General features: G+C 36.7%; 1 protein-coding gene across 2 annotated transcripts; it reads right to left on the reverse strand.

Moving 5' to 3' along the window:
- Nucleotides 1-1,078: 1,078 nt before the first annotated feature.
- Nucleotides 1,079-47,326, reverse strand: LOC131164630 (serine/threonine-protein kinase EDR1). Of its 2 annotated transcripts, XM_058121963.1 has the most exons (14): nucleotides 46,804-47,324; nucleotides 45,707-46,126; nucleotides 37,794-37,897; nucleotides 35,810-35,991; nucleotides 34,817-35,713; nucleotides 34,374-34,414; nucleotides 30,533-30,601; nucleotides 29,457-29,557; nucleotides 26,230-26,308; nucleotides 26,038-26,136; nucleotides 3,195-3,263; nucleotides 3,034-3,083; nucleotides 1,758-1,934; nucleotides 1,079-1,645 (listed from the first exon to the last, which is right to left on the reverse strand). In XM_058121963.1, the coding sequence occupies exons 1-14, from the start codon at nucleotides 47,227-47,229 to the stop codon at nucleotides 1,510-1,512; spliced, it is 2,850 nt and encodes a 949-aa protein (XP_057977946.1). In that variant the 5' UTR covers nucleotides 47,230-47,324; the 3' UTR covers nucleotides 1,079-1,509. The 2 variants fall into 2 exon arrangements, with proteins under 2 accessions (XP_057977946.1, XP_057977945.1); XM_058121962.1 differs by having other exon boundaries at nucleotides 34,817-35,991; nucleotides 46,804-47,326.
- Nucleotides 47,327-72,089: the final 24,763 nt, after the last annotated feature.

Consider the following 72,089-nt stretch of genomic DNA (forward strand, 5'->3'; position numbering starts at 1 on the left):
GAGGTTGTGCGTTACCTTTCTAGGGGACAAATACAGAAAGAAGAGAATTGATGTTAAGATTGAATGACAATATGCCATACTCAAAAACCTCCAGGTACCAATAGAAGCAATACCTCAATTTCTGTCACCTTCAAGCTTGAAACTGCTCCTCTGAAATATAGTTTGATTAAAGGGTAATTGAATGGAAAAAGAAACCAACTGCGTCTTTGAGGGTAACAATTTACATTTTAGATCTTTGGAACAATGAAGAACAAACAGTAGTGAATCTCAAATTAGATAACAATGTCGGTACTTGATGCAGAGAAATGGGCAGTCACTAACAATGTGATGCAGCTTCCCAAGTCGCCAAAGCAACATCCAGCGGTCATTGACAGCAATAGACCAGAACCGACGGTATGCACAAGCTAAAAATTTTAGAAGCAAATTCAACTCCGCCCCTAAACATCTCTTTGGAAGTACTGGTTGCATTATCTTTGTAAATTTTCTTTTTCATGTTGATCGTGCTAGCTGCAAATTCAACCAATGTGAGCTCGCTAAAGGAGAGTTCACAAATACCCCATTGTGCTAATCTTATAACAAATGTGAGGAATCAAATTTAAAAGTTATAATGAAAGAGAACATTATTTATTCTTCCATTTCTTATATTTTAATTTTTTTCTGGCATGTTTAGTATCAAAGTACAGAGTTAGAGATGTAATTGATGTTGGCTGATAATTTCTTCAGAACTTACATTTTCCATTTACGGTTGCACAAGATTATTTAAAATTAAGTTTCCAATGTCCAACTCCATAACCTAGTCCAAACAACAGATTTGAATTTACTTTAAAACTCCATTCCTTAGTTTAATCAAACCATGAATTTCAAATTCTATGAAATTTCAATAAATTCATGTACTTGCAATTCTAAATTAACTCTAAATCCATACATTCAATTCAAACACTACCTACCTAAATTATTCTCCTCATTATATACTTGAAATTACGACACTGACTATGCTGACCGATCCTGAAATGAACCTGATCGTAGAAATTATGACATTTTTTTCAGCAGTGACGGATTAAGTTTATGAATCAAGGTCTTGTAAAGGTCAACACAAGTAGGCTCGATCCATTTAATAAAAATTCAAAATTCAAAAATTTTTACACATTATCACATTGGTTAATTGCTCAATATAAAGACACGAATCTCTTTGACTTAAAAACAGGTATGAACACGTATGCCCCGAAATTCAAGTCCCTCAGACTATGCACAACCTGTACAAAAAAAAAAAGCGCTGCAGCAGTCTTTCTTTTCATGAAGCCGCAGCAATACATACAACAATTTCCATTTAACTAAGAACTGCCCCTAATAATCTTTTTCTTTTTCTACATTTCTTTCCTTTCCTTTTTTTTTTTTTTTTTTTAATTATTGCTTCTTTTTTTTTTGGGAGGGTTCAACAGAGGGAGGAGTTTGGACAAGTGGCGCATTGTGGCAAGGGATGCTTAAGGTCTACTTATAAACACTTGCGTTTTAAGGTGTGGAGTTTACTGAGATCTCCTGTGGGAGGGGTGAGCTTTGTTGGTCCAGATGTGATGGAATGACGAGGTGCTGCAAAGGCTTCAGAGCTACCGCGAGCTGTGCAAATGAAGGGCGCAAGTTTGGGTCCCTGTAAGGTATGGATGAAAATGGTAGTTAATTAAATTGATGACTGAGCAATATCTTGCAAGCACAAACATAGAGAGACCATGAATATGATTGTCTTAAATTTTTGTACTTACAATTGCCAGCATTCCCAAATTATCCTCGCGACCAAGGGATCAACTTCTTTAGGGATATCAAGGCGACGATTCTGGAAACCTACTGCACCAACAACTTGCATCGGATTCATCCCACTCCAGGGAAGTCTCAGAGTCGCAAGCTCCCACAAAATAATTCCAAAGCTATATACATCACACCTGTAAATCCAACAGGGCAACCATGAGGATATAAATTTCTAATACTACATCAAGGATAAGCATGCCATTAAGTTGAAAGCAGGTTGAGTGGCATGGCTGCATGAGAGATATGCAGCAACAGGACAGGTATCAAGTCTGAGATCACTGCTAATAGAGAAGTTCAACCCCTATTGTTAAAGCTTGATAGACATTGTCAACCCACAACCTAACAGTCTAAGCTTTTAGAAAAAATGGTAATTTAACATGATATCAAAGTCAATTACTAGGTCTTGAGTTCTAGTCTTGTTACCTGTGTTTATATGGTATTTAAAAAATTATTGTATTCCCTAATGGGTGATATTATCATGTCTTTATCCCTCCACATGCAGGAGAGTGTTAAAGCTTGATATACATTGTTGGCCCACAACCTAACAGCTTCAGCTTTTAGGCAAAGAGGTAATTTAACACCTATTATCAAGGAATGCTGGAATCAGATATTTACATACATGTGAAGATGGATCCTAGCGTCCAAGAGCTAGATGCCATTCTGGTAAAAAATTTATGTAACTCATCTCTGGAGAAACCTCATTTCCAGCCAAAGCAAGATTTATTTTTTTATTTTTTATTTTTTTGGAGTAGAATCATTTTTGCTGTTGTAAAAATAGTACTTACAACTACCCTCTACTTTAAGCATTAGAAAGAAACTATGAAGCACCAAAGCCTGCTGAGATAGATTTTAACCATCATAAAAATAATACACAACCACATTTCCATGATAGCTTTTCATGGAATGAACTAAAATAAATAAACCATCGAGTAAATAATTGATTTTTATACAGGCTGGGGATGAATATTTAAAAGTTATGCCAAAACAAGCTGAGCTGCAAATAGAAAGAGAAAAAAAAATCATTATAATTTTATTTTACTTGAAGCTAAGACAGCTGCAACTATTTTTAAATTTTGCTGAGCATCGAACAGAAAAAGGCCAAAAGCACTGATGGAGCACCAGCCAGCTAGGCAGCGACAAAAGCAATTGGGCATGTGAAACCCTAAGCATGACAACAATAATAATAGTGGTAGTAATAATAATATACAAGTAATGTTGAATTAGTTGACTCACTTCTCATTAGAAGGTTCATTGCGAAGAACTTCAGGTGCCATCCACTCAGGCTAACACATCAAACAAACTAGTGTCAGAAGAAATCCCACAAAGTAGATCAAATTGCATAATGCAATCCAGATCTTCAGAAAACATACTCAAATCAAGGATTAATTTCTCACCGTTCCAGCAGTTGATTTGGAAGACAAAAAAGTGTGGTGCTTCAAGCGTGATAACCCAAAATCACAGACCTGCATGGCCAATAATTATAACCCAAATAAAATTATGGCCTAAAAAACCAGCAAATGTGATATTCTTTATCTTATTTTGCAAGTATGTTCTCATTAATAGCATTACTTCCAAGCACAGAACCTGTAAACCAATAATACCTTCCTGAACAGCCTCATCTCGATTAACAAAACCACCACAAGCAGTACCATATTTTCCTTTTACCAGTATGTTTTCATTTGGAGCATTACTACCACACATGGGACCAGCAAACAATGGAGCACATTATGGACCAGGCACTTGCATGATCTTATAGCATGGTAACATGAATAAGACACAGTAACAAGCTCAACCTACTAGGGTTCATCGATATTGTGCTGTAGTAATAACATCATTCTTCAAAAGTGATGAAGGAACACCTTGAAATTATGTAGCATAAAGTTCTGAAAGAAATAACAAAGCTATAAAAATGTTCAATTATGATTTCTCAAGTAAATGATGCTTTATAAATTAAATTCAGATGTTATAAAGCATTTTTTTAACTGAAAAGTTCAATAACAAGTAGACCTACACAAGATCATTTAGGTCACGAAACAAATCCATTTTTAGGCTTGTGCTTTGTGCACAAAATCAAACTCAGCCAAGTAAATGCAAAAAAAAACCCAAAATTCAGATTTAGAGTGCTCAAGTTCATCCAGGCCAATAAACCACGTAAAAGCACTGAAACATCATGTTCACATACTCTACAATGGTCTGCAACTCTAATTTCCTCTATGTATGAGAGAGTACCCCTCAGTTAATAAGTTACACTAACCACTACTAATGTTTGTTGATACTATAGAAGCATCCCTTGCAATACGAAAAAATTACAATAAACAACAAGAAGGTTTAGGTCCCACTAAGTCTTTTTCCGCCAATTCACCCGATCATGAGTGCTTTTCTCTATTAGATTAAGGGTTGTTAAATCCTTCCTCATTACCTCTTTCCAAGTTATTTTAAGCCTATCCCTACCCCTTTTCATGCTAGACTAACTAACTCGTCCCTCACAGGCGTTCTACTAGGCATGCATTTCGAATGCCCAAACCATCTAAGTCAACCCTCCCTTATCTTATTTTCAACCGTTACTACGCCTAAATTATTATATATATGCTCATTTCTTACTTTATCTTTTAATGTTAAACCACTCATCCACCTTATCATATGCATCTCAGCAACTTTGATTTTTTGTACATATTGTTTCTTAGTTGCCCAACATTTTGAACCATGAAGTGTAGCTGGACTTATAGCCATCTTATAAAACTTCCCATTTAATTTTAAGGATTCTCTACGATCACACAACACACCTGACACACTCCTCTATTTTACCCAACCTGTTTTAATTCTATGCACTGCATCTTCTTCAATTTTCACATCAGCTTCCACAATAGATCCAAGATATCAAAATCTATCAGTGCTAGTAATCTCTTGATTATCAAGTTTAATCTCCTCTCTATTACTACTCCTTAGACTCCTGAAATTACAGGAATTTGAAAATATTACAATGACCCCTAAAATTAGTCACCACTAGCACTCACTCCCCTGCAAGGGTCGAGTAAAAAGTGGCCCACCACCACCCATAGCAATGGCCACAGCTCAACTCCCCTCAAGGCATTATGCTTGCCTATGACCACTCGTCTTATGGGTAACCATCATGTAAATAGTAATATAGGCTTTATTTTTTAGTATGATAATGCTTTAGAATACAATTGGAGTCTAACTCCTTGGAGAGTTTAATGTTTCCTAGCTATAATAGCATAGAAAGCTCTCTAGGAGACAGTGAGTGTTCATCAGTCACTCTAGAACTCAGTATCTTTTGTAAATGTGTTAGCCTTAAACATGCTTTGCCTATGGAGGTGTTAACGATGAATTACGTTACTTTACAGTTTACTGCATCATCCTCCTTTTTTTTCCCTCATAATTGCTTGCTACTTTCGCTTATTTTGCATTCCATCGTTGTGAATTTGTTCTTGTGGTGAAACAGCAGTACTCTTTCAGCTAACTAGTTAAACGTAAGTGTTATAACTAGTGTCACACAGCCCTTCACAGGATGTGATGTGTTCAGCCCATGACAATGTGTGGGGTTAATGGTTGAGTGTGCATACCAATCTTAAGTGGCTATCAAAAATTTAAAACAAACAGCTAAAGGTCCATTTAGTAGTGTTGCTATTTTCCGTTTTCTATTTTTGATTCTGTACATTGAAGAGATAGATTATAAAAATATGTTTATTTTTACGTTGCTAGTTTTTTTTGTTTCTATTGTCGATTTTCAGTTGTTTGCAAAAAAAACTTAAAAATAGATTTTATGGTTTTCAATTGTTTTGGTAACCTACTACCAAAATATTGTTGTATATAAGATGAACTTTTCTTTGATATACATAATTTTTAATTTAAATTCAAATAAAATGATCGTATGAATTTAAAATATAATTTAAAAATTCCATAAAATTTTAAAAAATTAAAAAGAATAATAAAGGCCATACAATATTTTTATTATTTTTTAATTGTCAGGTAAAATAAGAATGTTTTTGTAAAGTGAATTTTGAAATATATATAATAATTAAGTAAAATAATTATAATATTTTCAATTGTAATGTACAATAAGATTGCTTTCGTAAAGTAAATTTTGAAATATATATATAATAATTAAGTAAATAATTATAATAATTTTTATTTTCACCATAATATTTCTAATTTGTACTATTTTGTACTATTATTTTAATTATATATTTTTACGGGTGAAAGACACGAACCTCCCATGAGGTTTGGCAAAAAGACACAGACCACTCAAGAACCTCCCATAGAGGTTTGTCAAAAAAACATAGACCTCCCTTGATATTTGGAAAAAGATAAACTTATAAAAAAAGATGTAAATATCCCAAAAATCAAATGTCAAGGAAAATCACTGAAATTTTTGAAACCACAAGGGAGGTTAGTATCTCTTGCTCTATTTTCAAACTAAAATGAGTATTTGTTTAATCAACCTTTTAATTTGTTGTAATTTCAGAAATACTAACCAAACATCATGGTTTTCAATTTTAGTTTATGTTTCTAGCTTTTAGTTTTACTTTTTGGTCTTCATTTTCATAATTTTTTACAGTAATAACAAACAGCCCCTATGAAAGTCCCTTTTTAAACCCTTGCCTTCGTAACCAAGGGAACATTTCAAATTAGCAAACTCACACTGACCATTTCCCCCAACTTCTTCAGCCAACCATAAATGCATCTTGTCCAACAATCATTCATCTTCCATATCCTTTGTATTATACTAAACCCCCCATCCCCCTCCCTCACCCAAAAAAAAAATTTGCATCCTGAACCTGCCCAATGTTCATTCGCCTGCTACTCTATATCCTTATCATCATTATCGAAGAGGTTAGCACCTTCTTACCCTTCGAGCAAACTCGTCAACCTGGGAAATATCTCAAACTACATCTGAGGAGTCTGAAACACACCAATAATGTTCAAAAATTTGTCCAATAATAGACCATCATCACACACAAAACAATAGGAAAATCATTTCCATAATCAGACTCATCACCTCATTTCTTTTCATCCTTAATGCTACCACTCTCACTCTCCTAGCCTGAATCATTCCTTTTGGCGTATTAACAATACAAAAGCTACTGCCAGTATTCCCTTAAAGATTTAATCACCCAGTACCACCTCCAGTAAACACCACCTTGTGACAGGATTTCAAAATACTAGCGTTATAAGTAGCTAAAACAGTGGCTTATGTGAGAAGTAAAATTTTATCCAAACTAGGTTTGATTAAATACATAATTTTTCTATAGGAAACAAAAAATCATTGAGTAAAGAATGCATGTCAGCTAAATACAGAATAGCTACTGGGACTCTTCAGATTGGTAGAGAAGCCTGCAGTTGGTTGTCAATGCATATTTGCATGCTCAATATTGGAAAAAATGGTTATGGTAATGATGCAGAGGCGGCATCAAGGTTTTGCAGCCATGGAAAAATTAGAAGAGGAGGAGGAAGAGGAAGGGAGGAGAGAGTCTGATACAAGGGGGAAAACTCACATCCAATTCAATTCAATTCAAATTCATCATCAACTGCCTACAACATGACTTTCACACACTATTTATGAGAAAGCCTCTAAACAGAAATTACACACATGCTAAAACTACATTACATTACAAACATACTCCTAGAATACACAATTACTACAAGAAGCCCCCAACATAAATAATCCTAATACAAGCGAATACTCACATATACTAAAAACAACTAAATAACTAAGCACATTTGGGTTTCAGACTCGATAAACCATTCACCCTATTCTTTGACATAGGCCTCCTAATTGGGTCGAAATGATCCATCCAAATAGCCGCTTCTCGTCCTACATCAATTTCCTCCTTCCGAAAAGAACTCGACTCCATTGAGTTGGGGAAAGTACCAAGGAGTCCATCACCATGAATAGAATCATCTCGTTTCATAAGAAAAGAACCAGCAATACACTTCAACTTGGTGAGTGGAAGAATTCGGCATGTACTCATACTTCTTTTTGTCAATGGAGAGAGAATAATACTTATGTCGAAGCACTAAACAGGTTCTCAAATCGCCATCATCATCAAAGTCACTTGGAATTTCTATTTCAGCTTCAACTACTTGAGTATCATCATCTTCATTTTCTTCCTTTTCCACAACAGCCATGAATTAATTTGGGCATTGTGCCACTCAATGTCCAAAACCTTGACGTTTAACGCATTTGAGTGATGGTTGGCGCTTAGAAGTTATTCCAGAATGCTCAGGAGTCTTCCAAGAGGTACTAGTTTGAACACCTTTACCCAATTGGTCAACTGTCTTCTCTCGTACCACTCCACTATTACTCTTCCCAAATCGAAGGGCTAATGTAGCTCTAGGAGGATTACGTTGCATGTCCTCAATCTGAGTGGCAACCTGCGCTGCATCCCCAACTATGATGAGACAACATGCAACAAGTTTGAAGGCAATGGCTGGCTTCAACCCTTTTTTGTACAAAGCTATCATAACGTCCTTTTTCCATTCTATATCAGCACGAGCAGCCAAATGATAGAATCAACTAATGTACTCCATCACTGTCTTTTCTTCTTGCTTCAAATCAAAGAGCTGGAGATGAACACGCTGCTGATAATTGGGAGGCACAAATTGTTCCTGAATGGCTCGCTTCATCTCATCCCACATTGTAATCTCACCCAATCTCAATCTTCTAAAGATTTCCCTTTGTTTAATCCACCAAATTCAAATAGTTCCCTTCAATTTTGATTCAGCAAAGTACAACTTTCTAGCTTCATTCATGTCATGCCATCGGAATAGTACTCCAAAGAATACACCCAATCATCAAATTCATCAGGACAACTGTCACCATTAAAATCAAAGACTTCTAGATTAATTCCCTTACTCAAATGATTATTTCAGCCTTCACACAACTCAAAAGCGTGAGGGACAGCAGCTATTCCACCATCTTGTTTGGTAGGAAATTCCATGGGCCTTTTACCCAAGGCTTCAGCTTCTGTTGTTATCCTATTCAAAGCACTAGTAAAGTCTCCAAAGCATTTTCCATATTTTGTACCCTACCAGATAACAACTCCACCTTTGCAAACAATTCAGCATTGGTCACCATGATGCACGTATATGAAGCAAATCACAAACTTCACTTTCAATTATTTAAGAACAATCTTCAAGTCACCTTTAATCTTGAGTATCACGCAAAAATGAAACAAATCCAATAGAAAAACTCAAAAATAACAGCAGCAATAAAACCTGACTTTTGATGCTGGCAGCGACAAATTCTAGAATTTCGTGCCAAATTGTTGCGCTTGCTTACACAAGTTCAAGTTAAGAACCAAAATATCATGCTGCAAATCAAAATATCATGAGAAAACACCAAATTCTCATGGCTGGGAACCAATTTCCTGTGATTCTGGCAGGAGGAGGGAAGTCTGGCAGAATGCCACTCGCAGTCGCTGGCGCGTAGGCCACTGGGAATGGTGCTCCGGTGATGTCTTTCCAGGAGAGGGTAGATCAGGGGTAGAGGAATACAGTGGTGGTGGCTGTATGTCAAAATAACTCCAGAAATGGTGGATTTTGATGGGGGTCAGCAGCCAGAAAAGTTTGACCCATGCGCTCCTCCAGTGGTCACACGGCAATGAAATTTTGAGGGAAAGGGTTTCAGGGTGTTCTGTTTTTGGTGGTGTGGGTGGTGTTGCAGGATGGTGGCTGGAAGGTGGTGTTTAAGGAAATGAGGACATGGTTGGAATTTTTCAGAAAAAGTTATGAAACTGTAGAACTGCATTTGGTTTTCCTTTTTTTTTTTTAAACTAAAATTTCAGAAAGGAAATGATGAGACGATAGAGTAACATAGAAGAAGAGATTGATGGAGAGATTGGAAGACAAAGAAGAAAAGAGGAAGATGATGGAAGGAACAGAGGGATTAATTGCTGGACAGAGACTGCTGCCAGTAGAGGGGACAGCAACAGAATTTAGAAATCAGAGAGTTGAGAGAATTATGGGAGAGAATTAAGAGAAGAAGTGGAAGAAAAGGAGAAGAGAAATAGGCAAAAAGAAGAGGGCAGACCTGCTGCTGGGCAGCAGGGAATTATGGATAGAACAGGAGATCAGAAACAGAGAAGAGAAGGGAGAAGAGGAAGAGAAAAGGAGAAGAGTGAGGGAGAATGGGTGGACTGAAATGAAAGAATGGAGATCATGGTTGGGCTCTGATACCAAATGATGCAGGGGCAGCATCAAGGTTCTGCAGCCACGGAGAAATTAGAAGAGGAAGGGGAAGGGAGGAGAGAGGAGATACTAGGAGGAAAACTCATGTTCAATTCAATTCAAATTCATCAACAACGGCCTACAACATGGCTTTCACACACTTTTATAAGAAAGCCTCTAAACATATGAAATTACACATATACCCCTAAAACTACATTACATTACAAACATAACCCTAGAATACACAATTACTACAAACAAGCCCCCAACATAAATAATCCTAATACAAGCAACTACACATATATCCTTAAACAACTAAATAACTAAGCACATTTGGGTTTCAGACTCGATAAACCGTTCACCCTATTTTTTGACATAGGCCTCCTAAATTGGGTTGAAATGATCCATCCAAATAGCTGCTTCTCGTCCTACATCAGGTAATTTTTTTTCAAGATGATTGCCAAAACTCCTCGTTACAATTTATGTCCAGTCATACAAGGAGTACACCACCAGAGGTCATTACTAGTGGTAATTGTTCTTTGGAGATCGAGGTATGGATCGAGAGGAGTTTGGTAGCCACAGGAATGATGTGCCAAGAGAATATAGACGAGGCAAAAAAGGAACTTCTATGGAACCATGAGTATGATGCCACCAGAAAATTGCAGCGGTTCACCAACCTCCGCGCCATCTCGTTCCTTCTACACCAAAATTGCATGTAGAAAATTTGGAGGCATATTTACATTCATAATTTAAAACTGATTAGTGTGCAGACGTTATAGGACCATAACTCACATTCCAGCAAACACAAAATGGTCACAACAAGGAATAGCAAAAGCAATGAGACAGTTTCAGGGACGGTATGTGACTGGTTGCAAAACATTCTCATAAATGACAAACTTGGTGGTATGGTAGAAAAAGGAAAGAGTAATGTTGATGGCTAGCTATAGAATCATTGTTAATGCTCCAAGAGTCATCATTTACAAAGACTTTTGTTTCTATCATCATAATCAGCTTATGGATTACTCAAAATCTTGATTAAATTGGTGAACACACAATCTTATAATCTCAGAGTTGATTTGGTTTCTTTCTATTTATAGAATTTATTGTCCTTTTTTGACAATAAAATTTGAAGTCTACTTGTAGGCTAACCAATGAGTATCTCCCTACCAAGTGATTCAGTTTTCTAATAATCAATCACAAACATTTTACCATGGTGATATATGACTAAGGGCATGGTGCATTCTGCTTGCAGTGAGGTTGGCCATGATGTAGTGGCTTTGGCTACTGGTATAGATAGGGTGATACTGACAGGCTTGAAGAAAATAAATGAGAAAAGAATTAGAATTTTTTTTTTAATGGCACTGTTCTACAAAGGTAAAATTGTCCAAAAATACATGCAGTTAATGCTATTTTTAAGTGCATTAGAGAATTAAATGTAATTTTACAGATCTCAAGAAGAGTACATATAATATCACCAAACCTCAGTACAGTAATTTACCTAAGTGTTTGAAAAAGGAAAAAGAAATCTGGACTGACCCAAAGGGGAATACCAAGCAAACTACATCCAAGAGGAAGATATTTTACCTTCTCAGGCTGCTGCCCTCACTGTGAGGGTGAATTGAAAGGCAATGTTAATGCCCATAACAATAGATTTAGAGGAAGAGAGGAAAAGAACAGGGACGAGAAAGAAGGGAAAGAGAAACAGTCTAAGCAACTGGATCTAGAATAGGGAGACGAATTGTCTGTGCACATGACCTCTTATATAAGAAGAACCAGGAATAAGCTTGAGAGTGGCACAAAGCTAGAAGCTATTACTATCGGATTTCAAAAGAAGAAGAGGCTGAAAAAGCCAAAGGGGAAGTCCACTGATGCAGGCTGTTTCAAAGAACTTTGGGCCCTGTTCAAAGGGGTTGGAGAATCACAAATTGGGCTTCCTCATTAGGTGTGAAGCGCAATTTTTCTGGGTGTGATCCAAGTTCAATGGAGGAGCTCTGTTTGAGTGAAAAGCCCAGAGAGAGTAAATGAAGAAAAGGAAACAACTGCAAAAGGATGGGGGAGGAAAAAAAAAAGGAAGAAGAAGATCCCATAAGGGCTCACAATAGTTCCAGTTGAAGATAAGCCGGGGTGTGATCCGAGTTCAACGGAGGAGCTCTGTCTAAGTGAATGTAATGCCACTGAAGCTGTGGCACTTGGACTGGACTTGGATTCTGCTCCGAGAGCTGAGAATTTTCGAGAGCAGCTGGTTGCTTGGGTGCTGAAAAAGGTTAATTGTGCATGTTTCTTTTGAGAACAGCTTTAACAGAAAGTCTATAGACATTTCGATCTCTTGCAAGATTACTGACCTCTTAAATTTTGATGGTGCCATGGTGGAGACAAGGATGACTAGCACACTCCAAGAAGGGAAGAACTCCTATCATTCGCTAGAAAATGTTTCGTAGATCAAGTATTTCCTCCTTATACATGATATCCGCTACCGTAAGGGGCTAATGGAGTCCTAGCTAGATGCATTTTCTCCTCATGAAGACCACAACATGCTGAGCAATGATGTGGGAGCAATGCCCTATTCTTTACCGTCATCTTCAAAAGCCTGGATATTTTTGTCCTTCCATCGCAAAGGATGCCTCTTAACTCCAAATTTTTTGTTCCACATGCGCAAAACCTCCAGGTATCTCAAAATGCAATGCTGTTGGAAGTTTAAGGGAAACTAGCATAAGCTATTTATTGATTTCCTAAAAAATGTAACACTCCCAAATCACCACAAGGATGCTTGCGTAATCTAGAATAAATGAAAAGGGTATACTTTGCATCATTAAAAGTTGTATAGAATTCCCTCAACTAGAAAATCTCCTAGACGTCTTTCCCATACCAAGGCTGACCAAATCCTTAAAGAAGTGCATTCCAATGCTTGCAGGGAACACAAGGGGCAAGAAGGTCTATTAGGAACTTTTGGATATTTGCTACTATTGGCCCGCCATGAAAAGAAATTCTTTGAATTGTGCAAGGGCTCCCTACACTCCGACATCCAAATGAACAGTAGCTAGTATTGACCAAGTCATTTTTGTACTCATGTTAGTCAAACATTCACATGGTAAATAACTTGCATGCATGCCCATTAAACCTTCATTGAATTGTCTTTATATTAAATAGCTGCCTAAATTGTTGGGGTTTATCCCACATCAGTTGTGGAAGGAACTGGTGATCAGTTATTAAGTATGAGGGAAAGCCCCACCCCATGAGCTAGCTTTTGGGGTTGAGAAGGCTCAAGACCACCCAACACTGGTATCGGAGCCCATCGTTCAACATTCTCCTCGAATTGCTGGGTATTGCTGCCGTTTGGAGCCCAATGTGTAAGGGGGTAGATTATTGGGGTTTATCCCACATCGATTGTGGAAGGGGCTGGTGGTCAATTATTAACTGTGAGGGAAAGTCTCACCCCATGAGCTCACTTTTAGGGTTGAGAAAACCCTAACCCTAAATCACCGAACATAAATGTGTATATATTTTCCAAAACAAGTAGCGATGACCCCATAAAATCAACCACAAGAAAGAAAAAAAAAAAAGAACTATGTTTTAATACTTGTGCTATATCCATTACAAGTTTCACTCCACTTATAGTGCATGAAAAAAAAATTTCCAAATACACCCAAAATATTTTTCACACGAGGCAAACTATATATACCTTCTTTTATCTTGGTCCAATTACATAATAAACATTAGTTGCTTGCTTTATCTAAATTTTAATCCCACAATTTTTGTAGGGATGGACCCTCCGTACATGTGGTAGGTCTCCCAATCAACCTCAATTCCTCAAGAGCTCCCTACACTCTGACCTCCAAATGAACAGTAGCTAGTATTGACCAAGTCATTTTTGTACTCATGTCAGTCAAACATTCACATGGTAAATAACTTGCATGCATGCCCATTAAACCTTCATTGAATTGTCTTTATATTAAATAGTTTCCTAAATTGTTGGGGTTTATCCCACATCGGTTGTGGAAGGGGCTGGTGATCAATTATTAAGTATGAGGGAAAGCCCCACCCCATGAGCTAGTTTTTGGGGTTGAGAAGGCCCAAGATCACTCAACACTGGTATCGGAGCCCATGGTTCAATATTCTCCCAGAGTTGCCAGGTACGTAGTGCTGCCGTTTGGAGCCCGATGTGTGAGGGGGTAGATTCTTGGAGTTTATCCCACATCGGTTGTGGAAGGGGCTGGTGGTCAGTTATTAAGTGTAAGGGAAAGTCTCACCCCATGAGCTAACTTTTGGGGTCGAGAAGACCCCAAACCACCTAACATAAATGTGTATATATTTTCCAAAACAAGTAGCGATGATCCCATAAAATCAACCACAAGAACGAAAAAAAAAAAGAACTATGTTTTAATACTTGTGCAATATCCATTACAAGTTTTAGTCCACATATAGTGCATGAAAAAAAAAATTCCAAAGATACCCAAAATATTTTTCACAATGGGCAAACAATATATACCTTCTTTTATCTTGGTCCAATTACATAATAAATATTAGTTGCTTGCTTTATCTAACTTTTAATCCCACAATTTTTGTAGGGATGGACCCTCCGTACATGTGGCAGGTCTCCCGATCAACCTCAATTCCTCAAGGGCTCCCTATTCTCCGACCTCGAAATGAATAGTAGCTAGTATTAACCAAGTCATTTTTGTACTCATGTCAGTCAAACATTCACATGGTAAATAACTTGCATGCATGCCCATTAAACCTTCATTGAATTGTCTTTATATTAAATAGTTGCCTAAATTGTTGGGATTTATCCCACATCGGTTGTGAAAGGGGCTTGTGATTAGTTATTAAGTATGAAGGAAAGCCCCACCCTATGAGCTAATTTTTGGGGTTGAGAAGGCCCAAGACCACCCAACACTGGTATTGGAGCCCATGGTTCAACATTCTCCCCAAGTTGCCGGGTACGTAGTGCTGCCGTTTGGAGCCTGATGTGCGAGGGGGTAGATTCTTGGGGTTTATCCACATCGGTTGTGGAAGGGGCTGGTGGTCAGTTATTAAGTGAAGGAAAGCCTCACCCCATGAGCTAGCTTTTGGGGTTGAGAAAACTCTAAACCACCTAACATAAATGTGTATATATTTTGCAAAACAAGTAGCGATGATCCCATAAAATCAACCACAAGAAAGAAAGAAAAAAAGAACTATGTTTTAATACTTGTGCAATATCCATTACAAGTTTCAGTCCACTTATAGTGCATGAAAAAAAAAATTCCAAAGATACCCAAAATATTTTTCACACGAGGCAAACTATATGTACCTTCTTTTATCTTGGTCCAGTTACATAATAAACATTAGTTGCTTGCTTTATCTAACTTTTAGTCCCGCAATTTTTGTAGGGATGGACCCTCCGTACATGTGGCAGGTCTCCCGATCAACCTCAATTCCAAGAATGTTGAAAAGAGATTTGGCTCGGTGAGCTTGAATTGGGTTCCGTTAACAGTGGCCCAACCCGTTTAATCCTTCCTTAGCTAGTTCAAGAATCATCCATGACACATGGCATTTCCTTGTTTTTTTTTTTTTTTTGGCCATGTGTTGCTAAATAATTGGCTAATTTAATTTCTCCTTTTGGCCAAAACCTCATGCACAATCATGACCACGTGTATTAGCTAATCCAAGTACCCACATCTACCCATATGATGTGAATTAATCTTATTTAGAGTCACTGCCCAGATGAAGGTCTGAATCTTCCAAATTATGTGGTTCCAAGGGGGAAAAAAAAAAGTTCGAAGAAAGGGCTTTTAAAAGATGCAGAAAAAAATATAAATATCTTGAAGAGAACAACCCGAAGAATCACCATCCCAAACTCTCTCATCCTTATGGATGCAAAGCAATTTGATGCAAAAAGAAAGGTGGTAAGCTTGTTGGCCTCTCTTTCCTTGAGATTCCTAAAAAAAAAAATGCGTCCTAGAAAATAGAGGCCCTAGAGGAATAAAATGAGTAGGTAGGTGCATTGTGGCACCTTTAGCTCCAAAGAATCCTCACCCACCAAGCATCCACCCAAAAGCGAACCTTGTTGCCATTTCCCACTTTGAGGTGGGTGTAAGCAAAACACTCACTTGGGGAACAAAATTCTAGGGGCATGCATGAAAAAGAATGATGCTTCTTAATCAACCACCCATTTTGATGGAGCCCATATTTACTATTAATCACCTTGTGCCATAGGGACTTCACTCCCAAAACAAACCTCCACAATCATTTACCAATTAGGGAGATTCTTTTGGATACCACATTGCCAAGCCTTGATTTCCCTTTCAGACTTGGACCTTCCAAAAGCCTCCCAACTAACTAGTTGGTCTCTCTAACTCCCCTCAAAATCCAACTAGAAGAAGACACGCAACAACCTCTCTAGAAACCCGTCAACAGTCAAGGGCACTCTAAAAAGAGAAAGAACATAAATAGGGATGTTGGAAAGTGAGGCATTAATGTGAGTCACATGACTCTTAAAAGACAAATACACCACCTACCGGAAAGTGAGGTATTAATGTGTCACATTACCCTAAAAATACAAATACACCATCTACCATCCCAGCGATCTCTTACATAACCTCTCAACCACAGCATCCCAAGAGGCCAAGAAATTAGGATTGACCAAGAGAGACCACAATAAGAAAAGCCGCCTCACTCAAGGGAAACACAACTCACCAATGTCTTAAAACTCTCGAAATTCCTAACACCAAAGTTAATACCATCCACCGCACTCTGGGACAAGTTGATATTTAAACATAAGATCTTCTTGAAGATTTTAGCAATATAATGAATTAATGGAATTATGTCCTCAAGAAACAACATGGTATCATCAGTAAATTGAAAATAAAACACTTCTACTACCTCCCTCCCCATGCAAAAGGCCTCTAATGACCCCCAAACCCTCCTACTTGAGGTATTCACCAACCAAGTGAACAAAAATGGGGACAACGGGCCACTTTACCTAAGCCCCTGAGTAGCACTCTAACATTTCCCTAGTTAACTAACAATAACTCACAAATTGGTGGTACATATGATAGGTCTCCAAGCTAATTAGTTAACTCATATATACCCATACCATTCCCGAAGTTCATCCAATAACAAACGTCATCACATGCAAACTCACTAGCAACAACACACTCATCCTCCAACCCACCTCCCGATTGCCTTTTCTCCCTATACTTGTTGACCCTCATTCGAATCCTTCTTTTGACGATTAGCATCCACCTATGCCACTGCTCGATAGAAATAATCCTTCTTGCCCCTACCCTTATCATGGTTAATTCCATATCTCTACTCTTTCCCCCAATGCTCCAAGTTTAACGTCAACATCATCCTCACAAACACAAGCCTTCAAATACCTACCATATCAATAGAACGCGAGGGATGTTCATTAGACAATCACTCGCCATGTTCACATTTCTCACCAAGCAAAATATCATCCAAAATTACCAGATCTACTAAAGCCATTACTGTCTTTACCAAAACCACCATATCAAAACCCACAGATCCATTATCCCTTGTTAGCTAAGAATATGAAGCCAACTCATTTGACTGCAAAGTAACGCCTTTAGGAAGATCAGATTTGCCCTTTGTCTGCAAATCTTGAGGAGCCACCCTCTATTAGAGAGACTAGATCTTTTAATCATCTCATGATTTTGATTCAAGGCCTAACTCATATTTTTAGCCCAAGTATTAAGGGACATAAAGGGTTGTATGTACTCAGGCATGTATTCTACAGGCTTACTAAAGCCTGGTTATTCATATCTAAGTCTTTTTTAATACCCAAAATTTAGTCCAAATGCAACATCATACCTGATCCAACCCATTCCAAGCCCGCACCATTCCCTTGGACTCACATGCCCCTTTTTTTGCAATGCTAAGCCAATCCCCTCCATCTTCTTCATAGTCATTTTCCATAGAAACCCGAATCGCCTTTAGAAAGATCATATTCCCCCTCAAACACTGAAGATTATCGGCAGATGATGCATGAACAAGAGTCATGAACAGCATCACACCCCTACATCAATTGCAGATCTGGATCTTTTCTGCCATTACGGTCTCAAATTTCCACGGAGTTGTCGAAATTTCATCTTTTCATCAACTTCAAAATCGAAATGACGTTCAATTTCTATCAAAATCTCTACAAATCATCCGAAATTTATCAAATTTTTGAAATTTTGGCAAAATTTGACAAAATTTTAACTATAGAATGAATTTCCTTGCATTTCAAACGTGAGATTTACAGGCAAAGTGAAAATTTTCTCTCATCTTATTTTTTCATTGAAATAAAAGAAAATTACAAGGGCTTTTAATTATATGAAAATTTAAACTTGCAATAACATTTTATTTAACTGTTCATGTCAAAATTATCTTTATTTATATAATAAATAATATTTATTTGATTTATGAATTTCATTTATGATAACCCAATAGGTTTAATACATATTCATAATTTTTTTTTTCAATAAAAAAAGAAATTCATTGATAGAATAAGGATGTACAAATAGAAGAATAAGAGATCTCCTTTTGAAATTTTTGGTTCCTCTAAAAAAGTATTGAGGGAAAATCCAAAAATACTATAAATGGCCCAAAATAATCAGCATGCCCTATCAATTCAACAAGGAAAGCCAATCACACTGTATCTAAAAAGCAACCCCCCTGAAGTTCCCATTACCCACACACCAAAGAGAAGCCAAATAGTGAATCTTCTCCCAAACCAACAAAAATGACAACATCTTCCCCAAGAAAATATGCGTGTTTCGTTCAATCTACAGACCCCAAAATACAGCAAATAGGGAAGAATTCTATAACTCTTCACGAATATGTTACAAATATGTTTAATACACATTATATTACAACTATTCAACCACATGCACAATATAGATGTATTTAATTTGTAATATATTAGTCTTAAAACTTACATTATTATGTCTATTAACCATTTCTAGAGCTTTATAAAAGAGTTCCATGCATTACTACTAATGTCCATAGCTTTTTCAAATCAAAATTGACAATGAAATCGAAACTTCCATCAAAATTTCGTACTTTTGGCGCTTCAAAATTTTTAAAATCGAAAGTTAAGAACTTGCCTGCCATCACCAACCTACTTGCTTTGTAATCAAGCTTTGCACCATACTCCATGGCTGAGCCCACCTTTACGAAAATCATTTTCCATAGCCAATGCACGATATTGCTGCACAAACCCTCACCCCCCATCTCCTTTAGCCCCATCAAAAACAAAAACAAAATCTTTTACCTTCTCATCCTAACCCTAACTTCAAAAAAGTTTCCCCCCTACATTGACCAAATCACCAATACATGTTGCTACCAATCCACATGCTACCTTCCCAATCTTCCAAATATTGACATCTTCCCCTTCGGGAATCATTTCACTAATGACAAAGATAACCTGTCCATCGATTTTGGACAATCTCCCTCATCAATTTTGACTCAAGTTAAGCTCAAGCATGAATAAATACTCATCCTTTCCCACTCTATCCAAGTCTCTAATTGAAATGATCTTCTACAATCCCCTTCATGGTCTAAAGTCACCTTAGCAAAAGACATTCTATTCCAAAAGCACAAACGAGCATAGGGAGGAGGGAGATAAGAAAATCACGAGTAATGGATTTCATGCTTGTTTTTCATATTACTAGTTTTTTATAGGAATTGGTATTTAAAGAAGTTTACATGTCATCCTATTATTGAAGGAGTGGCTTGGTGCCCTATATTGGTGTTCAATTGGAGTGGTTGGAGCGGCCTTTTGAAGATTAGGTTAAGATAGTAGTGTTTGACATGGAGAGAGAGAGAACAGCAAGACTCCATGGGTTTAATTTTGTTTTCTACCAGCATCGCAACAGTGTGGTTAGCATCGCTACAGTGTGGTTAGTCCGGAACTAATGAAAGTGTTTCACGATTCTATGCTAATGGAGTGATTCCCAAGACTACGAACTCCACCTTCATTACTTTAGTACTAAGAAGGATCATTCAATTAGGATTTACGAATTTCAGCCTATTAGTTTGGTAATGAGTGTAAATAAGATTATTGCAAAAGTTCTTGTTGATAGACTTAAAGAAGAGGTCAAGGATAAGATATCTTGTTCCAAGTTTGCTTTTGTTTGGAGGTAGGCAAATTTTTTATCCTTTTCTTGTGCAAAATGAGGTAATTGAAGAAGCTAAAGTTAGTAAGAATAAAGGTTTTAAGAAGGCACATAGAGTGAATTGGAGCTTTTTAGTTAGAAAGGGTTTTGACGCAAAAGGTTATTTTTCAACTACTTTTTCAATGATTATTAATGGGGAACAAAGAAGTGGTTTTCCACTTCCTTGATAAGGGGGGAGGGGGGGGGGGAGGATTCCTTCCTCTCCCCTTTACTACTTTTATTTTGGCCACAAATGTTTTGACTAGGATAATTCAAAGGCCAATTGATAAAGGGTTTATTATGGTCGCGGATTTGTTGGTTTTTGAGGTGGCCTCTTGGCTTAAGGGTAATTTGGATAAGTTTGGTTTAGGAGCTCTTAATTTGAGTATAGAGACAATTTCTAGTTTCTTGGCTTGTGGGTTGTGGGGGGTAAGGATTTCAACTTACTTCCTATAGGTGGTAATCCTCACTCAGTGAGATTTTGGGTGGAAGGGTGCCCTTTTTTCCCTTGGGAGTTTGCACTACTTAACCCAACCTTGCCTTTCATCAATCCTGCTTTATTTTCTTTCTCTGTCTAAGATTCTAGTTCTAGTTAATAAATTGGAGACAATTATGAGGGATTTTCTATGTTCAGGAGTGGAGAAGAGGAGAGATCATCTTGTCAATTGGGAGACTGTTAGGAGGTTTAAAGAGTGAGGGAGGGCTTGGGTCAATCTTGCTAACTTAGTACCTACAAACATTGGTCTAGCTAGGTAACTGGCTATGGTGTTCCCCATTAGAAAGCAATACACTTTAGCATGAAGTAATCAAAAGCAAATTTGGCCCACAAGCAAATTCGTGGGATGCTAATATAGAGTACATGTGACTTGTGAAAGCTTATGGAAATTCACTTCACAGGTATTTACCCTTTTGCTTCCTTGTACTAAATTTAAAGTGGGAGATGGTGGTAAGATTCATTTTTGGGAGGATTTTTGGCTTGAAGAACAATGATTTTCAATTGCCTTTCCTTCACTATTTCGTCTCTCTATCTATCATAATGCACATGTTTCTTCCTTTTTTTTAGTGTGTTTACTAATCTTGTTTCTTGAGGTGTCATTAACATAGAGATCTTATTGACTAGGACACAGAGGACCTTTTTTCTTTGCATTTGTTGTTGGATTCCTTTCATTATTCCTATTGCAAGGATGTCAACATTTGGACCTTGGAAGCTTCTTTTGTTTTCTCTTCTTGCATTCTTCTACAATTCTTTTATTTGCATCTAACTCGGTCCTTTTCATTTTTTCCTTCGCTAATCATTCACGAAAACCTATGTTTCAAGGCTTTTGTGTGGATGGCCCATTCTTAATAGAATTAAGAGTCGCCAACAATCTGCTACAGACCAGAAGGTTGTATAGAGCTCTGTATCCTAACATCTGCGTGATGTATTATGCTAGTCATAAGGTGCATGCTCTGCTTTCCTTCATTGTCTCCATGGCAAGGACTTTGTTGAACAAACCTTTTGGTCTCTTAGGAGAGTGTTGAATGAGCCCAAGCTCTTTGGAGATTTCCTGTTAACCAATTTTAGAGCATTTGGGACACATAAGGATGCAAGGGCATTATACTGCTGTGCAGTTTTGTCTGTCTTGTGAAAGCTCTGGCCAGGGAGGAAGCTCACATTTTTCATAATCAGATTTTGCCTACTGATTTGATTTGGGATCATATTGTGTTTTGTGCTTCAGTGCGGGTACATTCTTCAAGCTGCATTGGAAATGTGGGTTTTCCTGATAACCCGTGTGATTGGCTCCTGTAGTTAGCTTGATACTGTTGTCTTTTTCTTCTTTGTTATTGTAATTTCTTGCTTTTCTGTTTCTGTTGGAAGAAGAGTTCTTGCTCACCTTGTGAATTTTTGCTACTTCTAACATAGCTTATTTTTCTATAAAAAAAAATATAATAACTAAAAAAGGCCAAAGCAGAAGATCAAAAGTAAAAGAAGATGAACTTTGGAAACATTTCTATGGAGCTACTTATAGAGGAGATAAAACATGCTGGTTAGTAGGCAGGAGGAGGTTTGTTTAGGGAAGAAAATGAGAGCAGAATGGGTATCGAAAGAGAGTTGTGAAGGAAGATATCACTTGGCATCAGAAATCTAGGCCTCTTTGGCTCAAAAAAGGGTGATAAAAAACACACGATTCTTTCATAAAGCTATAATGCTCATAGGAGATTTTTTTTCTTGTTTTTTCTCTTGTTTTCTTTTGGTTTTTCTGCTTCGAGGATCTCTTGTCCTCTCCTAGGTTGAAATTCTCTATTTTCTCTATCTTAATATATTTTTTCTCAATTAAAAAATATAAATCTTTGAAGATCAAAGGGAAAGGAAGGAAAACATATGCAGCTTCTACAAAAGATTGCACTCTGAAAAGAAAAGAGGCTCTCCTCAAATAGTTATACAATTAAGGGGAGTTTGAGGAAAGTTTTAACACAATTTTAATTGCTTCGATCCCTAAGAAAAATGAGGTGAGTAAGAAGAAGACAAACAGAGTGATGAGGCCCCTTCAAAATATCCTTATTGAAGGGAAACAGATTCTTGATGAGGTGGTTGACTCCTAAGTTTGAAGGCGAGGTAGAGGAATGATCTCCAAGCTTGACAAGGAAAAGGTTAATGACCATGCAAGCTGGAATTCATCCTTTCTATGTTAGGGAAGATGGGTTTCAGTGAAAAATGGTGTTCTGGGATTAAAAAATACATCCCATCCAAATTTCTCAATTCTCATCAATAGTAGCCCAATTGGATTTGTGCAATCCTTGAGGGGATTCAGGCCACCACTATGTCCTTTGTTGTTCTTCCTGGTCATGGAAGCTCTTAGCAAGACGCTAACAAGGGCCTTGGAGGTTGATCTCTTTCAAGGTTTCAATGTTGGGTGAGAATAGGGATATGTTGGTGTCCCATTTATTATTTGCACACAATATTATCACTTCTTATGGAGTAGACAAGGAAAAATCCTAAATTTGAGATGTGTGCCACTGTGCCTTATACTTTGAAGCACTTTCAGGCCTTAAAAAGTTAATTTAATCAAGAGTGAGATTATTCCAGTTAGTGAAAGGGTAGGTGGTTGCTTCTTGGCAGAGAATTACTAAAGAAACTTCTTTCAGAATACTTGAGGCTGCCATTGGGAGCCAAATTTAAGGAAAAGTTCTTGTGAAATCTCATCTTTGAGAAGTTTAGAGGAAGCTACCACATTGGGAGAGACAGCACTAGTCAAATAGGAAAGGCTCACCCACATATAGAGCACACTGTCAAACCTCCCAGCCTACTAGGTGTCCCTCTTCCCCATTCCTTTTTGGTAACTAGGAGGTTGGAAGGAATATTGAAAAGATCCCATAGGGGCAGTGTGAATGAGGGAGAGAGGGCTTCAAATACCATGACATAAATTGGGAAGTTGTTAAAAAAATCCATTGATCAAGCAGGTTTCGGGGCCAAGGATCTAATTTTTTTTTTCATTAGAGCTCTTCTTGGAAAGTGGACTTGCTGCTTCGCAGAGGACAAAGAAAAACTATGAAAAAAACTTACTGGACTAAACTAAGAGTGTGGCCCAATGACTACTTGGGAAAGAAGAGAACCACTCAGAATTGTGTGTGAAAATGAGTAAGGCTTGGAAGATGTGTTCCATTGTATGAATTTTATTCTACGTAGTGGAGAGAGGGTTCATCTTTTGCAGGATAGGTGGTCGGGGGGTGGTCAACCTTTAAAATCAATTCTTTTGGATGTCTTCATGATGGCATAGCTTTGGTGTCATCTTATTTTTACAGCATCAGTAGTGAACCCTTTTGGAATGTTTTGAAAGGTAGGCATGCAATTGGGAGCTGGAGCTTTTCTCAAACTTTCTTTTGATTCCTTTACGAATATGATTTTATAGCTCAAGCAGGAGATAAGAGTCCACTGGAGGCTGAAAAGTGGAGGCAGATTTTCTTCCCTATTTTTTGCTTTTTTTTTTTTTTTTTTTTTTTCATAGAAGATTCAAGGTTCTCAAACTATAAAAAAGATTTTTAGAGTGCAGAGGAGTGGGAAGCAGCAGCATCTCTCTTGGAGAATAATGTAGAAAACAATTAGCCCAAGCAAGGTCACTTTCCTCACATGGGAAGTAAGGACAGAGATTTTTAGTTTCTGATAACTTCAGAAAAAAGCTAGGATTTTGACAAATAGATGCTAGCTTTGCAAGTACTTGGAGCTCGTCTGGCATATCTTTATCCATTGGTGGACTAAATGTTGTGGAATGCATCTCTGATTATGATGGTCCAGCATTGTGTTTCGGCAGAGACAATTTCTAAAGAGCTTAGGGCCAGAGCAAATATCAAGATCAACAAAGAAAATAAAATAAATAAATAATGAAAATAAAAGCAGTCAGCCTTATCCCTGCTTCCACTTTTTGGTACAAGTTAAGGCTTGGAGAGAAAGAAATTTGAAGAGTCTTCGAAGGGAGAGAGTTATCTAGTACAACACTCTTTGATTGATGGCAATAGTCTTAGTTTTTCTTCTTTTCTTTTTTTTGTTCTGGTATGGCATAGTTCTTACAGAGAACACAGACGGCATCATAAATTTTATTATTTTTGTCTTGTATATAATTTGACACACATGGTTGGCACCCCCCCCTAGGTGCCCCTTGGTGTACACTTTCTTAACTTAACAAAGAAAAATATTCAATTAACTTTAACTAGCACATATAGGTTTTATATATGTCCATCTGTACTACTAAGTATATGTTCAATACATACAAAACAATTAAGCACTGATATTGATCAACCACCTTTAAGTAAATTTTGTGCAACATGCTCAAGTAATTTTATTAAATTTGAACTTTACCATATGTATGCTTGAAAAATTGAGGCATTTTCAATAATAAAACTCAATAAATTCCTAAAATTTTTAAACAATAACTTAATGGTTATAACATATTAATTTTGAGATATATATATGTATGTATCTATATGTATGTGCTTTAGAGACATAGTAAAAACATTTTACAAGAATGTGATTAGAAGTACTTTATGTTTAATAAAAGGGATTACAGGTTTTATTCTTTTAGAATTTTTTTTTTTTTTTTTTTTTTTTTTTTTAAAGAATGTTCGTTAAATTTGACTTGGTATGGATATAGGGTTAATTTTTGAAATTTACATATGCACATATTATACATGGTAAGCCATGGTTTGGATTACAGAGAATCTTTGTCAAATGCAATTAACTCAGCTATGCCTGGGTATCCAGATGAAAATAGAGCGCCAAATCATGAAAACATAATCGAAAAATTACAACTCTTGCCAGTGCAATAAAAATGAAAGAATTAATACACTAGCACTACAACAACCTGCAACTGAGTCATATTAACTCAAAGCATTGCAAGACATCAACTGAGACAACCCCAGTCTCCACCAATCTAAAAAGAAGAATGCACAGAAGATTGTTTGCAGCATTCAGCGTGCAGGAATTGAAGAGAACATGCAAAATTCAATTGCAACCTGAGATTTCATCTAAGGAAATTTTTGAAGCCAAGTCAGTTGATTAAACTACAAAATTAAAAGGGATTAGAAGTCAATACGAAAAGGCCAACATCTTCAACCCATTGAATATCCTATCCTCCGCTTTACTATAGTAAAGGGAAGAGAAGGCAATTTTCAGTCTGCATTTTTCCTCCTTGTTCCTATATCCAATTTTCCGCTGTATGTTTAAAATTAAAATAAAATTTTCAACTCATGGCTAATTAGTAAACTGATGTTTCCTTAAAAAATTACCATAATTCCTCCATTGTCTCCATAACTCTCCCATTATATCCCTACAGAGAGTAAAGTTTAGGGCTGTGGAACACATGCATGCACTCGCACATAGTGTGTGCCCACAGCTAGCTAGTATTGCATAAACAATATGCAAAGGGGACAGAAATACCTTGACATTCCAATTTTTATCAACCAGAAGATTTGGTGACTTCAAATCACGATGAACAATTGTTGGTATACTGCTGTGCAAACAATTCATACCCTTCGCCTGCACAATAAAGTTTGTTTCAAAATAGGAATATAGAAGTACATAAATGAATACTAAACTAAAAATTTAATTTTGGCATTGACTAAATCATACCACATCAAGAGCCATTTTTATTCTGCGCTTTTCATCAATTTGACAATGAGGGCGATGAAGAATCCGGTATAAGCTTCCTCTGGAGGGCAAAAACATGAAAACTAAATAAATGAAACCAAAATAATAAAAATAAAAATATAGAAGAAACTCATCCCACTCTACTTGGTATTTGTAAAGAAATGCAAATGAAACCAAAATAATAAAAATAATATTTTATAGAAGGAACTCCAACCCACCCTACTTGGTATATGAAAAGAAAAGACAAGCATGTGCACATACACACACATAGTACAAAGCATCTTTGTACTATTTATAGCCAGTGAAAGGGGATCAAGAAAAATAACCAAAATGAATGATTACCATTCTAGTAAATAATGTTCACTAATGTTTCTATCCTGCAAACAATTCTTTAATCTCAAAATCTCAAGTAACTGCAAATGAAAATATTTAAAAAACAAAGGCACCAAAAAAAACAATAGTCACAATCTCATAGGTCCAGATATCACTCATTTTTGAATTCCCTAGCACTCCGTGCTGTTTTCCCTCCTGGCTGAGAGGGAGAGCAGGGGAGGTTTTGTGAGTGAGGCAACTTTTGGAGGATTCACTCTCTCAATAACCTTCAAAGAACGGGATTCAGCTTGGCCAATAGATTTTTTTTGTGTTTTTTTTCTTTTTTTTTTTTAGGGGAGGGGGGGGTTGCAAAGACGATGATGAAATTGTCATCCACTTACAGCGCCACTGCCCCCGGATCAGAATTTTTTGAAATCTGACCACAGCTCTTTTGGGACTGCGCTGTGCCACTGCTAAATCTGTGGGAAAGGAAATCTAGGCTTGGAAGGGTATTTCTACAAATATAGAAAGGAGAAAAGCCCTGTCTTCGATTCCTCTTACTATCTTCTGAAGTGTGAAGAATATAGAAAGGAGAAAAGCCCCGTCTTCGATTCCTCTCACTATCTTCTGGAGTGTGTGGAGAGAAAGAAATGCAAGAACTTTTGAAGGGACATCAACCTCTCCCACAATCCTCAAGGATAGATGGCTCACTACTCTTTCAAGCTGGTTCAGTGGGTAGTACATGCTGGAAACACATCTAATTTTGATATCTTGGATACACTGTTGCACAGTTAATCCATCTTTTTGTTCTTCCATTTTTTCCCCCATTTTTTGCAGCACCCCTTTGGTGCCCTTTTAATTTCACTGATTTTTTTTTTTTAAGTCCTATCCATAAAGAAACTTCTGATCAGTAGTAGAATCAAATCAGAATTCATCAAGCACAAAATAATTAAACGAATTGATTGCCAACACAGTTTGGATTCTGATTCAAAAAACTACAAATAAAATTGATTAGACTAGTGGGCATCTCATACAGCTGAGTTATTAAAATCATGATCCGGATCATAGGATCGTACGATTCTACGATCCAGATTCACCCAAATGATCCAAGTCACAACCAAAATCAGAATCAAGTAGAATCATAGTTGAATCATAAAAAATTAGTAGAATCGTAGAATTGGAATCATAGAATCATAAGTAGAATCCTATAGATCCTATTTTGTTATCTGGATTGGGACTTTTTTCCCTTATTGGGCTTCAATAATGTGGCCCAATACATGTTTTTGTTCGCCCAAAGGCCCCAAAAGGTTTATGTTTCCAATGTCTTCTAAAACTGGGGCAAAATAACTCCCAGCCTCCCATCAATGAACAGATCCAGCAGAATCTGCACCTGACTTCCCTGGAGTTCGACACCTCAGTCCTCTACTCATTGAAATTCAGCAGCCCAGCACCCGAATTTCTGTCCTGTTTGAAAACCAGAGAGCCCTCCATCTGGTGACTGGTGTTTGATTAGCAGCAGCTAGCAGTCTTGCTGTTTGATCAACAGTTCTTTGGTGTTCAACAACCAGAGTTCTAGGTGTTCAATAAGAACTCAGTCCTCAGTCCTCTTCCTTCTTTGGCGTTCAACAAGAACACGTCAGTCCTCTTCAACACAGAGTTCTTGTTTGATCAGCAGCAGCCAAGAAAAGAGCCAAGCCAGCAGGCCAAGCAGAGCTACAGAGGTATGGTTTGAAACAGATTTGCTTCTTGAAAAGACTCAATAGTGAGCACTGTTTTTCTCCTCCTCCTTTTCTTGCTCTTCTTCTTTTCCTTCTTTTTATTGTTTGAGCTTTTTATTGTATTTTTAACTTCTTACACTTTCTAAGTTACTAACCAATTTTTTAGTCTTAAAACTTGTCAAAAAGTTCCACGTATACAAGTTTTTAATATTTATTTTACATTGAAAGTAGAATCTTACAATTCTCGATCTGATTCTACAATTTGATCCTGCAGACCCCTCCAACGATCCCACTTAGAATCCCGATTCTAACAACCTTGCTCCCAATGTGGAAGACAAGATTGGGAGATGGGAAGGGTCCTGCACATTGTGTGGTTAAAGTAAATTTTGATGGACTTATTTTTTCACACGCAGATTGTGGGGGGAGCATGGTGCTAATCAGGGATTATGAAAACAGTATGTCTTGCAGATTGCTTTAGGAGAGTGGATTATGTTATGGAAGCTAGGAAAGCAATGTCATTTGCAATAGAGATGGTGTTCTAATATACATTTGAAGGGGAATCAAAGACCATTATTGACATACTACATGATGTCAATTTAGCTTCTATGGAAGGGAGCTAAATCATAGAAGATATTGTTTTTACCTATAACATAGCTTTAGTGCTGGTGATTTAAAATTTTCTTCATCGAGAATGTAATTGCGTTGCCCGTAGACTAGCTTCTTATGCTATTGAAAATTCTGAGCCTTTTTTTAGCTTGGATTGAATTTTCCACGTAGATTTGTTGTAAGAAGAAGATTGTAATCATTTGCGATATTAATCATCAAGGGGCATTTGACGTTGAACTTTTATAAAGTTAAAGAGTTACTGAGGCAGGAATATGTCAATGACAGTTCTTATAGTGCTAAACAACTAATCCATAAAAAGCTTCATTGGAAGCACAAAGCCTTGGATATCTAAAAAATTTCCACCCTAATTCTTGGTTTCGGATCCCTTTGCAAGGGGTTCAATAACACATCAAAGTACAATTTAAAATAAATTTAAAAGAAAAAATAAAGTTGAAGACTAAATACACAAGCATTTACTAAATATTTAAAAAATTACAATGCCAAATCAAATCAGGCTGTTTTCTTTGGTCATGCTATAAATCACAATTAAAGGACGAAAAACAACAGACATACCTGGGAAGAAATTCGGTGATGATTGATAGGTTTGGAGGGCGTGTCACAGCACCCATAAAAAGAACAACATTAGGATGACGCAATCGACGCATTATGCGGACCTATATTATTCAAAACAAATACAAAAAATTATGCAGAGTCAAATATTTGGAATTCCTAGAAATTCCAGCTAACCCCATCATAAGCCTTTTCAAAATCCATTTTAAATATAACCCACTTCTTATTCCTCCTAATAACATCCTCAACTACTTCAGGAGTCACCAAAATAGCATCCACAATCTGTCTTCCCCATTGAAAGCGCTATGGACCAAGAACTAGTATCTCCTATCACTATACTCAACCTGAAGCAAGCATTTCTGCAGCAATTTTGGACACACTTATAACTAGACTGATAGATCAAAAATCAGCAACTGTTGAAGCCCAATCTTTCTTAGGCACTTTCTATCAAAAAAATATATATATTTGGAATTCCTAAAAATTTACATCCCTAATTACTTGTACAAGGATTCCATTTCTCTCAAGTTCCATTTGGTTGCTGGCCATGAAGAAAAAGAAATTTAAGTTTTTTTTTTTTTTTTTTTTTTTTTTTTTTTGATAAAAACAATGTGAGATTGTGTACACTCACTATATTTTCATGAAGTTCATTTGAAGGACACATCAATTTTTGCCAAGAAAAATTTTAAAAAAAAAATAGAAAATTTGCAAAGCAGGGAGGGTAGAGATTATGGGAAGAAAACTCACACACAACCCACTACCCCCCTACCCCCACCACCACCAGCAACACTTTCTGTCCTTGGCACAAATGACAATATCAACACTACAACTATCAAGAATATTCATAAATTTTCCACCTTGAATATCGGTGATATATCCCATGAAAGAACCAGTAAGAAAAACAGGCATTGAATGGCTACCTCAAATAACTGTACAAGGCAATATATGGTAGAATTTTCATTTTGTCAGGGACAAAATGGTTTATATATGATTGCAATTTTGTAAATGTCTTTTCCTCTCATTCCTTCACAACCAAACAATTATTCCTAGATGCACATATCAAAGCCAAAGTTATTGCTTACTTCTCTTCTGAACTCGGCCAAAGCAGCACCAGAGAAATCCTGGTCCAAGAATTTCTTTACGGCAACTTCCTGTGGTTCAAGAACAATCACCAGCGAGAAGATTAGAGATTACATTTAACTTCTTGTGGTTCAAGAACAACCACCAGCTAGAAGATTTGAGATTACATTTTTGTTTAAGGTTAGCATAAGGTTTAAACATAAATAACTACAAAAGGATTGCCTTTATTGAAACAATGCATAATATCAAAGAAAAATGTATGGAAATTAATCCACAAAGGATACATTCAAAATGACTTGAGAAAAATTATTATTTGTTATGTTACCACTTTACCTAAAATGTTAAGTTTTTAGGTAGTAGGCCAACAATGTATATCAAGCTTTACCACTCCCCCGCACATGCAAAGATAATTACAGGGAATATATGAAGACCTCCTAGTAACCAGCTCAAATACTATATTAGAATACCACTTCACCTAAAAACTTAAGATACTAGGTTGTGACCAACAATGTATATCAAGCTTTAACAGTATTATACATAAATGGATTTTCTTAAAGTAAGTTCAACAAAAACCTCTGCCAAACCTATGCATCGTACACGAGCCCTCTTATAACCTATGAAGCACAATCATACCACTTCACTGACATGCCCGTGTGAGACATGTGTCAAGACGTAGACATACGCAAAACACATCTCCTTGTCCATGCATGTGGGAACAAAAATACATACATATATATATATATATATAGCTTCAACACATGTCCAACACACATACTCATCATCAACATGGCTAATACAGCTTTGAGCCTTTGAGACATATGGAGAACTTTACAAATTGTTCAAATGACCAAGGTCTTCTTGTAAAATGAAGAATGTTAGCTTTAAAATGCTAAAACTTCAGAGGAAAAGAGCTTCTTTGCAAGTTTCTGCACTATTCAGCAAAATGCAACAGAGGGCTTATCCCACTTTCCAGGAAGGCTTCTGCACAAATCTTACACTCATCTTGAACAACGGCTGCAACGTGTAAGTTGACTATGTGCTTTCTATACTCTAAGCTTTGAAGGTTGATTTTACTGTTAACATTGCCTTGCTAATTTTCACATAGTTTTTTTTCTTTATCTTTTTTTGTGGATAGAAAAAGAAATTCATTAATGCATAGGAGACAGAATTACATAGAAAGGAGGACAAGATATCCTCCTAATACAAAAGTAAGCAAAGAAAATAAAACAATCACAACAATACCCCCTTCTAATCCCTCTCAAGATCCAACAACAACATTCCTTGAAAGAAACCCAAAGAATGCGCCAAAAAGGAAGCCCTAAAAGTAACTCTATCCCAAAGGAAATGCATGGAATTAGTCTTTCCATTCAAGATCGGTGCATTCCTTTCAATCCAGAGTCCAAAAGTTCTAAAAACTGCACATCACGATAAATTTGCACCTCTCTTACTCCTCCGAAAACCTTTGTACTGCACCATCATAAAAACATCCAGTCTAGGGAACCATCAAAGCCTCCTCATAAACCGAGGAGAGAAAGAACTGAAAATTCCCTAGCCACCTTACAATGGAGAAACAAATTATCGCAGGTCTCGCTTGCTTCCAAACACATAACACAAATATTCGGACTTATAGCCTTGTAAGGTCTCCTCACTTGTAGCAAATCATTAGTATTAAGCCCATTAGGTGTCAATGGGACCACATAAAAGCCCTGATCTTACAGATGCCCAAATAAAATGGTTAAAGGGGAAATAAGGACTCAGTCCTTTCAACAAACTGGACAAGAACAGATTTTGTGGAAAATGAACCACATGAATCCCCAATCCAAGTCCTCAAGTCAACGCCCATTTGAGCAACAAATGGATCCAGCATTAGCAACAACATGGACATATCCTCAACCTCTCTCTCATTGAGATTTGTAAGGAAACTCTCAAGAAAGAGATCCCCCTTCAAAAGAATAAAAAGCATTAATCAATGCATTATGTGAGAGAGACAATTTGAGAAGATGAGGGAACATAGATTCCAAAGAAACCTCAACCCACCCAAACATCTTCCTAGAACCAAATATGATTCCCGTACCCTACACGATAACAAGTAAGAGAGAAAAAGAGCTGAGCTGCCTGGGAAATAAATTTCCAAGGGCTAGCATAAGAGAAAGTGCCACTACCCCTTGTACCCCATCCATTCCTATGCATTCCTTACTTGCTTTTAATAACCATGTGCAATAAAGAATCAACCTCGAAGAGGAATCTCCATAGCTAATTACCAACTCAAGATGATTTTAGACACCAAGTTCCGAAGGCCCAAACCCCATCAAACTTAGGTCTATTAACCTTCTCCCAAATAACTAGATGGTCTCTCTTCTCTTCCCACACCTAACCACAAAAAAAATTCTCATAATTCTCCAAAGATAGAGCCACCCCCCCCCCCCCTCTTTCTTCAAAAGAACTCTAAAAAGGAAAAGAAAATGAATGGGAATGTTGGAGAGAACAAGATAAGAGTAATACAGCCCCCTAAAGATAAATAAGGCCTCTTCCAATCTACTACCTGCTCTCTCCACCACCGATTCCCAAAAAGAAGAGTTAGGATTTCCACCAAGAGGGAGACCCTAGTTAGATTCCATTCTAACATATCACAATGAGCTTAAGTAGCAAAAGTCTCTAAATCACCCTCACTCATATTAATGCCCACAACCCCGCTCCTGGACATGTTGATCTTCAATCCCAAATATCCAAAAAATTTTAGTGAAGTTGAAAACCTTTAGGAACTTCACAATATTGTCCTCAAATATACGTTTACATGATCTCTATATTCAGTTAATTATAGTGTCTAATATATGCCTATATGCCAAATCAGGTCAATGCTTTTTTTTTATTTTGTTGTGTGCATTCATGACAAGTTGCACCCCATGTCCATGCTTCTTAACTTATACATACTTCCTAGGCCAGCCTAGCATATGGTCTTGCTGGTAGACCAATGAATTATAAGTAATATTTCTTCCATTAATATCATAAGATACCTAATTACCCATTTACACAAATAATTTATCATGCATAACGACAGTAAAGACAACACATTATTAACAAATTTACTTATATTTAAAGTCTCTCAAAAAGAGTGCAGGAGACAAGAAGGTGAAAAATTAAAAAAAAAAAAAAGGAATTGCTGAAGATCAAACCACAAAGGGTTCTAAGAACAAATGAGAAGATAAAATATGCAAATAGCGCAATTTAAGGAAAAGAAAAAGATAAAAAGGATAAAAATAATAAGGATTCACTGAACAGGGAAAGCCAAGATAATACTCACATAAATTTTAAAAAAAAAAAATAGAGGAGGGGGGGGGGGGGGGAATCCATTCAACAAGGAAAGCAAAGATTACACACCGCACATGGAAAGGGAGATGACAGATGAGAGAAAACCTATTGTTAGTTTCAGCACAACAACCTAATAAAAACTTTAGAGATAAAAGTCAGCTAACCAGTTAACACCCAATTAAGATTATTTTTTTCTGTTAAAAGGAGACATAACAGTGAATTCTTGGTAAGTTGCCTACCAAAAAACAAAAGGCATATTTTAAGCTTGCACTTCAGAAAAAGATTGGAAGCACAATGGAGAAGTGATGGTATGGTAGCTTCAAGAATCAAGTTCTAGTAGAGGCAAGCTAAATTTTGAATTGCTCACAGAAACCAATGTTGGTCCAACCCAACACACAAAAGAATCTCATTTCCAAAGACATATAAAGGACACTACAACAAGAAAAGAATGACAAAGTCATATGTATGTTTTCCCATTATGACTTCCCCTCAGTTATTCTCTCTCTTCTAGGGAAAAAAAATAGTAGAGCTTACCGTTCCATTCCAATCAGCCTGGTAGACCTCCCCATAAGAACCTATTCACAAGAAAATGTGAAATAATAATCAGGAAAAAAAATTAAAACATGAGCAAACTCTTATACACCACATACTCTACCACTATCCAAGGTCCAACACTCACCGCAGCGACCATCGCTGCCACCATAATGGGAAAATACTACTATTAAGAATAAAATCCACAATCTCTAGGAACTGGAAATATCAATTTTCATATGAAAACAAAAATACAGAAGTCAATTATATGAAATCAACACACCTTATAATCTTCAAAACAAAGTGGAATTTCCAGACTAGTGTAATGTCGTCATTGGCATAGGTTAGATGCACATAAAAATAGTTCCTTACTAAATACAATAATTTAGTTTAAGAAACATTACAACGCCTGGATAATAAATAATTTTCCCTGTTATGTGCATTACCTAGTCCAATCCTTTCACCAATAACCAGGTCTTCCCACAATATTTCACGATCTCCTACATCATCCAACATTTGATCAACTCTACTTGCGCTGGAGTCAACTGATGAGCTTGGAGACTCTGGTTCTTTCAATTTCAAATTGGAACCCATGGATCTGTCAGATGTACACTTTTTACTATCATGCAAATCAGTGACACTATTTTTCCGATCTCTCGCCATTTCTGTCAGGTGACTCAAATCCTTGTCCAAACCCTTTCCATCCTTGTAATAGTCTTCCTTGTGATTACTGTTTATGTTCTCCTCAGGAGACAAGCTATTGAATTGACTAGGGCTCAGTGGCAAGATAGAGCCAGCACCAGAACAAGAATTTCCATCGCTGTTTTGTCTACTAGTTGAATATAAATTGCCAGATAACTTGAAAACATTAGGATGGACGTTTTCCAATGTGGAAGAGCTGGTGGATGCTAATGATGACAAATTATAATCATTAGATTGACGGTTGTTTCCATCCACAAAATCATGTTCTTTATTCCTAGGGACCTCGTTGCAAGCATAACGGTTCTTCCAAACCAACGGTAGAGGAGGCCGGCCAGGAACAAGGTTATTTTTCTGTCTCTGTGATTCATCAACTTTGTTCTCTACTGCCTTATTTTGCATGTATATCTTGCTTGATCCTTTATTCTGAAACGGATTAAGATCTGCAAAAAGATTTTTAGTGTCCTCTGCACTGTTCTGTGGATACGGAACTACATTAAGATTCATCCTCGGACCATTACCCATTGCATGAACCCCGCCTTTATACGTAGAAGTTCCAACTATTGATGTGGAAAAATTATTCAACTGATTAGCAGGACCCGTCCTATCAGAAATTCCAGAAGAGCCAGCACTGGAGTCACCACCTGCACTTGGAAATGAAGGCAAAGAATCAATGTTCTCAAAGCTTGATCTTCTATTCAAAGGCAAACTATCTTTGATGGCAGAGTTTTGACAATTGCCTTCAAATTCCATGAACAATGGCTTTGGCCTTGAACAAATAACTCCAGAGTCATTAGACGCATGGAAAGCTGGGATTTTGCTTAGTTTTGGGTTATATGATTTAAAGGTAATTTCCTTGGCGCTTAGAATATCAGCTGGTATAAGTGTCCCAGGGGCTGCCATGAGATCTACCAAAAACTCCCTGAAGACAAAAGAAAAATACAAGTAAGTATATTATAAGCAAATTATTAGGTTCAGAAAAGAGGGGATATGGGATTACAAAAACTATCAACCAAGATCTCAACGACATATGCACATGCACACAATGTCACACACTTAGATGCATGGATGCACACAGGCACATTTTTCATCGACATCAAAGCAAAAGAAATAAAACCATTGCTTAGAACAAAAAATTAAATGAGAGGCATCTCATTGGATTCTGAAAACAGAAAAACAGTACAGGACCTACAGGCAATACCCACTAATATCTAATCAACTTCCAACAACTAAACCCCAAAATCAGGACTTGACAAATGACTTCAAAAGGGGGAATGACTTCTAGGTTCTAGTATGCTTAAGGAAGCCCTCCAGTACTTTTGGACTTCAGCTGAGGCAATTTATTTCTCTACATCAATCCTATCATCAAGCTGTAATGCCTACTAATTTTGACGCTCAAGCAAGATGCTACCCTGCATACTATAGACCCATTGTGGTCCACCCCTTCCCCAGACCCAGCAAATTGTGGGAGCTTTGTGCACCGAGCTGCCCTTTTTTTTAAGCAAGATGCTACCTTCTTAGGCAAAAAAAAAAAGACACAGCCAACGGCAAAATTGTCAAAGAAGAAACCCAAGTCCAATTCGCTCCGGCCTTAAATAATTTTTTTGGGGTTAAAATTGTAGTGTATAAATATTTTGGTAGTTGTGTGTTTGAGACAGTTTTTAAATTCGAATCAGCTACTCTGTTCTCTTCCCTCTCTCTATACACAGCCTTCTTCCTTCTTTCTTTTTCTCTTTCTACTTCTTCTTCCCTTATCTTGATTCTTTTCGCTCCCTTATGGCTGTCTATTTCTCCGTAATCCCCTTCTGTCCTGCATCAAATGGTCTTTCTTTATACACAATTAGATCAGCATATTAACCAAATTCATAAAAAGGAAACACCAAGATGCATACTGTAAATCCAAGCTAAATGCCCAACTATCAAACAAATCCGCTATATGCAGCAGCTAACAAATAAGAATAGAAAACATATGGTAAATTACAAATATCTGATTTATTAACATCATCAATGCACATCCTATTCTCAACATAAAGTGCTCCAGAAGAACCCTAATATACTTCAACACATGCTTCCACAAAGTTCAACTTGAAACCTTATCATTCTCCAAAAGACCTCCTTTAATCTTTAACCATAAAACTCAGCATCAAAATGTACTAATCTGTAACATAGCAAACAAAAATATATTACTATAGTTTTTTTAAATAATATATCATTAAAAATTTTGGGACAGTATCTCCATCATGTTTACTATACTTCTGTACCTGACCACAGTAGTACCAAAGCCCACATTCACTCAAAAATTCTTGTTGTAAAGGCTGATGTGATCTTAACTCAGAGGAAATTTCCATGTCAATGACTCTTGAACCACATGACCTATTATTTTCTACTGACAAGTGACAAGTCAAGGTTGGTCCTTTTAGAGCTGTTAAAGAAAAATCTCACCCTCACACACTTGAAAGTGCAGACTTATGGAATACTATACTTTTTTTTCGGCTGAGGAACTAACCAAACTACATATCAATCCATATTTTTTACTTGATGGTCCCTGTACATGCTGAATGCAGAGTCACAGATGCACATGCAGGGTGTTAGAGCAAAGAGTGAGAGATATTCTATACAAAGGGGAAGAAACAAACAAACAAAAAAAGAAACCAAACACCAAAAAACCGAAAAAAATAAAAAAATTCATGCACCAAAGGACTCAAAACAAGCACAAGTAATGACCTTTCATTCTCCAACTTTATTATGTTGACAGCATCATCGTCAACACCAGTGTAGTGACTACCTTTTACCAATCTACAGGGTATTCCCACACTGTCAGCCAAGACCTGCATAGAAGGAAACAAAAAGAAATAAAACACTGATTTCCAGTAGCCTCAACTGAAAGTTACAAGAACTTAAAACATCAACAATGCTGAGTGTTAATAATAATCCAATTCAAGAACTTCTCATTTTTGTAAAAAACAAATTTATTAAGAAAAGAAGAAAGAGTACGTAGGGGGGCGCAAAATAAATATCATCCACTCTCACAAAGCCATTTATCAAAAAATAAATGTCATCCATTTTGCACAACAATCAGATACTCTCATGAAGCCACTAATCAAAAAATAAAATAGATACTCATGGAACTGCCAAACAAAAAAAGACACTGATGATATAATCGTCTTCTAAACTCTGGTCCATTGTCCTCGGATAACTTAATACTTGGATCCATGGGAGTATTAGTTGGTTTAGCGCCCATCTTATTAGTCTCACATAGCATGTTTAAAGTATATTTGTCACAAGCTATATCCTTTTTTACTCTGAACAACCTCAGCACCAAGAAAATAAACAAGGATGCCCAAATCTTGGGTTCGGAATCCCTTCTGAAGCCAACACTTCACATGCACAATTCTTCAAGAATCACTGCATGGTGATAATATAATCAACATAAACCACCAAAAGAACCACAAGCGCCTCTTCCTTCCTAACACATAATGAACAAAATTAGACATCATAAACCCAAAATCAAACTAGGTCCTAGAAGATAGCTTAAGCCCATACATCCTTATGCAACTTACAAAACTTGTCACTCTCCCCTTCAGCACCAAAGCCTTGGGGATGCTCATTCTTCACATAATCAATACAACGGCCAATCAAAACTAGCAACTAATCAAATCAAAAACTTAACAAAATTCAATCAAACTGATGAAGAAAATCTAAAGTAATCAACACCATACTTTTGGGTATGCCCTGCAGCCACCAACTAAGCATTTGAACCATATCCTGAATGGTACACAGCTAGCAACACTTAACCAACTCCTTGCTAGAAGGAAGATCCACCAATTCCCACTCCCATGTCTGTCAAGAAGTCAAAAGCCTTTTCCACATCCATCGCATGCTTTTACCCAGGATTAGCAACATATGAAAATGGAAGAGAAAAAATGAAAGGAAGAAGAAGCAGAGAAACGTAACAAGTAACAGGATAAGTGACCAAAGACTTTTGAGTACAAGTTCTAATACATCTCCAGTGGCAACGAGAAATGATCAGAGTGGGCAAATCTTAGTCAAACTGAGGTGGATTTCCATAACAACAATCTTATAGAGAAGGCTGAATGACAATGCTGGTGTCAATTCCTTCTATCCCCAAAAACATTGGAACGCATCTAACATATGGATAAGGGTAAGATAGGAGAACTGACACGAAGAGAACAACTAATGTCGTGTTTGGTAGGAGTAATTCAGGTCAGAATGGAATGAATCCACCTTAAAATTCCATTCTCGCAATTTATTTTTAAAATTAAACCAAAATGCAATTCCAAGTGGAATTGCAATGCTTTGAATGGCAGAATTGCAACTGATAATCCCATGGAATCATTGACCAATTCTTTACTTTACCAAAATACAATTAATTAATTTATTAAAGTCTGTAATATCCTCATGAAATCCAAAACCTGCTTCTCATATTACGCACCATCTACGAATCTTCCCTCCTTCGTCTTGCAACATTTACCCCAACCATCATCACTTACCAGAAACATCTCCACCTCCTTTCTTCATGTTGCATCAAAACCAACCATCATAGATAGCCAGAGGCCCAGAAATACCTCCCCTCTTCTCCATTCACAGCCAATACCTCCTCTCTTCTCCATTCACGGGCATTTCAAACCCACAACAATCCTTCACAAGTGTTCAGGGTTCAACTGGTCTCATGGTTAAGGTATTATAGATGGTAATCACAATAATGAATTGAGGATTCATTTTGTTAATAATGGCATTCAAAGTTAAAGAAAGGTTGGTTGAAGGCAAGCATGTGTTTGGGAAATGGGATTGCAAGAATTTGAAAGTAAGGATGTAACCACTGATACCCTGCTTAGTCACCAGCATTAAAGGCTGCGATATTCTCTCAGGCATTGTTATTTTTTTTGCTAAAAAGTTAGAATTTTGAAAGAAATGATATTTAATTTGTTGTAGTATTATCAAATTTATTTTATAAATCATATTAATTTTTTTAAAAATATCAAAATTGCATTTTAATGGAACTCCTTACTTGCAAGATTGTTTTAAAAAACTGGTCTACAGATACTTTGGACAATGAATTGTTTTCCATTCTCTCTGTTCTATCATTCTGCATATGTGATCAAACATAGTTATTGCATCCCGTGGCAACATCAATTCCATTCTTATGCTAGTTCCATTTCAGCAACCAATCAGTGTAACAATTGGAATACCAAAAGTAGATTCATCTAAAGAAAATTATCCACTAGAAAAATAAAAACTTACACTAACATAGTGTTACAAGTCTGATGATCATAGCACATATAGCCTTTCTAAGTTCTAGAATACCAACACAACACTACACACTTAAAAGGACAAGAAGAGAACATCTCTTGACCAACATGCAAAACATGTACAAAATATGTACACCCAAAAGCATGGGAAAAAATGGAAAGCATATCAACATTAAACAAAACAGAGAAGGGAATATTACCTTCCCAAGACATTAGACAGCATTGTATTAATTTTAGAAAGGGCTACAGGGATTGCATTAGTCCAAAAGGTATAAAGAACATGCACATGAAAGAGTAAGCACGATTGCAAGGTTAAGCAAATGCTTATTCTTTCTTCCAACCACCCCATTTTGTTAGGAGTGTGAACACAATCTCTCTGGTGGATGATTCCTCAATTTAAACATAAGATCTGAATTTGATTTTGAATAAATTCATGAGCATTATTGAACAGAAAAGGGTCTGCTCGGTATCATTTCTATTTTTCATTTCTCTGCGAGAAAAAACATATTACAAAAATGTGTTTTTTATGCTGACAGTATTTCTGTTGGCGATCTTCACCTGTATGCAGAAAAACTGAAAACTTGATTTTACGGTTTTTAGTTGTTTAGGCAACCTAGTGCCAAAATATTTCAGAATCCAGAATTAACTATTTTAGATAAAATAATTCATTTTATACATACTTTTTAATTAAAATCAAAATAAAATGATCGCCTGAGTTTGAAATATAATTAAAATAAAAATGACCAGAAAATTAAAAAAAATTAAAAACAAATAATAAAATCCATTTACAAATTATTTTTACAATTTTTCAATTGTCATGTACAATAAGATTATTCTTGTGAAGTGAATCTTGAAATATAATAATTAAGTCAAATTACTACACTAATTTTTATTTTTGTTAGTCTTTTTAATTTGAATTATTTTGTACTTCTATTATTCCAATCACATTTTTTGAATTTTTATTTGATTCAGGGGCAAATACGAGTATTTGTTTAATCAAGTTTTTAATTTGTTTAGTTTTATAAATATTAACCAAATAAGTTGTTGGTTTTTGGCTTTTAGTTTATATTTATGGTTTCCAATTTTTGTTTTTATAATTTTTTATAGTAATATCAAACGGCCTAAAAAATAATAATAAAAATTCAATTTTGATTCTTCATTTCACTTATGAAAAAAAAAATACAAATAAATCAAGAAACTCAGACCTATCTTTTCATTCAAGTCGTAAGAGAAAAATATCCACAGAAGACACAAAATCGAATAACCAAATGGGTTTGTGACTCCATACAGACCCCAAATATCTAAATGAACAAAATAAAAAAATAAGGATACACAACAAAACTTAATTCTAAGGCAATAGAAGACCCACTAAGTTTTTCTACTTGAGACACTTAACACTTTTGATGGGAAATAAACTTAAAAACTACAGCTTTAAAGAGATGTTTGTCCAACTCAAGCACGCCACTAAATCAGAGAATGTAGGCTAGCCCTCCACCTATCTTCTACGTCCAAGATCTCTAATAACATAAGGAGAAAGCTAAAATTCTGATCAACTAAGTGATTTTTTCAAATAGCTCAAAGATAACATATTCTAGGAAATTTAGGACACATACAATACAAATGAAAGAGGAATAAATGGGAAGGAGAGACATCTGGAACTCTCATCCTATCTAAAGAGCATCTTTTGTTAATCACCTCCCCTGTTCTCTTGCTCGAACAACTTAATGCCTACACTTATCAAAAGAGCATCCCCTCTCCTTTTCTACTTACTAGACTCTCTACCTATCGATCTGTTGTGTGTGCATTTGATGATGTGTCTATCTTAGTGCTAGTGTACATGCATGTGGTACTTTAGAAATCAACCCACACGTACAGTACTAGATCTCTAGGATTAAAACAAACCAGTTCTCCCTTTCATGAGGGATGAGGCACCAAAATCAATACTCCTAGGGAATGAGAGGACGAAGAGTCTACAAGCCCTACCATATCCTAATACCACATAATAGCACTTGATGTGATAAAGGATTGAATTGGAAATGCTGGGAAGACCAAGTTACTATATTCCTCTTGCAACCCAAGGGGTCATGTACTCCTCTCCAAGTACAAAGGTAGGCAAGCAAGAAGGGTCCACTTCAAAATCACCATCGGCAAGACTTGCTGGCCAGAGTTGGTTTTCTATTTCAGTCCCAGCAATGATCAACAGTGTGGTTTTTCTTCCCATACTAAGTGCAAACACCAATACCATCCCGACCAACACCTCTACCAGAACCGCCTACATCTCCTCCAAGACCTTCCCCTGAACCTCAGCATCTACCACTGATACTGTGTTTTGCAACCAAAGGTAGCACAAATCATAACTGAACTTACCTTCATAAAAGCTTTAGAGGAGCTAGATCCATCTTTGGAATTCCTCTTGATTTTCAGCACGTGCCTCATTCGTAGTCAGTACTGATTCTCCACATGCTATATGAAGCTCAGGACTTAACCCAGACAAATTTTTTTAATCAAAAATTATATAAGTTGCTTCTTATGCATCTCAACATCTATACTTATCACTTGGTAAGAGTTTTAATTCTAGTCAAAAACCTAAGTACAGTAGAATTAACAGATATATTACTCAACTGACCCAACTTTAAGAACCTCTTAGGTCAAACATACTAGTTTGATTTTCATCCCAAAAGAAACTTCCACAGATCATTCCACATGGCTTTAGTAGTCCCCAATGAAACATCAAATTAAGATACAACCTTTTGGTTCCATACTATCCCACAATCACACAAAAACAATAGTGCCATTTACTTCATCCACTCATTGCAATCTTCTGAGTCCTGAGATGAGAATCCTGCACCAAATACTTAAGTCTTGTCTTTTGCATTAGCAAACACCCTATGGCAATCATAAAAGATAATTGGCAGAACTAGCCAAATTTATGCTGTTATTTGCATTGATACTATCAGCTGAACTGTCATCTGTTGAAGTCATAACATACTTAATACAGCAAGGGGCAGAATGAAAGGAATTGTCACACAGCAAGGCAGGTCAGCAGAAACCAGAAAAATGGGAAAATGAAAACAACCAATGGCAACAAGACAAAATAGGGGCAGCATACACAACAGCAGCACTACAAATTTTCAAGGGCAGCCTCGATCCCAGACCTGAAACTACAGCATCCTAGGAAGAATTTTGGGCATTCAAATCCTATCAAAGTCAACTGCAACCACAGAAAACAGAGAATGCCACAATTTAAACAGAGGCACATATGATATATAAACGACTTGGCAGCAACTAAAAGCAGATACAGGCACAAACAAGAGATTGGATGATCAAAAGTAATCAGAAACCAACAAGAAACTGATACAAAGATTGCCGGCAACCAATCATGAACACACACATCATAACAGCATCATCACACCACAACCAACCAGAGGAAACAGCAGAACAGCAACAGGAGTCTACCAGATATGCAACTCCCTTCACATCAGCAGACCACCACAAACTCATACCCACAATTGATGTAGACAGTTGGGAAAAGAAGGAGAAATCTCAAACACTCTCAAATCAGAAAAGATATTTCCAATTTAAGAGTCAACAGAGAAAAAGGAATTTTAGTGGTCTGATACCAGGAAGAGAAGTTCTACATTCTATATGAGAGAAGCAGAAGGGAGAATACTCGACTATAAAAGAACAACTCTCTCAGAGCAGCCATGACCCCAAAAATAAATATTTAAAGGAGAAAAATGCCCCTCAACAAAGAAAACAAGTACAACCCTATACTGAAAACTAAAGATACTCTAACCTCAATTAAGGTTTAAAAATCTCAGAGCTAACAAAGCAGGCTTGGCAAATTTGAACATCACTTGATAGTTCCCACTTCATATGGAACTGTAGATTAAAAAGTGAACATAAATTAATATTAACAACTTCATCATGCATGTGTCTGTGTCCATGCCCCACCTGTCTGCATTTATATGCATATGCATAACCAACTCCAGCACGCACAGGGCATCTAGTCTGATAATATATTTATATAAAATGACTTTTTTCTTATATCCTGGGAAACCTAGGGTCCCCAGGGGCCACCTCCTTACCAAAACCCATGAGGGAGCTCGCCGCACCCACAGAAGCCAGCCCCTAGGCAAGTCAAGGTCTCAAAGGAGAATCGAACTGAGGACCTCTTTCAGCATTTGTCTGCCCTTCCCATCGAGCCTTGGCGCAACGGTAGAGTTGTTGCCGCATGACTTAAGAGGTCATGGGTTCAATGCATGGAAACAGCATCTTGCAAAAATGCAAGGCAAAGTTGCATACTATAGACCCATTGTGGCTCGCCCCTTCCCAGACCCTGCATAAACGGGAGCTTTGCGCACCAAGCTACCCTTCTATTGACAAACAAAAGAACCTTATTTTTACTTTTGTTTTATGCATATGTATTCAATTGTTGAGATCAAAAATATAAAATAAAAAAATTCAGAGCACAGCATCCTCTGCACAGACCACTTGATGACAGTTCAGAAGTGGTTTTCAATTTCTTAAAATTAATTTGAATTTAAATGTACAAATAGGTTTCATACATTATTTCAATTTTTACTTCTAAAAAGAGAAGTAATAATTATAACATATCTGTCGCTGTCATTATGGTAGCTGCCACAGCAGCAGCAATAGTAGTTTCTCAAAACAGAATCAAGTATCATTCAAGGTTTAAGCTAACTTTGTTCCAGTTGCTCAAAGATACAATTCAAAATACTACAATATAAACAAGAACAAAAGTGCCATAAAAATAATAGTTTATAAATTAAAAAAAAATTCAAACTCCATGGATCCCACTAATTCAAGTGATATGCTCTTGCAGTCAAGCTTAAGCAATCAGTGCTGCTCAGTCTAGCTTAACATGTTACATTTTTGTTCCAAGACACTAAAACTAGCAATGCAAAGTTTCCACTAAATGTTTTCCAAATGGCATACATCATTATTAATGAAAATGAAACGTAATCACATTATAATTTTGTTAGGAGTCATTATTAATCTACTTCATCAAGGAAAAACTCTTCTAAATTTAGAGGCAACTCAACAACTTCTCTTAAAAATATCCTTCCCATTACATATTTTTTGCTTGTGAATTTACAAGTCTCAAGCCTTACAAGCACATGTTACCGTAATCATGTTCCTGTCACAAGAACTGAATGGTCCATGTTTTAGGTGACACTAGTACAGCTCAAATTAGAATGACTCAAAAGTTCAGTCACCACAAATGGAATGATATAAGTGATTCAAAATTATGGATTTTATTTGGGGGGAGGGGATTGTTTCTCATGGGTTGATCAACCCAGGCACCCAAAAGGCAACAGTTGAAGTAATACTCTTATAGCTAACCTTGAAAAGTAAAGCACGATGACGTGACAGCCCAATATTTATGGACCCAATCCGCAACACGCTTGTATGAAGAGATGTCCTCATCTCTTTGCTTCTCTCCATCCACCTAGCCAACATGATATTAGCATCCTTGACTGGCCCACCCATGTGTTCTGTAACAAGCTCAGCAAGCCCCTGGACCAAAACACCGACCTCGGAAGCAGGGCAGTCTACAATACAGTGTGCAACTTGCTCCAACTCTTTCAGGGAAGGATCAATAGTTCGATTAACAATTACAACTTCAAAGCCAGAACTCCCAAGGTTTGTTTCTAGTTCTGTAAGAGTTGGCATTTTTCCTTGAATTGCAGGATTTGTGGAGAGCCCAAAGACATCATAAAAACCATCAACTACTTTCTCCTCATAATCAAGCACATTATAATCCTGGCGACACATGATTCCCAAAGTTAGCCAAAGGAAATAGATAAACTACAATTAAACAACATGGCTCAGAGACGAGAAAAAACTGTGTATCATTTTAACATAGAAAAAGACAGCATAAATATAAAGAATAAGAATATAATATACGGGAGCAAAAACCAAATTCTACTCACATTGACAACAAGTCATGTGAATTCCAACATTCTCAAGGTAATTATGACCACCCAAAACCTTCAAATATGAAATTTTCATTTTCAATCCATATTATAAGATTCTCAAGAAAAGTTAATAATAGTGTAATTTAACCGAATTCAGTCACGAGATAAGTATTTTCAATCTTTCAGTTTTCACTCTAAATTTAAAAATTTTCCCCACAATTAACAGAAACTAAAGCAAAATTTAAGCATTTTGCTCTAATAAAACATGACCGAGTAGTTAAATTTCCCAATTCAAAAGCAGATACTGAAATGGTCCTCAATTCTCGCTCGTGCAAATTATTAACAGCATGCAACAGAAAATTCTAAAAATTCCCCCAAATTGGCACCAATTCAAAACCACATGGAAACAAAACATCCATATTAACCGTTTAACAGTAACAAAACCCTAATCCATCCTCTACTATGGTTCAGTAAAGTGAGACACCGAAATTCTGACTAAACTCATATTCACAAGGAGCTCACCCAATAATGGCGTGACAACGCTTCCGCAGCGCCACCATCATCACGCGGGGAATCAATTCGGTGCCGCCCCAAGCTCAGCAAAGTGGCCGCACGGATCTGATCCTTCTCCGGATCGTCTCGAATTTCCGAGTTCGAAGAAGACGCACTGATCGCTAGGGCTAACTGCATCTGGAACTCCTCCTCCGACGAGAAGTAGTCCAACCGGGTAGCCGCAGACGTCACAGGAGTGGCTCCACTACTGGCCGACGAGGCAACTACCGTAGACGGCGAAGATGATGGACTCACCGGAGAGTTGGCAGAGCCCTGGCCGGAAACTGTACGCTGGTGATCGGAGGCACATGACGTGGAGACGGGGGCCGCGATTTCGTTCGATCGATGGGGTTCGTGACCACTCCCTATGTGAAGCTTCTTGAAAATGTGCTTCATGCCCCCCGCCTCTCTCTCTCTCTCTCTCCTCTTTTCTCTATCTACTTTCTCTCTCCCCTCCTACTCTTCAGCCGAGAGAACGCGTTAGGAAGGAGAGGGAAACTTAGCCGGCGTGGAGTATATATGTTGGGCGGCAACTAAAAGGGAATGAATGTCCTAAAAATTACGAAACTGACATGCGTACTTTCACACGCTAGTATATAAAGTCTACAATTGGACCAGCCATCCGAGGCGACTAGATTACGTGGCAATCTGGGTTCCTCGGGGCATTCCTGGCAATTTCTTTACTTTTCTTATATTTTTTCAAACAAAAAAATAAAAATGTCATCTTCCTTTCGTTTCTTCAAAAACTTGTTTAAATTTATATACAACTTCTTCAAAAATATTCTTTAGAAGGCTTCGTATAAGACTTTAAAATTTTGAAAAATTTAAAAATTTTATAATAATATTAAAATAAAATAAAGGATATTTTTAAAAAAATAATAATATAAATAAACATATGCTTATCTCTTTTGACACTTGTTCCCACTCGTGAAATTAAAATAAAAAATAATTACTTTTAAATCGCAAATAATGAGCTTGGTTAATAAGATACGATACTTACAATAATAATTTTAATTTTTTTCAATATTTAGCATTTTTAAATTGTAATGATAATAGAATGAAAAATAAAATATTATTTTAAAATACCTCTAATACAATTATTTATTTTTTATATTTCAATAATATATCTTCCAAAATTTAAGATGTAATTTCAAAAGGGGAGTGAATTGGGTATTTAAAAAATTATTTTTATGGAATATAAGTTTATTTTAAACCTTTTAAATTAAACCAATCACAACCTCACACCAATATCAAACGCAATCAACTAATCAGCGATCGTACTACACTAATTGTCAATCCTAGATATGTAATGACCCGAAGAATAATAGCATTTTTATAATAAGAGGGAGAGAAAATAGATACTGAAACAGAAGGAGGCCGTAGACTTCGTTGACGACATTATATTTTGGAGATAATATTAAATAATCAAATTTTCATAAATTTGCCAAACTTTGTCAACGAACACAGGGTTTCGTCGACGAATGCCTTAAGGATTTCGTCAACGAATGCAAGGCTTCGTCGACGAGAAAATACCGAGAGAGGGTTTAGGGCGGTCTGAATTTCGTCGACGAGTACAGGGCTTCGTCAACGAAATTACTAAAGATTCGTCGACGAAGTGACGTGGCTCGTCGATGAATCTGGTAGTATAAAAGGCGGGAAACCGGGATATTTTTCATTTCTCTCTCCTCTCTCTCTCTCTCCTACGACTCTCTCTCCTACGACTCCCTCGCCTTTCTCTCTTCATTTCCGGACCCACCAGTCGCCGGATCGACTATCCGAAGCTACCACGATGCTCCTAGCGGAGTTCTCTATGCATCTACCGGAGCGGATCGTTGGGAAATCGGAGTTGGAAATCATCTCAAATTCAGGGTAAGGTCTTTTAGCTAGTTTTTGGCTTCCTGACAGTTAGAGGAAATGTTATAGACGGAAAATACTGATATTTAGTTCTGGCATATGTTGGTTTCAGGATATTTTGTAAGAGGCCCTGTGGGTATCAGGTTAGAGTACAGTAGGGGCTTTTCAGATATAAGGTAAGGAAAATATATTATACTAGAAAATTTCTGAATATTATGCAGTTTATTTATTTAAGAAAATTATATATTTTAGTATGGTGTGGCTTGTGATTATGTATATGGTACGGGGATATGTTTATGAATTTAGTTTCATGATTTTACGAATTTCAGTATTATGATTATACGAATTTCAGTACCATGATTATACAAATTTCAATACCATGATTATACGACTTTTAGTATCATGATTATACGAATCTCAGCACCATGATTATACGAATTCCAGTATTACGAATATACAGTTCCATGTTATGATTATTCAGATTTCAGTACGTTATGCAGCATCATGGTTATTTCAGTACTTCAGAATCATGGTAAATCAGATAAACACGTATATAGAAATATATTGTACGATATCAGACCCTGTTAGACTTGCAGCTATAAAGCACAGTACCGTTGCTACAGATACTATGTTACTTTATGAGTGCAACCACCTATTTAAATATATATGGTAAAGTCGACCACCTAGGCCCTTGAAGAGGTTAGGCTCCCCATCCAGATATGGGTTAAGGTGGGCAAGTCGATTGACGGAGTTCAGTGATTTATTCCTGGTTGGCCAACCAGGGTAAATCCAGCCTATGGGCCGCACAACCTTGTCATGATGGGCATGTCATGACACAGATAGCCATAGGGAACAGTTTCAATTACTATTACTTACGTATTGATTTACAAAAACAAGGATCCTACTATATACACTAGAAGTATTTTGAATTATAACCATAATACTGATATGTTAAGCAATAGGGAAAAAGGGGTGGTGTACTTTATTATGTGTGCTGTACTTTTGTACTCAGTTATTCATGTTTATATGAAACAGATTTCATGATATATAGTGGTTCATTTGTCACACACTAGTAATAGCATATTTTCTCTTACTGAGCATTGGCTCATCCCAGTGTTGAAATATTTTTCAAGTGATCTAGGTAGGCAAGCAAATCAGGCTCGCAAATAGAGGGGCATCTGTAGTGCCCTGACAGAGAGTGAGTATCATTTTTGGGAACGATTTTGTGTAACCCTAAGTAGTTGAGGGTATTTTTGGGAAACAAATATATGTACATATTTTGGAAACATGTAGTACTCTGGTATTATGTGGTATTGCATATAATGGTATGGTTGGGTTTGTATGATTTCTGCTTCCTGCTGCTTAGGTTTTACTATGGTATCAGAGTATGTTATTTGCTATTATGAAAAAAAAAATCAATTTATTAAGCAGGTCGTTACAGTTTGGTATCAGAGCCTAGGTTTGCTAGGTTCTATAGACTTTAGAATGCAGCAGAAGTCATACCAAAGTATAGGAAAAGGATTTGAGGTTTGTTCTGTGTGTGAGTTCAGGATACCGTAGTGGTTTCTGTGTTTTTCCTGGGGTGACGATTTCAGGAAAACCATAGTAAACTATTGTCGGGTCGTGTGTCCAGGTGACAGAACTAAATATTGGGTAGAGACAGGGAAGATAGTTAATTGTGAGTTGGTATAGGTTAGGTCCTTATAGGGAATAAGATGTTTAAGTGTGTTTGTTGTTTTCAGGATGGATCCAGAAAGTAGCGGTACGAACGCTGGGAGGGATGGAGCAAGTCCTTCCAGCATGGGTGGAGGAGATTCAGATGTTGTACTGCGCAGTGTCACTCAGCAGGTGATGGCTGAGATGGCTAGGAGTTTTGGGGAGCGTGGCTGTTCGATAGAGCAGTTTATGCATATGAAGCCCCCATCCTTTGCTGGAGGTGATGACCCGATCGTAGCTGAGAATTGGGTCCAAGATATCGAGGAGACGTTGGCAGTGCTTCCATGTATAGATGAGCAGAAGGTAGCATTCGCCACATTTAAACTGACAGGGGAGGCAAAGCGCTAGTGGAGAGCAGCGCGTCTAATAGAGGAGCAGAGGTCGGTTCCAGTTCCAGTGACGTGAGACCGATTCAAGGATATGTTCTTCGAGCGATATTTCCCTGCTATCGTTCAGAGTGCGAAGGCAGCAGAGTTCTTGCATTTGGTACAGGGGCAGATGATTGTATCTCAGTACGCGGCTCGGTTTGTCGAGTTGTCGCATTTTGCTCCGCATTTAGCGCTTAATGAAGAGAAGAAGGCAAGGAAGTTTGAAGAAGGGCTGAGACAGAATTTGTTTGAGCAGGTGATTGGTTTCAGGGCTCAGACATTTACAAAGGTTGTAAACAGAGCTGCGATCATTGAGAGTGGTATTCAAAGGAGTGTGGCAGCTCAGAGTCAAAGGAAGAGGCCTGCGCCTCAGGGTTTCCAGGCTGGCTCCAGTAGGGGCCCATAGAGAGGAGGTCATGAGAGAGGTGATCAGAGACAGATGGCAGGACCTCGTGGGAACCAGGATGCGCAGACATACCCGGTGTGTCAGACATGTGGGAGACATCATCTGGGGGAGTGCCGGGTAGGCAAGGGTGTATGTTATTCAGTACTTGTTTGAATATTCAGCCAGTGATATAAATCATACAACTCTTCAAGGAACCAATTTATTAACTTGAAGCAAGCATAATCAAAACTCAACGTTCAGCAAATTTCCAAACAAATTCAGAACATACATGTACATTATAAAGTGCATAATTTAAAATGATAGGGAAAGAAGAGCAAACACCGTATATTTTACAAGGTTCGGCCTATAGCCTACATTCTTACCTCAAGCAACATCCCCGAGAATTAATTAAATTAGCGCTTCAAAATAGGTAGTAGCAGTTCAGTCACCTAACCCCGAGAGTTCAGTCGTCTAACCCTATTCTATTTCCTTATTAACATTGTAGTAGCATATCAGTTGCTTGATAGAAAATCATCAGTCGCTTGACCACTAAACTACTTAGTGTTTTTCACATTTTGATTCCAAAACTTGTTTTTGTTATCTTTGAAAAGAATTTTAGACCTTATAAAAATATTTTCCATGCTTTAAATCAGGTCTCTAAGTCCAAAATAAATCCTAAGAGCTTCAACCACAATATTGAACATAGAAGTACTTACATGAGACTCTAAAATGATAATTACAAATTGATTCCTAAGTCTTTATGTCGTATAACTTCAATAATTGTCCGAGCTTTGATATACTCTTCAATATGCTTCATATTCCTCATGACTTGTAGCTTTAAGTTTAAGCTTCATTCAGTCTCTTCAAGTAGGATCACTTTACTTTGTAAAATACTTGATTCCTAAAACTTAACTTGAAAGCACACTTAGTAACCTTAATTTGTTATCATCAAAACAAGAACAAGATTAAGCCTTAATAGACCAACAATCTCCCCCTTTTTATGATGACAAATAAGGAGCAAAATAAGAAAGCCTTGATAAGGCTCCCCCTCACAATAAGATTGCCCTCAACAAGTCATTATATGAGTATTAACATTTACAAAGCTCATGTTAGAATTTCTATATAACATATAGTAAGCTAACATGTATTACTCCCCCTGAATGTAATATTTTCTTAAACAATATTTAATGTTTAGTTCATTCATAAGAAAAATACATTCAGCATGTATAACACGTTCAGCATATTCAGCATGTATAACACATTCAATATTAACTTAGTAACATGAACTCAATATTCATAATGTAAATATATATATATATATATATATAATGCATTTTGTTATAACTTCTCCCCCTTTTGACATCAACAAAAATGAATAAATCAGAAAAGACACATGCAAATACTCAGAGGATCAATAATCAGCATTCAGTTCACAAATACAAGGTCTAATATTCAGCATGCAATTCTCAAAATATCCAATAAGATGTCCAACAAGATATCCAGTAAGCAGCATGCAAATCATTTATAATAAGATCCAAACCCAATGTGCATTACTTAATATCCAGGATAACAAAAATAGGAGGAAGTATCAAGAAAGATAAGAAAATGTCAAGTAGGATAAACAATAAACAAAAGTAGCAAGTATCAACATATTACAACTCAATTGCTTGTAGTGAATGAAAATAAGAATAACATCTAGTCTTCATTAATTAACACCACCATCAGAAGAATTTCCCTCCTCCTCCTCATCATCATCATCATCTCCCGAGCTCGTTTCTATGGGAGCCTTTCCTTTTGAAGTAGAAGAACCGCACATATAACTCTTAATGCACCCAAGCCGCTAATTAAATGAAGTTAAGTTGGACTGGAGTGCGTCATACTTTGTATTCATGTCACCTCGAAAAGTGCTCAGTTGTGAATCCATATACTAACTATAATCGATAAACCAAGAAGGAGCATTATTATTGGGTACTGTAGGTGCAGGCGGTGCATCCTGCTGTGGTCTTTGAGCTAGTTGTTGTTCTGCTTGAAGTCTTGCAGCTTCTTTAAGAGCTCTACCAGGCTTAGGGATCCATCCGAAGTGTGGTAACTCCAAGATGATCAAAGATTAGGTTTAGAATTCCTCCATAATGAAGAAGGTCTTGTCATGTTTCTTATTTGGAGATCATCCATCTCAGACTTAGACTTGGCAGATCTAGGCGCTTTCCTTTATACAGACACCACATTACAAAATAATCTAAATAGGATAGATGGTCACGAGACCCCACCCTAGGTAGAATATTGTTATAAGCAATGATGATATGTATAATCCTAACTTCAAGGTTAAGTTATCGGTATAATGGAGGGTGACCAAAATAAACAGGTTCTTCACTCATTATCAACAGCAGGAACTCTTTTAGGTCGAATTCTTGTGTCGTGATCCATGATTGTCCTATTTGTGGGCATTCAAACTCACCAGCTTGGATCCTAAATCTAGTGGCAAGTGTTTTTGGAGTAAGAGCAAAGGCCTTATCCATTACAGTGGTCGTATACATATTTTCACCCTTTACCATATTGGCATAAAATAACCTAACTAAATTAGGATATATGCCCCTAGGTTGATATGTAATGAATCTCTCCCAACCTAAGACATTAAACATGTGTAGGATGTTGGGAAATTCCTCTCTCATAAAAGAAACGTCCAAAACCCTACCAAGGATGGGTGTTGTGGATCTGATGTGCTGTTAGAACATTCTCCTAGCTTCGAGAGAGACCAGCCACTTTTGAATATCCCTAGAGTCATCCTTCCCAGACGTTGAGCTTCGGTTTGCCCTTTACTTAGTTTTTGACATGGTTCGAGAGAAATATGTTCGGTTGAATCAGCTAAAATGAGTGAAGTAAGCAAGATTATGAGGCTTTATGAAGATTAATTGTTGACCTTACAGGTCACGCTCGGTTTTTATTATGACAAATACTCATTGTATCTAATGGGTGTTTGAAGTTTGTGCAGGAACTTAAATTGACAGATCATAATGCATATGGAGAAAGTGAAGCTTGAAGACCAAATTTCTATTGAAGACCCAATTTCTCTTGTTGTAATATATTTCATCCATGTAAAGGGTCTGTAATAGTAATTAGGGCTTTTTGTATGTAATAATCACGCACATCACCTGCATGGTCAAATACGTAAACTCATGATGCAAATAACCTTAGGGATTACCCTCGGTCGATCGACATCGAATTTTTTGATGTCTTCAAAAAGGACCTGAAAGTGACCTTAGGACACTCACCATTGAACTTATATGTGTTAAGCACTTAAATAGGGTGATTGTGAATTAAAACATGAACGAAATGCACACTTTGTGCACTTTCGATTGACCGGCCTATGCAGTTCATTCTACCCCGGTCGACCGAACCTGGTCTAGGTCAACTAATTGACCACAGTCCGGTCGACCAAACTAGTTTAGTTCAAATACACCCAGTCAACCGAACCCCCTAGGAATCAACTTTTTGGCTACCTGGTCGACCGAGCACAAAATGTACTCCAACACTCTAGTCGATCGAGAGTCCTCGGGAGATGTCCCAATGGTTTAATTGACCGAATCAGCCAGTTCAAATATCCTTGGTCGATCGACCCTGAAGTTTAAAATTGTCCTGGTCGACCCAGCCATATGAACTTCGGTCGACCAAAAGTGTTCTGATCGACTGAGTGTCTCAGGTTGCCCTAAATTTTTTACTGTGGTTAATTTTTTAAAACAAGGTTAAAATAATAAAAACATCATTAATCTTTTTTAATAACCCCAATCTTGTCCCCAACGGTTATAATTCTTGGGCTGTCTATATATACCCTTTCATTTGGGAAAATTAGTAACATGATTAGCAAATTAAAGTGAAAAATTTCTCTCAAGCCAAAAGCTTCCTACTACTCATACTTTCCTTAAAATCACTCAATCTTACCTTCTACAACTTTCCATAACCTCTGTAAGTGTATTGAGTGTCTGTGCAAAGAGGTTTGCTCTCTCATTGTTGGGTGATTGAATCAATTTTTACGAGAACAAAACCTAAGTATTCTTAGGGAGCTTTGCTCAAAAGCTTATCCTAAGAAGACTTGTATTGAACTTCCAAGTGTTGCATTTTCATTGTAATAACTTAGGAAGTTTGTATTTGTTTTGGGTTGCAAAACATTTTCAAAACTTACTCAAATATCTTGTGTGATTTATATTGACATATTTGTGAGAAGATATTTGTGTTTGTGATATTGATCTTTGATGAAATATTTATCCACTCACATACTTTTTGCTGAATACAAAGATTACATAGCTTTTGCAAACCAAGCATATACATTATATTCGTGATTGAGACATCCTACTTATTGACATACTTGAGACTCACTTAACATCTTGTGTGAACACGTTTGATTGAATATTTTGAGATACACATATTGTTGTTGACACTCTCACGTACTCACTACACTGATAGAAAATACATTTGTGAGTAGAACTATTAGACCATACTGAGCTTACGTCTTAAATCATTTGTGGTGTATGTGATTGAACACATTTGGGTACATATTTGCTTTACTTGAAAGCACTTTTATTTGTACCCTTTGATTGTAAAATCTGAGTGTTTCCATGTGTGACCTGAGGGAGCGGTAATCCAGTTTGATAAGGATTATTGTAAGTTGAGGTCAGCCCTGTGCTAATTGACTTGGTTTGTATAGGTGCCGCTCCACCCGTTTAAGTGAGCAAGTTATAGTGGTAATCCTTGTGCTTGTTAGCCAATGCGGGGATGTAGGCAATTGGCTGAATCTCGATAACATTCCTGCGTGTCACTTTTACTTTACTGCTTTTTAGTACATGTGTAATTGATTAAATTGATTTATTTACTTTCTGGTATACGTTTACATTGCTTGCACTAGATTGTCCATAGGGTTGTGAATATACTGGTGTTAGGAAATTAACCTAGGGCTTAAATTTTAAAAATACCAATTCACCCCCCCTCTTGGGATCACGGTAAAGCTAACAATTGGTATCAGAGCCACGTAGCATAGACTAGTTGTTACTTTGCAAAAAGATCACATATGGCTTGTAGCTCCGTGACCCCTTTCCCTGAGGGACCATCTTCCACACGACCTTCTGTTTTCAGTGGTGTTAATTACACCTTCTGGAAACAAAGGATGCGCATCTACCTTCAGAATACTGATTGGAAGGTGTGGAGGATTGTCTCTAAGGGAAACTATGTCCATATGAAAATTAAGGGTGCAGCTAGGGTTCCTAAGACTAAGGATGAGTATGATGATGATGATATGAAAGTTGTTAGTCGTAATGCCACTGCCATGAATATTTTGTATTGTAGTCTTGATGTGAATGAATTTAACTGAATTATGGCATGTTCCACTGCAAAAGAAATATGGGATAAGTTAGAGGTCACATATAAGGGTACCAGGGATGTGAAGGACACTAGGATAGATATGTTGACTAGTGAGTATGAGGCATTTAGGATGAATGTAGGTGAGTCCATTCAGAGCATGTACGCTAGATTCACACACATCATAAACTCACTGCATGCATTAGGAAAGACCTATCCCATATATGAGATGATTAGGAAGATCCTTAGAGGCTTACCTCCTGTTTGAGAAGCCAAAACTACGACCATTGCTGAGAGTAGAGACCTTGAGGCCATGACCTTAGATGAATTGATAGGTTCCTTGATTACTTATGAATTGTCCATAAATGAAATACTTAATGAGCATAATATGGCTAAGAAAGTGACTGCACTGAAAGTATTTAATAACACATCTAGTGAGTGCAGTGAGTCTGACACTGATGATGAAATTGTCATGCTAACCAAAAAATTCAGCAGATTTTTTAGGGAGAACAGGAAGCCCTATAAAAAATATAGAGAGTCTACTAATAAGAAGGGAGAATCCAGCAAAAGAAAAGAAAAATCAAATGCTTATACGTACTATAATTGCAACAAGGTGGGGTATATCAAACCTGACTGCCCACTGTTGAAAAATGAGGCTAAGAAAAAGAAGAAAGCCATGAAGGTTAGGACTTCATGGAACAAACTTAGTAGCAGCGACTCAAAATCAGATCATAGTGACTCGGAGATCGCTAATCTATGCTTGATGGCACACGAGGATAAGGTATTGTCTTCTAGTTCATTATCTTCATATTGTTCTTCTGATGACTGTGATTCTGATTGTATGTCTACATTTAGAGAGTTGCAATTTGAATATATTCGTATTTATAAATTGTTAGACAAACTGACCAAAGAAAATAATGATTTGAGAAAGAAATATGAAAATTGGTCAAAGTTGTTTAATATGGCAAAAACCTCTCATGCCTCTATTTTAAAAGAAAAATATGTCACTATTGCTGAGCTTGAGAGGAAATTGGAGGATAGCTCCAAAATCATTTTTAAATTCACTGAGGGCAAAAACAATTTTGAAAAACTACTTGGTGCCCAAAGAAACTCCTTAAGTAAAGAGGGTCTTGGTTTTAATGGTGTTGAAAATGTTAGATGGTCTAATCTTTACTTAGGACATTTTACATGTGAGTCAAAATTAGGCCCGGCAAAACGGGTTATAACCCATCGGGTCACCCGGACCCTCTCATTTAAAACGGGTCTGGGTTTGAGAAAGTTAACCCATTTAATAATTGGGCCGGTCACAGGTCAACCCGTTTATAACCGAGTTAAGTGGGTTTAGGCGGGTCACCCGGCGGGTCACTCGTTAATTCGTTATTTCAACCCCTTCTCAGTTCAGCCCCCCTTCACTTCACGCCTCATGGTTTAGTGGTTCACAATCACACAGTCACACTTAAAAGAAAAAAAACCCTAAGGCTAAGTAAAGTTCCTGACTCCCTAACCTTAACCTGCACCGCGCCTCTCCAGTCTCCTCGTCTGGGTCGTCACTGACGTCTCGGTTCTCAGCTTTCACTCTCTCTGTCTCTCATATTATCAATCCTCTCCAGCTCTCCTCTCCAGTCTCCAATCCGGCAGTCCTAAGTCTCTTTTCCTCTCCTCTGGTGACTGGTGCACTGCTACGTGTCGAACATGCTAGTCATCATCTCCTGCGAACGATCCACTCGAACCACTCCACACCTTGAGCAGATCGAGTCGTTGACTCCTCCAGGCACCACGGACCACTGCCACAAGTGTCAATCCCCCCTCCCCCAGCTCCACAGACCACTTCTTTACACCTCTAGGCTCCAACTTCCAACTGCTCCACTCGGACCACTCACACCTTGTGTTTTTTTTTAATTTTATATTTTTTTAAAAATGTATTCATGGGATGTATTATTTTTTACCTTTTATATTATTTTTATTTAGAAATTAATAAATATAATGCAGTTTTTTTAAAAAAAATCATTTTATATTAAATTTTGAAAAATTTTAAAATAAAAAAATTATATATTTTTAAACGGGTGACCCATTACCCGCCCGTTTATTAAACGGGCGGGTTAGGGTTGCCCTGTGTGTGATCCGTTTAATACCGACCCATTTATGACCCGGCCCGTTTATAACCCGGCCCGTTAGTGACCCGCCCAAACCCGGCTCGCCCGCCTATTTTGCCAGGCCTAGTCAAAATCTCATATTCCTCCTAAAGAGCCTAAGTATAGATTAAGATGTTTTAAATGTAAACAGATTAGTCACATTCAATTTGATTGCCTACTTAGGAATAAGCATGCTAGAATTAGGAAAGTATGGGTAGTTAAGGGAGATCCTGCTACTAACCCCCGTGGACCCAACAAAATTGGTGGACACACATCAGTTACTTAGCTTATTTTGTAGGTATGCCTAAGATCGTCCTCCTCCAAGGACCGGTGGTACTTAGATAGCGGGTGTTCAAGACACATGACCGGCGACAAGGGAAAATTCACATCAGTTGCTCCCAAGGATGGAGGTTATGTGACATTTGGGTATTGTTGGTAAGGATTCCTCTCTTACTATTGAAAATTTTTTGTTGGTTGATGGACTGAAGCATAATCTACTTAGTATAAGTCAATTTTGTGACATAGGATATAAAGAATCTTTTGAAAATGACAAATGCATAGTAGAGAATAAAACAGATCACAAAGTGCTTTTTACTGCCGATGGACATGAAAATGTTTATACTACCTCTCTTGATAATTTAACTTCACAATAAGTAACATGTTTTTCTGCTATAAATGAAGCTAGTTGGTTATGGCATAGGCATTTAGGACATGCTAGCATGGATTTATTGTCTAAACTTGTTAGAAAAGAATTAGTTAAAGGCTTGCCTAAGATGTCTTTTGTAAAGGATAAAATTTGTGATGCGTGTCAAATGGGTAAGCAAACAAAATCTAGTTTTAAGAAAAAGAAATTCATATCTACTACTAGACCTTTAGAGATGCTTCACCTAGATTTGTTTGGACCTAATTCTGTGCAAAGTCTTGGTGGTAAATTTTATGCCTTTGTAATTGCGGATAACTTTTCTAGATTCACATGGGTGTTGTTTCTTACACATAAAAATGAATCATGTGAACAGTTCACCAAACTTTGTAGGAGAATCCAGAATGAAAAGGGATATAAAATAACTCACATAAGAAGTGATAGAGGGATGGAATTCATAAATGAAAGCATAGAAAAATATTGTAACTTAGAGGGCACATAACTTCTCTGCACCTAGGACACCTCAACAAAATGGTATAGTAGAAAGAAAGAATAGGTCACTACAAGAAATGGGTAGAACTATATTAAATGAGCATAACTTACCTAAATATTTTTGGGCCGAGGCCATTAATACTGTATGCTATGTTATGAATAGGGTGTTGATTAGACCATCAATTAATAAAACCCCTTTTGAATTATGGAACAACCATAAGCCTAAATTTCCTATTTTCATGTGTTTGGTTGTAAATGCTTTGTGCTTAGAGATAATGAACATCTAGGAAAATTTGACTACAAATCTAATGAAGGCGTTTTCCTGGCTATGTACTTAATAGTAAAGCATATAGGGTTTTCAATAAAAGAACTTTAACTGTCATTGAATCTATTCATATTGTGTTTGATGAATCTAATCCATTTTCTAATAAAGATGATGAAGATGATATTGATATTAGAAAATGCATAGAGAAAATGTTTATTGAAAACAATGTAAGTGAAAATCAAGAAGTAAATGAAAAATCATCTAAAGATAATGAAAATGAAAATCATGAGCTGCCTAGAGATTGGAAATTCGTTAAAAATCATCCTATAGATCAAATCATAGGTGAGCCATCCCGTGGTGTAGCTAAAAGATCCTCCTTAAGAAATCTAGTGAATCATTCTACTTTCTTATCCCAAGAAGAACCGAAAAATATCAAAAAAATCGTAGAGGATAAGTCTTGGATGATGTCCATGCAAGAAGAACTTAACCAATTTGAAATAAGCGAAGTGTGGACTCTAGTTCTTAGGCCTAATGAGCACACCATCATTGGAACTAAATGGGTATATAGAAATAAGAAAGATAAGAATGGGGTAGTAATTAGAAATAAGGCTAGATTAGTTGCCCAAGGGTATAACCAGCAGGAAGGGATTGACTTTGACGAAACATATGCTTCTGTTACTAGGTTAGAAGCCATTCATATGCTATTTGCCTTTGCCGCTTTTAAAAATTTTAAATTGTTTCAAATGGATGTTAAAAACGCTTTCCTAAATGGCTACATTGATGAAGAGGTATACGTAGAACAACCACCTGGTTTGGAAAATCATAAATATCCCGATCATGTGTACCGATTGTCTAAAGCCTTATATGGGTTGAAATAAACTCCTAGAGCTTGGTATGAGAGGCTTAGTGGTTTTCTACTTGAAAATAGGTTTACCCGTGGCAAAATTGACACTACACTTTTCATCAAATCCAAAAATGATGATATGCTCCTTGTTCAAATTTATGTAGAAGATATCATTTTTGGAGCAACTAATGATGAGTTGTGTAATGAGTTTGCCAAATGCATGCAAAGTGAGTTTGAAATGAGTATGATGGGTGAACTTAGTTTCTTCTTAGGACTACAAATTAAGCAAGCAAATCATGGAACTTGCATATGCCAATCTAAATACATTAGGGACTCGCTAAAGAAATTTAATATGGAAGATTACAAAATTCTAGGTACACCTATGAACTCTTCCATTAAGCTTGATAAAGATGATTAAGGAATTCCTATTGATGTAAAATTGTATCTTGGCATGATTGGGAGTCTCCTATATCTCACTGCTAGTAGGCTTGATGTTATGTTTAGTGTGTGTATGTGTGCTAGGTTTCAGGTTGCCCTTAAGGAATCTCACTTAAAAGCTGTCAAACGAATCCTTAGGTATCTAGTTGGGACTATAGAGTTAGGCTTGTGGTACCCTCAGCATACTACCTTTGAGATTGTGAGTTACACTGATGTTGACTTTACCGGTAGTAAGGTTGATAGAAAAAGCACTAGCGGCACTTGTCATTACTTAGGACAATCTCTTGTTTCTTGGTTTTCCAAGAAACAAAACTCAATTGCCTTATCCACAGCCAAAGCTGAATATATTACAGCTAGAAGTTGTTGTACCCAAACTCTTTATATGAAACAACAACTAATGGATTATGGATTGCACTATGATACGATACCGATTAAATGTGATAATACTAGTGCAATCAACATTTCTAAAAATCCTATCTCACATTCACGAACTAAACACATTGAGATTAGACATCATTTTCTCCATGATCATGTGTAGAAAGGAGATGTTGCACTTGAGTTTGTATGCACCAATGAATAGTGGGTGGATATATTCACTAAACCACTACCCGAGGATAGGTTCATACAAATTAGACATGAGTCAGGCTTAATGCATAGTAGAGAAGCTTCTTATACTTAAATGTTTCATTACTTGCATAAATTTAGGGGGAGCTCTCAAATGAGAAATTTCTAAGTCTCAGCAACTAATATTATTGTTGACTTGCCTTCCTACTTTAGACTTGGTGAAAGTTGATTATTGATAGTGTGCACATGCATTATTTCTATCGCATGATAATATTGAATGAAATGAATATTGGTTATCACTTGTCATGCACAACTTTCTTGTCCATTTCATGATGATATTAAAATTTATACTTGATTGTTGGACCATACTGGACTGTTTGAGTAGTTGCGGATAAACTATTAGGATATATTTAAACTCAAACAGGTTACACTTATACATGATTTATTTTGGAAAGTTCGATTTACAAATGATACTCTGCCAAAATTTTTCTAAATCTTTTCAAAATTTTTCATGTATAACTGTAATACTTACCCATGACCTAGAGTGTTAACTTATATGGCCCTTTTTGCTGTTGCCAAAAGGGGGAGATGGAAAGGGGTAAAAATAATGGGTAAAATGACCTTGGTAACACAATAAAATTGGATACATATTGGTAGGGGGAGCCTTCTTAGGCTTAACGCTATATTTTTGCTTATCACATTTGTCATCATCAGAAAGGGGGTGAATGTTAACCTTATAGGTCATGTCTGGTTTTTATTATGACAAATACTCATTGTATCTAATGGGTGTTTGAAGCTTTGCGTAGGAACTTAAATTGACATATCATAATGCACATGGAGAGAGTGAAGCTTGAAGACCAAATTTCTATTGAAGACCCAATTTCTCTTGTTGTAATATATTTCATTCATGTAAAGGGTCTGTAATAGTAATTAGGACTTTTTGTATGTAATAATTGCACACATCACCTGCATGGTCAAATACGTAAGCTCATAATGCAAATGACTTAAGGGTTTCGGTCGATCGACACCAAATTTTTTTGGTGTCTTTAAAAAGGACCTGAAAGTGATCCTAGGACACTCACCATTGAACTTATATGTGTTAGGCACTTAAATAGGGTGATTGTGATTTTAAACAGGGCTGAAATGCACACTTTGTGCACTTTCAGTCGATCGATCCATGCAGTTCATTCTACCCCGGTCGATCAAACCCGGTCTGGGTCAACCAATTGATCATAGCCCGGTTAACTAAACTAGTTTAGTTCAAATACACCCAGTCGATCGAACCTCCTAGGAATCAATTTTTTGACTACCTGGTCGATCGAGCACAAAATGTACTCCAATGCTCTAGTCGATCGAGGGTCCTTGGGAGATATCGCAATGGTCTAGTTGACCGAATCACCCAGTTCAAATATCCCTGGTTGACTGAATCGCGCAAGTTGGGAAAATCGCCTCTCTTGGTCGACCGACCCTGAAGTTTAAAATTGGTCTGGTCAACCGAGCCATATGAACTTCGATCAACCAAAAGTGTTTTGGTCGACCAAGTCTCTCGGATTGCCCTGAATTTTTTACTGTGGTTAATTTTTAAAAACAAGGTTAAAATAAAAAAAATATCATTAATCTTTTCTAATAATCTCAATCTTGTCCCCAACGGTTATAATTCTTGGGGTTTCTTTATATACCATTTCATTTGGGAAAATTAGTAACATGATTAGTAAATCAAAGTGAAAAATTTCTCTCAAACCAAAAGTTTCCTACTGCTCATATTTTCTCTATAACCACTTAATCTTACCTTCTACAACTTTCCATAACCTCTGTAAGTGTATTGAGTGTCTGTGCAAAGAGGTTTGCTCTCTAATTGTTGGGTGATTAAATCAATTTTTACGAGAACAAAACCTAAGTATTCTTAGGGAGCTTTGCTCATAAGCTTATCATAAGAAGACTTGTATTGAACTTCCGAGTGTTGCATTTTCGTTGTAATAACTTAGGAAGTTTGTATTTGTTTTGGGTTGCAAAACGTTTTCAAAACTTACTCAAATATCTTGTGTGATTTATATTGACATATTTGTGAAAATATATTTGTGTTTGAAATATTGATCTTTGTTGAAATATTTATCCACTCACATACTTTTTGCTGAATACAAAGATTACATAGCTTTTGCAAACCAAGCATATACACTATATTTGTGATTGAGACATCCTACTGATTGACATACTTGAGACTCACTTGACATCTTATGTGAACACGTTTGATTGAATATTTTGAGATACACAGATTGTTGTTGACACTTTCGCGTACTCAATGCACTGATAGGAAATACATGTGAGAGTAGAACTATTAGACCACACTGAGCTTACGTTTTAAATCATTTGTGGTGTATGTGATTGAACGCATTTGGGTACATATCTGTTTTACTTGAAAACACTTTTATCTATACCCTTTGATTGTAAAATCTGAGTGTTTCCAGGCGTGGTTTGAGGGGGCGATAATCTAGTCAGGTAAGGATTGTTGTAGGTTGAGGTCAGCCCTGTGCTAATTGACCTGGTTTGTATACGTGCCGCTCAGCCCGTTTAAATGAGCAAGTTATAGTGGTAATCCTTGTGCTTGTTAGTCAAGGCGGGGACGTAGGCAATTGGTCGAACCTTGATAACATTCCTGCATGTCACTCTTACTTGACTGCTTTCTTGTGCATGTGTGATTGATTAAATTGATTTCTTTACTTTCTGGTATACGTTTACATTGTTTGCACTAGATTGTCCATAGGGTTGTGAATCTACTGGTGTTAGGAGATTAACCTAGGACTTAAATTTTAAAAATACCAATTCACCCCCTCTCTTGGGATCACAATAAAGCTAACATTAATTAACGAAATATTTGTGGGAGAATGCTTAGAAGTGGAAGAAGAGCCTTTGGGAAAGTAGAGAACAGTGGTCAGTAGCCCGAGGGTTCGAAAAATTAGGGCTTTTTATGAACATAACGTATTTATATCTGCGCAGTTCAGGCACCTATTATGAAGTAGTCAATCGCTTGACCTTTCTGTATTTTAAAAACTCATAGATTAGTAGAGAGTCAATCGACTAATCTCAAATGGTCAGTCGCCTGATGTGCTTGAACGTTGAAAAATACGCAAGTCAGTATCAGTTCAGTCGACTGATAATGAAGGGTTAGTTGTCTGCCCTTTAAAAATCTTGACTCACTTGCTCTTTTGACTCACCCACTCATTCTAATGAATTTCTTCTTCTCAAATCACTTCTTTACAGTGTAATAAACCTATTCTCATTATATTAGATGAACTGATCCTCTAAAAGAGGCTTTATGAAAATATCTGTCCATTATTCGTCTGTGTTTACCCATTTAAGAATAATATCCTCCTTTCGCACATGATCTCTAAGGAAATGATGTCTTATATCGATATGCTTGGTCCTAGAGTGAGATATAAGATTTTTAGATATATTTATGGCGCTGGTATTATCACATTTAATGGGTACAACCGCATATTTCAAATTGATTTGAGTTGTTGTTTCATATACAACGTTTGTGCACAACAACTACCTGCTACAATATATTCAGCTTCAACAGTGGATAATGCCAAGAAATTTTGTTTCTTTGAAAATCAAGATACTAAAGATCATCCTAAGCAGTGGCAAGTACCGCTTGTACTTTTACGATATATTTTACACCCTGTATAATACACATTTGAATAGCTGATCATTTCAAAAGTTGTATCTCTAAGATACCATAAACCTAAGTCTATAGTACTTATCAAATACCTTAAGATTCTTTTAACCGCTATTTGATGAGATTCTTTAGGTGCTATTTGAAATCTTGCACACATGCAGATATTGAACATAATGTCAGGTCTACTAGCCATCAAATAAAGCAAGCTACCTATCATGCCTCGGTAGTATTTAACATCTATCAATTTTCCTTACTCATATTTGTCTAGACTAATAGAAATGCTCATTGGAGTTCTCAATGGCTTGCCACCTTCTATGTCAAATTTCTTGAGCAAGTCCTTTATGTACTTTGACTAATTGATAAATGTTCCATTTTTGGCTTGTTTAATTTGAATGCCAAAGAAATACATCAATTCACCCATCAAGCTCATTTCAAACTCATCTTGCATGCATGCAGCGAATTCCTTACATAATTTCTCATTTGTAGCACCAAATATGATATCAACATAAATTTGTATGATAAGTATATTGTTGATTTTAGCATTTTTCCTCTAGTGAAGTTGTTTTCTAGCAAAAAGCCGCTCAACCTTTCTTACCAAGCTCTAGGAGCTTGTTTCAATCCGTATAGGCCTTTAGTTAGTTTGAACACGTGATTCAGAAAACGGAAGTCTTCAAATCCAGGGGGTTGTGCTATATACACTTCTTCATTTATGTATCCATTGAAGAATGCACTTTTTACATCCATCTGATAAAGTTTGAAGTTCTTGTGGGATGCGTTGGCTAGTAGCATACGTATTCACTAGTAAGCATGTCGATTCTACTATCTCTAACATCTATAGTTCCTTCATAGGTTACTTCTAACTTGTCCCAAATTTCTTTGGCTGGCTTAGATGCTATGACCCTATTAACCTTATTAACATCTAAGGCATAATATAGTGCATTCATGGCACTAGATTTTATTTACATCATTTTGTAATCATTGTCGGTCAAGTCTTTTTCTTCTTTAGGAACTTCTTTGCCATCTACGAATTTAGTAGGAATGTAGTCACCAAGTGTGACAACCTTCTATGCTTTCCAATCCTTGGTTTGGATATATATCCTTATTCTTTGTTTCCAAAATGTGTAATTTAAACCACAAAAGATGGGTGACCTAGTTGAAGATTGACCCTCTCCAAAGGAAGCTACTCTTAGGTGTGCCATATAGATCTTTATTTAGCTACTAGTTAGGATTTTCCACAACCTCGCTATGATACCAATTGAAAGTTAAGGAGTTGTCCTAAGAGGGGGGTGAATAGGGTTATTAAAATTTTAGTTCTTTTTATGAATTCTCTAACCTCTTGTTGATTTATCAAACACACAGTAAAAGTTTAGTTAATTATTCAATCCATAAACCAACACTTCAACTCAGCATAAGTAAACCAAAACTTAAACAATCAACCAACCAATCAACAACTAAAGTAATCAATCACAAAATACCCAACCAAAGTATAATCTGCAGCACTTTAGCAATTTTCTGCTCAAGGTATTTGGTTGTATCCCTTAAATATATGTATGCCTTATGGTTAATGAATTTTGTTTGCACTCTTTTAACTAAGATTTCCACAAACGATTAAACAATGTACTCGTACTTTCTTATATTAAGAGTTTTCTTTTAATCTCAATTTTTTATTTTAGCTACCTGCACTTTGCATATACAACACAATGTATATATACGTTGAAAATAAAGAGAGTAAGGAAAGAGAGTGACACCATGTTTTTTACGAGGTTCGGCTTATCCCCAACCTACATCCTTGCCTTAGGCCAATACCACCTAAGGATTCCACTATATAGTTCCTTTCTAGGCGGACCAAACCGTTAGAAGCGATACCCCACACTCAGTCACTCCTTCAATAGGCTAGAGCAACGCCTCTCCAAGCAATACCCAACGCTCAGTCACTCCTTTAATAGGCTAGAGCAATGCCACTCCAAGCGATACCCCATACTTGGTTCAATGATCCAACAACCTGGAATCGTCAACACACTACAAGAATACAAGAAATAATCTCTGCATACAATAACACTCTCACAAGTGCAGATTAGTACAATTTCAAACACTATATATGTAACGACCCACTATTTTGACATTTTTTTTCTTTTACATAATAACATACATAATATCTAGCTAAACTATCATAGTCATGGTCTACCTGGACCCATGTATACCAGGGATATATCTATCATAAACTCTGATACCTAAGCAGCGGAAAACATAAAATCATATACATGCCACAAATACCAAAAACCATACCAAAGTTCTATTAAATCTGTAATATACATATACATACAATCATCCACAAAAGACCAAAAAGTGCTCCCAGGGTCTCAACCCAAAAATCCATCTAACCCTAGCTCATTCACTTACCCTACAAATAGGGTAGTCCAGTCCTCTTCTATGGCTACAGGGCCTTATCCGCCCTCCTACCTGGATTTCCTAAAATGTTTGTAATACTGGGGTGAGACACCTCTCAGTAAGGGAAATAAACTAATACTAGTGTGTGACAATATGAGTATTTCCGTGTTATATATAATATCAGTACATAAATCATATCTAGTAAAAAATGTCTATATCGTATATGAATAAAACATGATACATCATAACATAATATAACGTACTAAATTTCTGTACATGAAAATCATCTTATATAAGTGTACAATACGTGAATAATACCTAGGATGAATAGCTAGCTGATGTCATGTATTACCCACATATGACTAGGTTATGTGGCCCGAAGGCGGGACCTAGCAATGGCTAGCTGACCACGCTAAGTCAAACATGAGTCTGTAAGTACGATGGGCCTGCCCTACCTAGTCTGGACTACCAGGGGAGTGCCTGCACTACGATGAAGTCACATCGATTGCCATCTTCGATACTCTAAATAAGATGTATGGTAACACTATCATGAACTTGTACTTGAACTTGAACTTGAACTTGAACTTGTAGCTACGGTACTGTGCTTGTGAAATCTAAACTAAACCATCCGGGTTCTGATAACATATAGTACGCTTCAAATACTGATACATGGTTGTTTCATATTCATAGTAATACTTGACATGATAATATTTTCATGAATTTAACATATCATGCATGATTATGACATCTACGCCAATGTAATTCACGACATCAGCACCGGAATATCATAACAGGTAAGTCACGACATCTGCACCGGCATATCATAACGTACCGAACATGAAATTCTTGTACTGTTTATCATAATATTCATAAAATCATAGTTCCTATACTATTTTTATGGTTGTCTTGAAAAACTAAGAAAAACATGCTTATTTTGGAAAAATCATAATATTATGATATAACATAATTTCATGGAAATTATACTCATGCCACACAAATATAAATAATACTTTTAAGCATAAAACCTGATCTGAAATAATATTTCTTGATAATTAACATTAAATCCATTTTCTTGTTCAGTAGCAGTATTTCCAAACACTGTGCAAATACATACATAATTTTTGAAATAAATGCGGTAATATGATAAATAATTTCATGAAAAATACTGACTTAGTTTATCCCCTTACCTGACTACTGAGAAGCCCTCAATCTAATCCAAATCTACACCGATGGTATTCCCAGCTCAACACCCTTAAATTTACATTTTTCCCAACAAAATTTCAATATTATTCCGTCTAGTACATTTCCTCAAACCCAAAATATCAATTACCCTATAAAACTTTAAAAAAAAACCAACTTACGCAAATTTTAGGATGGTGCCCAAGTTGGCGTAACCAACGATGTAAGGAGTTGCTTAATTTCCACAATTTTTTTTTTTTATCCATTATAACAAACCCAGTAGATCATAACCAACTTGAACTCATAGGTACTAGGGATACATCAGAATACAGTATGGAAGCCTAAGCAGCAAGAAACATAAAATCATATAATATTATAAACCCAACATCACTCATCACAATACCAAAGTTGCTACATCCATTGTATTTATATATACACATTACACAACCAAAAGAGACCTAGGGTCACTTGTCACACAATCCATCTGACCTTATCAGAGTACTTATCCTTTAGAAAGGGTAGATCAGCTCTATCTATCTCAGCGAAGCTTTATCCACTCTCCTATCAGGAGCTCCTGAAATGATCATGTAATTTTGGGGTGAGACACCTCTCAGTAAGGGGAATAAACTAATACTAGTGTGTGACAACATGAGTTTATCCGTGTTATACATAAAAGCATATAAATGCATATCAAGTAAATATATCTGTATCATTTCTAGGAAAAACATGTATAGTTATAACATGGCAGAACATACTGAATTTCCATAGTATAATTCATCTCATATAATAATAATATGAAAACAATCCTGGTAGGTTAGCTGACTGTTGTCATGTATTATTCCCACATAACTAGGTTGTGTGGCCCGAAGGCGGGACCGGACAGTGGTTGGCCGACCACTACCAAGTCAAAAGTACAATCTGTAAGTCCGATGGGTCTGTCAGACCTGGTCCATACATCAGGGGCGTCCACACTTCTTAAAACCACATCGACTGTCCGTCCTCATGCTACTCTGTGCAGCAGTGTTAACACAATATCATGATGATCATGAACACATAGCAACGGTACCGTGCAAGTGCTAGCCTAAACCAAACCGACCAGGTTCTGATAACATATAGCATATAATGAAACTGTGATACATGGATATTTCATACCATTAATTACCAAATCAATTTCATCATATCATTTTGCATATACATATATACATCATGAAAATCATCAGCTTATGCGCCGACATTTCATATTTTATCAATCATGGCCCGTATGCCGTATCACATATCAATAGCTCGGCCTGTACGCCGGCAAAACATATCCATAGCTCAGCCCATATGCCAGAAAAACATATTCATAGCTCGGCTCGTACGCCGGCAAAACATATCCATAGCTCAGCCTGTACGCTTGCAAAACATATATAAAATTCTTAGCTCGTACGCTGATTTTTTATTATAAAAATCAATATCATTATCATATTCCCAGAAAACAGTAATTCATCATAACTTCTACTCATGCCACACAAAATGGGTATTACATACATTCCGAACATATTGTCATTTTTAACAGTATTTTCAAACATAATGCATAATTACATATAAATACATATATTTATCTAAAATCAAATGCTATAAAATTACACTTATATTTCATAGAACATCTAGCTTAGTTTATCCCTGTAACGACCTGCTTAATTTCCATTTTTTTTCCATAATATAATAAACCACAATAACAAATTGAGCATATCATAATCCACCTGACCCCGTGGGTACCAGGGATATATCAGAAACATAATGTGGAAGCCTAAGCAGCAGGAAAAATAAAAATCATAAATAACTCATAATACCATATACAATACAATCCATCACAGTACTAAAGTTACTACATCCACTCTAATTACACATATAGACCACCCAAAAGAGTCTCAGGGTCACTTCCTGTAAAATCCATTTGGCCCTATCACAAAATACATACCCTTCAGAGAGGGCAGATCAGTCGCAACTATCTCAGCGGAGCTTTATCCGCTCTCCTATCCGGGGCTCCTGAAATGTTTATGAAATTTCAGGGTGAGACACCTCTCAGTAAAGGAAATAAACTAATACTAGTGTGTGACAATATGAGTTTATCCATGTTATACATAAAAGCATATATAAGCATATCAAGTAAATATGTCTGTATCATTACTGGGAAAAACATGTATAATTATAACATGGCAGAACATACTGAATTTTCATAGTATAATTCATCTCATATAATAATAATACGAAAACAATCCTGGTAAGTTAGTTGGCTATTGTCATGTATTACCCTCACATAACTGAGTTGTGTGGCCTGAAGGCGGGACCTGACAATGGTTGGCCAACCACCGCAAGTCAAAAGTATAGTCTGTAAGTTCGATGGGTCTGCCAAACCTAGTCCATACACCAGGGACGTCCACATCAACTATCCGTCCTCATGTTACTCCGTACAACAGCGTTAACATAATATCATGATGATTATGAACACATAGAAATGGTACCGTGCAAATGCTAGCCTAAACCAAACCAACCAGGTTCTGATAACATATAGCATATAATAAAATTGTGATATGTGGATATTTCATACTATTAATTGTCAAATCAATATCATCACATCATTTTGCATATATATATATATATATATATATATATATATATATACATTATGAAAATCATCGGTTTATATGACGGCATTTCATATTTTACCATAACTCGGCAAGTACGCCGGCAAAACATATATAAAATTCTCGGCCCGTATGCCAATTTTTCATTATAAAAATCCATATCATTATCATATTCCTAGAAAATAGTAATTTGTCATAAATTCTACTCATGCCACACAAATTGGGTATTACGTACATTCCACACATATCGTCATTTTTAACAGTATTTTCCAACATAATACATAATTACATATAAATACATATATTTCTCTAAAATCAAATGCTATTCAATTTTACTTA

Source organism: Malania oleifera, chromosome 9 (assembly GCF_029873635.1).
Source record: "Malania oleifera isolate guangnan ecotype guangnan chromosome 9, ASM2987363v1, whole genome shotgun sequence".
In the NCBI taxonomy this organism is placed as follows: Eukaryota; Viridiplantae; Streptophyta; class Magnoliopsida; order Santalales; family Ximeniaceae; genus Malania; species Malania oleifera.

What these genes read in the sequence shown, in the direction of transcription:
- LOC131164630 (XM_058121962.1), bottom strand. Translation starts at nt 47,229, where the DNA reads ATGAAGCACATTTTCAAGAAGCTTCACATAGGGAGTGGTCACGAACCC. An exon ending in CCAAATCAACTGCTGGAACG is followed by an intron (nt 3,084 to 3,194) that starts GTGAGAAATTAA and finishes TTGATGTGTTAG; the next exon opens with CCTGAGTGGATGGCACCTGA. An exon ending in AATGAACCTTCTAATGAGAA is followed by an intron (nt 1,935 to 3,033) that starts GTGAGTCAACTA and finishes TTGGATTTACAG; the next exon opens with GTGTGATGTATATAGCTTTG.